This window comes from Dryas octopetala, chromosome 4, assembly GCF_963921425.1.
Source record: "Dryas octopetala chromosome 4, drDryOcto1.1, whole genome shotgun sequence".
Lineage (NCBI taxonomy): Eukaryota > Viridiplantae > Streptophyta > Magnoliopsida > Rosales > Rosaceae > Dryas > Dryas octopetala.
The window spans coordinates 1,749,419-1,820,601 of record NC_141369.1 but is presented as its reverse complement, the minus strand read 5'-3'; the positions used below and the strand labels follow the sequence as shown (position 1 = coordinate 1,820,601).

Below are 71,183 nucleotides of genomic sequence, written 5' to 3'. Positions count from 1 at the left end.
TTATTATAATTTCTGGAAGTGTAGGTTAAAGGGTAGTCTACAGACCAAAATATATAGAATCCTCCCTAGTAAAACAAAATCCTATATTAAAATTTATGCAATGCCATTTCTCTTGAAAAATTCACAATATGGACAACTGCAATGCCATTATATACACTCAAATTGGATGTTTTCGAAACAATATATAAATCTCGATCTACTCACCCTGATGACAAAAGAGATTTGTCCCCAGAAGAAATGTAGTGGATATGAAAAAATCCTAGTTCAACAGTCCTCCTGATGCACTTCTGTTCCAAGACAAGTAGGACGTGTCCCCAAGAGGCCTGCACAAAAAATTTCAAAAACAATTTCAAACACATTTCACTAATGTCTTGTACATAGAAAAGAAGATAGCCGATTGTTTTGAAATTATGGAACCAGTAATCAACAACTGAACCAGTTAAAACATATTTCACTTTCCAATTCTCACTTTAACTACTGAACTAGTTAAAACATATTTCACTTTCCAATTCTCATCTTTAAGAGGACAACCCACTTTAAAAGATGTCGTGTGTCAAGTTTGATGATAATTTTTCATTAATAATTGAAAATTTAAGTTACTCTGGATATGACATTTTAAAGTGAATTCGTACACTTTTGACATATAAAAACTCAAAGAACTGACAATTTTGTTTCCCAATTATTATTATTATTGTATCTGGCCTTCTTCAAGAGAAACGAGTTTTAGTTGATCATAGTAAACAGTAAGAACTCTAAACAAATTCCGTACCTTGGCTTGAACACATACAGAACTATGAAGCTTACAGCCAAGAACAAACACAGTCCGCCAACAGCAAGGTATGCTATGCCTATTAGTTCATTCTTTCCACCAATCCAACTTGCGGTTGAAAGTACCAGCTTCTTGTTGCCACCAAAGCTGTAAGTGTTATAATTATTCTGTATTTCTACTGTTACTACATCATTAGCTTCAAGGTCCACTTCTATCTTTCCATATAGTTTTCTGAAAGTTGGAAGTGCTGCAGTTCGCATCCAAACGATAAGATCCTCTTGTTGACTCAGCTGTTGCATGCAACCAGTGAAGAATATTTATTTTAAAAACTAAATAAAGCAATAAAGGAAAGATAACAAGAGGGGATTAGAATAACAGATATAAAATGTAGAAACACAATAAATTAGAGAGAAGGTGTGAAGATTTATGTACAGGTATGCTAGAATTGAGTTTTGCTCCTCCAATCAAACCCCCACTCTGGAAATTCTTAGGATAGACATCTGAGCCAAACTTGTTATTTTTGTCACTTTTCCATGTGATGTCCTTTTTGCTGACCCCTAATTCTTTATCTTTTACTGAAAACTTATATGTGTCATTAAATAAACTCCATGCAATGAGGCCACAAGGAACAATTGCAGCATTTCCTGATTTTGCTTCAGGCACACAGTCATCTGTATCATTTTCATCTTTCTTGCTCCGCAACTGACCGTCACTTCTACTTTTAACATATCTGGAAACAATATTTCACATTTCAGATAAGAAACAGGATCAAAGTACTTCGGAAATTCAGCATTGCAGAGGGGAAGGGGGGATGCCATTCAGTGAAGCATGTATAGCAAAAGCATGTATAGGCATTCAGTGAGCTTCCTCTAAAGTTAAAACAATATGTTAAATTTAAAATTCTCATGAAGGAAGAAAACCCATATAAAGTGAAAACCTGATTACAATTTCTAGCTCAATAAACTCTGATCCAAATATGTTAGGCATAATGAAAATGGAAATCAATGTCAGGGGCAATATTACCATATTGTATTTTTTAGAAAAATGTAAATCATCGCATGTTACTTATACTTTTCAATTCTCATTGTCATTTTTTATTTCACATAAAAAATGAGCATCATCTGTACATATACTCTGATTTATTAGATGGAACAGTATTTCAGCTTAGGTGGCCGGCAGGTGAGGGTTTCAACTTTGTCCAGCATACTCCCCAACAGGAACCAACAATATTTCCTATGATTTATTTTGTTTCCTTATGTTTCAGATTAAGATTTTTACAGTTCATCAGCCCCATTTGAGATGCAAAAGAAACAAACACATGCATTACAGGAAATTTAAACACCTAATACATATTGAGGTACAGTGTCCTAACTTAAATCCTTCTATTCAAGGTCCGGATACTACATATATAACTCCATAGATACTATTACATGTACCAGAACCCTTCTTGCTTTCTTTCTTATCTCTTCAAAGACACAATCTTTATCCTTTTCTTACCCAAATGAAAGCCAAATATCATGAGCATTGTGCACATGCTCTAGCCCTCCAATAGCCCTTTATAAAAAGCTGTTTTTAACATTAAATTATTTGCAATCGCATTTTTCAGTTTTCCACACTTTGACCCTTCAATATTTAATCTTTTCATTTTGGGGAGAACATATAATCATTTCATCCCATTACTAATTTATGAACTCAATGTTTCTTCTTTCATTATCCCAACATCTAAACCCTAGCTGTTTCCAACCATGAAGCCCACACCTATGCAAATGTCAGCAGGTTTCTCTAAGATTTTCTTTCTTATTTTTATTTTTACAGGAAACAGAAGCAGGTTTCTCTAAGATGGCCTATGTCAATGAAACATCACTCTTCTTGAGCATAAGGCTCTGTTCCTAAGTCAATAAAGGAATCCGTGCTTTTAAGATTGTTTCAAAAATTGAAACCATGAAGCACTTAAAGATTATACCAAATATTCTTTTATAAGAAAAGGTTCTATCAAATATTGAAACCACTGAAGGACTTAATGGAATTCTGCTCGTTGTTAGAAAGTGTATTGTTTGCTTTACTGTTTATTTTTGTTGATTGTACTGCTGTGGTGGACAACTTGTCCACAGTGGTTGTACTTTTATTTTGTTTATTAAAAAAAAAAAAATTAAAACTGTACAGTCTTGAAAAAACTCACAGGAGGATAATAGCTTTGGGAAAACACTTCCAAATTCATTTGTAGATAGTCTATTGCAATTGCTTGCAGGACTTTCGACATTCACATTTTTGAAAATCATATAGGTCCCAGGCTCCCAGCTTAAGAAGAGAATAATGTAAATCCAATTGCTTGCAGGATCACTGTGATTTCTGAAGTAAATAAGGCAAGTTGTTTTCCTTTTCCCTTTTTTCTCTCTTTGACCAAGTTCACAAACAGAAACAGGACCTGTTCGATAATTTTTAAAACAAATAGCCGTGTCCTTTCCATGTACTCCATAAAACAAATGATACATTACAATAAAAATTTACATACCGGCGATGATTCTGATAGTAGTGATCAAGCTGGTAGTAGATGTAAACAGGAGATTTCATTTGTTTTGGAACCTGAAAAGCCTCCAGTGAATGTACATTTTCAGAAGTCTATATTATCAACCTAGAGAGCAGAAAGAGGCAATATGAAAATAATACTAAAGCCTAAACTCCATCATATATAATAGTGGAAAAGGATTGGACTCACAATCAATGTCCTAATGCACGTCTTGTTAGTTTCACTGCTCTGAATAAATTTAAGCATATCATCGGTATATTTAGGAGGAACACAGTCTTTGTCATAGTGGTCTATAATTTCCACCACCTGCATGTAAAAGAAGGAAAAGCATAGTTTCGTGCTCAATATCAATAAGCTGCCATCGACCAAACTCACAAAAAGCACTACATAAAGGAGATTGAGATACATTACATGCTCTGATGCAAACAAGGTTGCAAAACCAATAGGGATGAAAATAATGCCGATGATGATAAATATTGAAATGACCTGAAATCCAAAAGAAGCAACATGAAAATAAAAGAAGATATAATGGAATTGAAAAGAAAAATTCGACAAGATATAATGTATTATATACCCATCTTGGTGTTAATATTGGTTTGCAAGCTGGAAGCTCTTGCTGTGTGAACTTGGAATCTGAAATTTATATAAAAGAATGCACCAAGGATATGGGTTTTATTAGAATAATGCTTTCACACAGTCACAAAAGGATGAATTTGAACCATTCGTAATGCACATTGCCAAAACAATTCCAATATTGAAAAAGAAAAGAAGAAAAAGAGAAAGGAAGAGAAAATTAAACTGTCAACAAATGTGGACGTAGTTACAATGGGGCCCTCCTTAAAATCAAAGTCGAATTCAAAGACCAACAACCATGTTTTTAAAAATATAATACAAAATATGTTGGCTGGGTTTCTACAAGACAATGTAGGAGTTTCTCCATAAATCAAGTGGATTACCCAATACAGCACATGGAGTTTCATTAAAAGAAAATTACAAACACAATTAAGCATCCAAATAAATAAAAACTTTAAAAATGGGAATTTCAAGAATGACCATAAAGAGCAGAAACCAAAGCAATTAAAGAGGCATGCATTTATGGTACAAGGAAAAATGAAACGAAACAAAGAAAAAAAAAAAACATATATAGAGAGAAAGAAGAAAGGGAAGTTAAAAGGGTGCGAACATTTGGGTCTCCTGGACTTCGTCTTGGAACTAGACCCTCCATCTTTGCTCTTCTCTACCATTTCCACGATCCCCTCCTTCCACAATGTTTCAACTCCCACTATCTCACACACACACAGACAGATACGGAGAAAGAGAAATTGTCAATGGGACAATGCGATAAAAGAAGCAAATGAAAAAGAAAAAGCAACCCCTTTCGGAAATTTGGTGGAGTGTTGTGCTTTGTTTTATTGGAGCCCTTGTCATCTGTAATTACAGATGTTTTGCTTTTTTGGGTAGTTGGTATTTCGGTGTGAAGGTTTGTTGAGAAAAAATGGAAATGAAGGTTATCATCTGTTTGCGTTTTGGTTGGTTTTTCTTTTGTCACGCGCGCAACCACCGGTCCCTTTTCTAGCTCCTAAATCTCGACCTAGTCTTACGAGTCACCCACCCTCATCTCTAAGAAACGGCTTTTGGTTCATTGCTCATTCTGAATGGTGGCTTCTCATTACACCTAAAAATTCTGAATGGTGTTATAATGAAAATAAGCCAGCGCAAGCCCAAGGGGACCAAACCCCGAAAGGCCTCATTTTAAGTCCTTTATACTTTTTATTTTGTCAAATTAGTCTTTAACTAGAAATCAAGCAGTGCTCGTGCGATGCCGCGGATCCTAAAAGATTATAAAATGTTTAAAATATTTATAAAATGTTGATTCAAGGCCTAATAAAATTTAATGGAAGGATATACTTTTACATATATATATAAATCTAAATATGCTTGGAAATATTGACATGAATGTTTGTTCACCAAGTTTAATTTACAAAATGTGCATTCATATATGGCATGTTTTATATGCTGATTGTTTTGTTAAGATATTGTTCATACTTAATAAACCAAACAGCATTCAAAAAAACATTATAATAGTTTGTGAGACAATTGTGTATCATAGTAATCAAAAGATTTGCAGTATTCAACTGCTCATTGTTCAAAAAAGTTGTGGATGGATGGTCAGAGGTGGCTTAGGCCCCGTTTGGGATTGCGGTGGAGGACCCAAAAGCTGCTGTGGATGACAATTCACAATCACCTACAGCAGTTTTGGTGTTTGGTAAAAAAATAAAAAACTGTTTTTCCCCACAATTCTCAACTCCTCACAACAAAAACAGAAAGCAGGTTTCTAGGTGCTTTTGACAGCTGCAGTGACTTACAGCAACAATGAATATTTTATTTTACCCATAATACCCTCATTGATTTCTATGATTTTTATTTGTTTATTTTAAATTAAAAAATATGTCCATTGTTAGTTATATTTTATATTGTGATAATTAATTATGATATTTTATTTATATGATTAAAATTATAATATACCTAAAAAAAATAGGCATACTTATTTAATAATGTTGTTCTTAGAAAAATTAATGCTAATAAAAATTTGTAGTCAAAAATTTCAAAAACAAGTAAAAAAACATATTATTTTTACCAAATAAATAAGTAAAATGCACTTTCAGCATTATGTCCATTTTAGTAATTATACACAGTCACAGCATTTTTATATTAACATTTACCAAACACTTTGATACTGTTTTTTGCACTCACAACACTTTTGAAAACATAGTTTACCAAACACTCAACTACTTTACTTTAACTTTACTTCACAGCTGTTTTACTTCACAGCTGTTTTTTCTCACAGCAATACCAAACTGGCCCTTAATCAGTTTTGGGGGTTTCTTCTTCAGCGTTGCTGGGCTTCTCATCTGTTGTCGTATTTTGGGCAAGGAGATTCTTCTCTTCTTCGCTTTGTGGGACTTGGGGCTTCTGTTCTTGCTTGTTGCCTTATGTAGGGGGCTTTCCTTGTGCTTGGTTACAAATTTGAGAAATGTGACTTGTTAGTGTAAATAAATGATTTCATTTGAGATCATGTAATGTAAAAGTAATGTGTAGTAAAAAAACACTTGAATGTACAAACTTTATTTGATTGAGATTGAAAAAATTGATGCAACAGAAAAAGCTTGAAAAAAAATTGATGCAAGAAAAAGCTTGAAAAAATTGATATGATTAAAAATGAATTTAGGCTATTTGTGACTTAGAGATTTGATGGGTTACAACAGATATATTTGTGATGCTTTCTTGATAGCATTCAAATAATTTAATGGAAACATAGGATTTGATAGGACCGTTCTCAGATTTCATTCTAGAATCTGGAGTGATCGTGTTCGATTCAATAGCAAGGAAAAATCTACCGAAATTTTGGCAGAACCTTCCCTGAAAATTGGACTAACCCATACTTGTAACACTTGTAGAAAACACTTCAAATGACCAACAACCACCTCTACCACAACCAAAGGGTCTCCGACCCAATAACAAAGCCATGATCACCCAATCACAAGATCCTCAATCTAATAGATAGAGAAATAAGTTCTGATCGTAAACCATGTTCATAAATCATCCTTTTTAAAAAAAAAAATTATTATCTTTATCTCTCTTATGATTGCATGCATAACTTTTATGTGATGAGAGAAAAAAAATAAATATAAAAAGATACACATAAAGATGCATAACGCATGGTTGATTTGTTCATGGACTTAGGAACCACAAATTGAGAAAACTACATTGCATCGCTGTAGAGAGTCATAGACACATATGTGTGGTAAAGCAAATTTAATAATTCATTGTGGATGATTTGTTCATGATACTATTACTAATTGATCTCTATCAACCTTTTGTAGAGTTTAAAAATGCATATATAGTTAGCATACCAAAGCTGGATGTAAATGAGATTGCAAGCAGCCAAACCAATCTTAATCGTACTTTTTTTTATTTTTTTTATTTGCATTTGCAAGTTAAAATGCCATGATGATTGCTAACTTATACTAATTATTAGATTAAGCATAAATAACATCTCTTCATTAGTCAAAAACAATTGTGCACAGTAGTACAAATTAATTGATTTATCAAAATGTATTTAAATGCAAATTTTGAGAACAAAGGAAGTATAGATGCGAATTTTAAGACACAAACTATATGGAAATCTAAATATGAAATTATTATTGTGGATTCTATATAAAAAGCTGTATACAGGTGGCTCAAAATTGTTATTCTGCAATCTATATAAAAAGTAGAAACCAAATAAGTTCAATTTCTTAAATGTGTAAGAAAAAATCAATAAAAAAAATCAGAATCATCAAAAACCTTGGTCATGTTCTAAGGTTTAATCAAATTCAAAAATCAAAAAATAAAAAATAAAAAACACAAATTACAGTAAACAAACTTGAGATCAAACAATGTGTACTATAGACACCGTGTTTCATAAGGTCACTTGAATCGATACACAAAGGCTAACTTAACTATACACAATTCTAACCCAAATCCAACCTAAACCCACCTCTGCTATACTAACCCAGACAAACAAAAATTCAACTTAAACTCAATAACCGAAGCTCAAACACAGTAACTAATGAAAAATAATACAGGTAAAACATGAAAATAGTAACAAAATGAATAGCACACTTTTACAAAGCTGCAGAGAAAAAGACAATTCATGCCACGTGTCAAAGATCAGATAAATCTTACCCAAAAAAGAAAAAAATTGAGCTCACTCAAATCCTCTCAATCTTTGCCTTGGTTTTTATCATTAGATATGTAACTTTTAGTCATTCATTAGGAAAACACAAAACAAGCAAAGAGAGAGGCATCAAATGATGGTTTTTACTCTCTTTTTTACCATAAATTTGAAACCAAATAAACTAACATAAATCTCCCAAAAACAGTAATCAAATTCCAACTTCCAAAAAATCTTTTAGAGCACAGTTCCAAGCTAATTAAACTAACATGAACAGTGATTAAATAAATAACAAAATTCTGATCTTTCTAACATAACAACTTTTTCACATGAAATTTTTTAAGCAAAACTATGAAGAATAGACCTATGAAGTAGATAACTGAAGTTTTAAATTACTCACCAATTACTTCAAAGCAACAAAATATTCACGCAAGACCAGACCTATGCAACCAACAACAAAGACAGAAAAGTAAAAAATCTATCATCACAAAGGAAAAACGAAAGGAAAAATTGAAAACTGAACAAAAACCTAGCAAAAACACAAACCCAACAAAAACGAAAGCCTCTCAAAGAATCATAATTACCCAGTAGAAACACAAACCTAGTAAATATAAACAAAGCAATATGAGAGAGGTAAATCAAACTTGAAGGAAACTTATTTGATATAGAACAAGACCAAAGCAAAGGCCAGATTTGCATCGCACTATCCAAGAAAGAAATCAACGATGACAGCAAACTCCTTATCAAGTAAAGAGCCCACCAAAAGTCTCCACCTCACGATTGCCTTCTCCTTCTCTCTCAACAAACTCGGCTCCAAGTTCCAACAAAACGAAATGGATCCCCAATAAAAAGTAAAAACAAAACACCCAAGGCAAAATAGTGACTACACAAAAAAATAGGGACAAAAGAGAGAGAGCACTGTTCTTAAGCTATAGTAACGCCTCTTCTGGGCGTTTAATATATATCCAAAGTATTAAATTTCGTTTTTTTAGGATTCCGAAATCGAAATACATGTTTAACAATTTTTCGTGAAGATTTCACCGAAATTTTTGAATTTCAGTGAAATTTACCGAAATTTTTCAAAATTTTCCTATTTTCTATTTTCTCCAACTTTAGAAATTCACCAAAAATAGCTCGAGACTCCAAAAAATTCTATGGACTCGTATTGATGAGTACTAATTTCCTATGACCTCAAAATAGTCAAATTTCTTTCAAAAAAATTATGAAAAATCTTACCCTCATAATTTAATTCTGAAAAAAATAATAATCGCCAAATTCTTAAATTTTCATTTTCTAAAATTCATTTCCACACAACTAATCTCGAGAACCACAACCAAAGGTCTAAGTTAATTAAAATAAACTTAAAGAAATTTTTAATTCCTTTAAACAAACCTTAAAACAAATTTGAAAAATTTAAGTAACAAAATTACCATAAGCCAAAATTTGGATTGTTACACTTAGTAACGACAAAGCTTGGCTGGGTGAGAGGCACGGGACAAAAGGAAGGAAAGATAAAAAAAAAAATGACTGAAGAGAGAGGCACAAGGAAAAAAAGTAAGGAAAGAAAAAAAGAAAGAGGGGGGGTTTGGGGCTTTTGGGCAATTGGAAAAAAAAAAAAAAGGTTTGAGATTTCTTTTAGTTATTTTAAACTTAAACTCTAATACATTTCTATATAAAAAAATAATTAAAAGTATCCTAAAGGGCCTAAAACCTAATATCCTAAAGAATATAGAGTATATAGGGTTTAATTTATAGATTATAGAGTATAAAGAGTATTAGGGTATATATAGTATATAGAATATTAAGGTTTAGATTTTAGTGTATAATTAAATTATACAGTATAAAGAATATACTAATTTTATTTATTCATTATATTAATTTTATTTAACAGTATTTGCTCCAGCTTGCATTATATTCACCTTATATCACATGAAACCTATTATGTAATTTGGTTTATTCAATATTTTTTTATCAATTTAGTAGATAATATGTTAAATAAACATATGGTAAAGGTTTATTAAAAATTTCCATATTTTGATAGCAATTTCCGTCTAATTTCCGAAATTTAATTCTTTGTATATATCCAACAAAAAAAAAACAGCCAGGGACAAAATAGTAACTACACAAAAAAAAAAAAACAAGGAAAAAGAGACGGCATGACTCACTTTAAACGAGCTAGGCCCGTGTCGTATTCAGGCCGGCCCAGCCTATTGTACACCTTTATTCCTAAGCTAGAGTGAAGGCTCTTCTGGGCGTTTAGGGGAAAAACAAGGACAAAAGAGAGAAAGCACTATTCCTAAGCTATAGTAAAGGCTTTTCTAGGCGTTTAGTATATATAGAATTTCCAGAAAAGCTTAAATAGAAAAAAGTAAACTATAACCCTAAAGAAGGTCTCAGATTTAGACAAGGAGAATTCGAAAAAAACTACCAAAACCTAAAGTATTTTAGGAATTACTACGAAATGGTCAATTAAGGACAAACTTTTTCCTTCTTTCCCATGGCATCCTTGTCAAAAGACTATTTCGGACAAATCTTTTATTTAATGACTGTGGGCTTTTGTGAGATGGTCCAGCGCTTGTCTTTTCAAATGGTAGATATTTTGGATGTATGCCCATTTTGCTTTGCCGGAGAGGATAGAATTCTTGCTTGCCAAAAGTAGCCGCTCTACATATGGTCTTGATGTTCTATTATTGTTGAAAAAGTGCTTAGATTATCTTCTTTATTAGTGAAAATGCTCTATTATTACTAAAGTTTGAGAGGATGTGAGGTTCCTTCTGAAAATGGCTATGGTTCTATCATGTTCTCAATATTATGAAGCTCTTCATAAGTGAGATTATTCCAAAAAGTCTCGTTGCCTTCTTCTGCTTGTATTTGTTGCTCGAATTGTGCGGTTAGTTTTTCAAAACCTTCATGCATTCTATGCTCTTATGGAGTGTAGGGCCATAGGGGCTGTTGAGAATTTTTTTCTCTACTGTAGATGCTTATGTTAGCATCTTCTTCAATCTATGATACCTGATGAAAATTCAGTGTGAATTTTTTGCAGTATCATCACTTGACCATAGTTGACTTATTAGTGTAGGAAATATGCCCTAAAGCCAACTAGGAGATTAGTGAATTAACGACTCATGGTTATTTCAATTAATGGGCAAAAACATTATTCTTTTGGTTAATACATTTGTTGTTATGATTACATTAAAAATAATGTGTCCTTGGATCTCTGCAAGATGAAACATGATGAGCCAAGGGAGAGCCTTTGAGACTCATGTTATCTAAATCTCAGATTTCCTTAATGTTCCTAGTCGAAAGAATGTTAATTGGGGCATTAACATTTCAACCTAGAAGAAGACTAGCACATGTTGATGCTTTTCTCGTTAGAGGAGTTGACGAGTCTTGAGCCACAGTGAAGAGTCACTGGAGTAGACATGTGGGGGTGCATGCTAGTAGACACATACACCGAACATACCAACAAAGAGAACTTGCACGGAGTGTTTATGACGTGTCAAATAAGTTCCTCTAGGGGTAATGACATGTATGAAATAGTCCTTAGACATGAGGCACCATCGATGCCTTATATATGTGTGGCGTCAATGTACTTTGGCTGCGTAAAATGGACCAATGCAATTATGCACGGGTTACGTATGTATTTTGGGTACAGTGGCACACACATGAAGACATGTGAGTGCACAACATGGAATCTCTCACCTTCCATAAATGAAGGGGATCTCTAAGGGACAAGTTGAGTAGGAGGAAGCTCCTCCAGCTCGAAGTAATTCAGAAATTCCCTAATTGTATGGTGAAGAGGATGTCTAAGCCCAAATTTGAAAGGTTGCAGATGAAAACAAGTAACATCTTCATAATAGTGCAGACACTTAGCTTTTGACCCGGGGGTTTGAAAAGTAATTGCGTAAGGTCGGTGAAGACGTTCAAGTTTTAAGAAATCCTCCTTAGTGGCTAGGCTTTGGATTTGATCCACGAGGAGCCTCGATTACTTTTGGGGATGAATATATCCAATCGGATACGACCGCGACCTCAACATCGGCTTGTGTTGGAGGATTCAGAGGTATGGCTTCAGGAACTTCAGGGGCACTCATGGTGAATTTTGGACAAGGTAAGTTCGGAATTTAGGGATTTGTTTATTTTTTTGCTAAGAGGGTTGAAAGTAAAAGATTGAAGAGTAAGGTTATGCTTCGCTATCTAAGTTTAAAACCTCAGGGAAAGAAGGGGGTAATGATGGGCCTGTATAATTAAATTGGATTAGTCTTTGGGCCAAATTAAGGATCGATTAACCTTGAATTAATGAGATTGAAGGGCCTTGAGCCCACATTGGAAATTGATCTAGTTATTAAATGATCAGATAATATTCAAACGTCTCTTAACTACTTTGACGGTTAAAAGAATAAGAAGTTAAATCCTTGATTTCAGGAAATAAAAACTAAAAAGAGTTTGAAGCTCGGCAATGCTTTGGACAGAGGTAAGCAAGATTGACTGAACAAAGTTATTAATTTATGAACGTTGCAATGGAAATATCTAACATAAGCATCGGAGGCCATTTAATTTATTTAGAAAAGAAAATAGAATAACATGGATTGATGATGTTGCATCATCCTATCCATCCATCACCAATGATCTAACAGTGGAGATTGATCATGGAGAAGCTTGGGCAAGTGGCGAAATGGACACATGGCAAGAGGAGGAGAAGCCATCCATTTTTCCAATTGCTAAGTACACCCTAAACCTTCCTATTTCACCCACCTAGATTGCTAAGTGTACCTACCAAAAATTCCTATAAATAGCAGCCCATTTCTCCTTCATTTGCCGCACCACTCTTAAGGATTTTGAGAGTTTCTCTCTCTTGAAATCATCCTTCTTTCTTTCTCTCTCTAAGTGTGAAGTTCACACTTAAGGAACAAACCAATTTTGTTAGGAGTTCCAAATTAAGTTCAAAACTTTGTTTCCTCTTGGAACAAGCTTCACTTTATGAAGTAGTTCCTAGTTTAATTTTTGATTGGGTTATCACAATTATTGCCCATAAGGATTTTGCACTATGGATATAACAATCAAACATTAAGCTGAAATGTAGGGAAACTCTGCCGAATTTTCCACTCACCTAGGTAAGGTCTTTGGGTAAGACCGTAAGACTCTTGAGAACCTTGAACTTGGTTAAATTGTTTAAGTTTAAGGTTAATTACTCATTAGGCTTTTAAATCTTGTGTTTTAACAATTCTATTTGTGGAGATTAAGTTAAGGAGGTCTACAACCAAGTATTTAATCTAATCTACTTTCTCTTTAAGGTTATTATGCATAATTAATTGATTAAGTTGGATTAAATAAATTAATTGATCATGTCTAAGTTGGATTTAATTACATAATTGGTTAATTAAGTTGGATTAATTAAAGTTAACTAATTATGTAAATCAAACTGAATTATAGAATTGCTACAAATTGAAAGGAAGTAGACTTATTAGGAAGCATGCAAATAAAGTTTAAGTTCGATTTATTTACTTTGCTTGCATGACTAGTTGTAGGTCTCACCAAAAAGCCCAAGGCCCGAAGCCCACCCGAAGCCCGCCCGGCCCATTAGGCCCGAAGCCCGATTTGGCCCGAAATTTGGGCCGGCCCGGCCCGAATGTCTCTTGGGTTGGGCTTGGGCCATCCCCTTGAAGCCCATGGGCCGCCCGAAGCCCGGCCCGTTTAGGCCCGCCCAAAGCCCGACCCAAAGCCCAATTTGAAAATCATAACATAATTAATAGGTTTTTCGTTTGTTTATCTTAATAAATTATTAATATGCTTATTAAGTTATTATATAATACTATAATATTAGTAAATAGTAATAGTATGTGATACCATAAATAATAAAGTAATAAACTTTTAAAATTATATACAACATTACAAGTATAATAAAACATAAATGTATATGTGTATATACAATTTTTATAATACAACTATAATTAAAGTTATTAAACCACGATCGTCAATTCATTAATTCAACGATCTGAACCGTTCATTTTCCATTTTCATAGTCAAAGATCATCCTTACAAAAAATCGGCTAAATCGAAATTCATCTACCCATTCGATTAACATTAGAAAAATCACGATCGTTCATTAATTCGACTACCATTATGTCACTTTTACATCTCCGATTAAGCTAATTTTTTGTAAAAATTCTCTTTGAGTGGAGAACTAAAACTTGAACGGTTCGGATCGTTGAAAACATGATCGATATGTAAGCTTTTACATATAAATACATTTAAAGAGTATAATTCTAATAACTTTCCCGTTGAAACCTTGTTGTTTCCATAATTATGAAGACCACAACGTGATTTCAACAATCTGACCCGTTCATTTTCTATGTTCATAATCAAAGATCATCCATACAAAAAATCGGCTAAATCGAAATTCATCTACCCATTCGATCATCATTAGAAAAATCACGATCGTTCATTAATTCGACCACCATTATGTCACTTTTACATCTCCGATTAAGCTAATTTTTTGCACGAATTATCTTTGAGTGAGAAACTAAAATTTGAACGGTTTGGATTGTTGACAACACAATTGCATCGTTTGTTTATAAAAATATGTAATAAAATATATAATAAAACATATGTACATTTATGTTTTATTATAGTTGTAATGTTGTATATAATTTTAAAAGTTCATTATTTATGGTATTACACTATTACTAACATAATAGTATTATATAATAACTTAATAAGCATATTAATAATTTATTGAAGTAAACAAACAAAAGAGCTATTAAATATGTTATGATTCACAAACTTAACAAATAAACTAGTCAGCTCAGTTGGTTGAAAGTTGAAGCTTATTATGTGAGGTCTCATGTTCAAATCACAACATAGCCAAAATCCTATATTTTTTTTTTGAAGATATATATGTGTCTAAATAGGCTTTGGGCCCATTTTGGGCCGCTTGGCCGCCCGTTCGGGCCTAGCCCAGCCCGACCCTCCAAGCCCGCAAGCCAAAGCCCGATGGGCGGGCCTTGGGCTTGTGTATTAAAGCCCAAACCCGGCCCGGCCCGGCCCGAAAACCCTATTGGGCTTCTATAATTCAAGCCCGAACCTGAAAAATTTGGGCCGGGCTTGCCGACCCCTAACTAGTTGGACTTACTTACTTGTTAATTAATACCTAATAATGGATTAAGACGACCCTGTTAATTAAAGTAACCGAACAATGTGATGTCGAGGTCAGTGCATGAGCATACAAGTGCTGGACACTGGGCCAAAGCTCCCCCAGTCTCCCATGCCCTAACCTGGTCATGTTGTTGGACTTTAATTGGTTAACCTCCAGGCTATAATTAAAATTGGACTTTAAGTAGAAACCCTAAGTCCAGAAAATACAGAGACTTACACTTAGTAGATTGGTTTTGGAATTTTCTAAGAAGACATAACCAAGAGGGAAGGTCAAGTCGAAACTCTGTCAAACTTATCTTTTGACTAAAGTCGGTATTCTGTCGGATTAGGATTTATAGTTTCCTAAAAGAGAAATTGAGTACAGTGGTGCTGTGGAAGTACTTAAAAGTTAAGCTTGAACACTAGGTACGGGGAATCTCACACCCTGACTATTGGGAGTATTGTGGGCATGTATGTATGATAATAACTATTATTGCCTATGAACTCTGCATCATTTTTGTATGCCATATTGCGTGGTTTTGCTGTTACTTGTTATTGATGATCTGAGAGTAAGGGGTCTGTTATATGACCTTGGGAATTTTGATCCCATAAACTTCTGAAAGTGGTAGTACAAACGAGCTAGTTGATTTGTCCTTTGGGGAGGCTAGCTTAAGGGGTACTACTATGGTAATGGTTACTCTCGCTACAAAATCGAGCTTTTTCTAAGGTAAGTGTAGTTGGCCATTTGTGATCGATCATCAAGTAATGAATATTTTGGGTACCCATAACATTTTAAGGAGTTGCATGCTTATCATCAATGATTTTGTGGTTTTCAACGATTAACATTGATTTTGGTTTGTTGGTGAATCTTTTCGAACTATTTTATCATTGACTATATCTATTAAGTATTTTTACTTCTTTTGCAAACTCAACCAGGGTCCCTCGAGGGAAAGCAATGATCGTATGTGATGCTTACCCCCTACACTGCTCTTGCAGATTATCCTCTGGTTGAGGATCTTGACTAATCTGTTGGGCGAAGCACTGGTACATCTTGCTGGGCATCCTCAGGTCTTCTTCACTATGTTTGCCATGTTGTTTTTCTAGGTCTTCTATTTGTTTTATTATCTTTCCTTTTCGATATTCCGGTTTGTAAATATTCAGAACATCTTTCTAGTAGTTGACTGCTATTTTTTTTTTTGTTTCTCAAACATGACCTCTAAGGACGTCATGTTGTATTTGGGTTACTTTTGTAAAATTTCATCCCCTAATGGGTTTGCTTATTTTAAATATATTTTGAAGTATGTTTATATTAGATTTTGGTGTGCACTTTATTCTCTTATCCAACCCATGTTCTATCAAATATGACTTAACTTGTTCTAAGTGTGAACACAATTTTCCTGCAAATTAAATTAAACAAGAAAAGTGTATAAAATATTTTTATTTATAAATTTGAGAGTTACAATCTCTGTGTGTCTATTTTTTACAAGAATACTTGTAATAACCTATTTTTTAAGATCAAATTATTTTGGTGTTTAACAAAAATGTTTATGTTTATAATTATATATTTATTAATATATGTCTTTTTACTTTTTTAATTATATTATATGTGTTTATTTAATTACATTTTATTTATATTTACATTATGTAAATATATATATCAGAAATGATCTCTCGCTCACCATAGAGCGAGGATTTTCCCGCTCACCTACCGTTGGATTTAATCCAACGGTAGATTTTAATCAAAAAATCTAGCTGCTAAATTATTACTTTTAAGATTTATAATTCAAATTCAAAATAAAACAATAAATTACAGCACTAATCAAGGGATCTGTACTCCACCAAAACATGTTCTTGGAAAAAAAACTCCTCCTCTCTCGTACGCCCATCTCCACCATTGTCTCCGGCGCCGCCGCTGCTGACTCTGGCGTCACCTGGTTTCTTCTGCCGACGTCATCCATCTCTTTCGGCGTCCCGATCGACGTCACCTGGTATTCTCTTCTCTTTTTTGGTTTCTTCTTCAGTTTAGTTTAGTTTTATTAATTTCTTATCTTTCAATTTTTCTGGGTTTCTCTTAATCAATTTCTCGTTCATTTAAATTTAGACTTACTTTCTTGGCCAAAAAAAAAAAAATTTAGACTTACTTAATTGATTGTCAATGGTTAATTTTCTTTGTTGTTGTTTATTTTCAAAAAGGAAAAAAAAAATTGAGATTATGATGTACTTGCGTTGTTGTTTTGACATGTTTAAGTAAAAAAAGATATAAAAGAAAAGAAACCAAGTTCTTTTATGTCTTTTATGTGGTGATTGTTTATATATTTTGAGGCATGAATATGATTTTTCCATTAGCAAAGTAGGAGGTGGACTTAGTAAAAATCAACACTTTGGAGAACATTATTCCCACTGTATGATAGCAAACTTTTTGGTTTTTGTTTTCTTTCATTCTCCAGTGATCACTTATTTTCTTTATTACAGAAAAAGTGGAGAAGTCATGGAAAATTCATCAGATGAATTAATGTATCCTAGGGAAGAAGTTTATATACCTCAAGTTTCAGATGATAAGAAGCCAAAAGTGGGGAAGGAATTCAAGTCATTAGATGAGACATTTGAGTTTTATAACAATTATGCATTGAATGCTGGGTTTAGTGTCAGGATTAGTAAGCATAAGAAGAATATGTTTGTTTTAAGGAAGGAGAACTGATGAGAGATGGAGGATAAAAAAAGTTAGGAAGTCTACACACATCGAAAGACAACGAGGGAATGTCCGAGAAGGATGCAAAGCAAAATTAATTGTGGTTTATAAGGGATCGAATTATGTGGTTAAGACTTTCATAGAGGAACACAATCATCAACTTTCATCACCAACAAGAGTACACTTATTAAGATCTCATCGTGGTGTATCCAATGCAAAAAGGAAGTTGGTAAAACAATTGACGAGTGTGAACATTCCATTGTGTCAACAGTATGAAATCTTAGAGACACAAGCTGATGGTTATGAAAATGTTGGGTGCACTGAAAGAGACTTAAGAAATTTTCAGCGAGATGAGAAAGAGAAACTCAAGGGTCATGATGCAGAAATGTTATATGAATACTTCAAATCAGAGCAAGATAAGGATTCATATTTCTTTTTTGACTTTCAAACATATGAGAGTAATAGGTTGGCTCGATGCTTTTGGGTTGACTCAATTGGAAGAAGAGCATACAAACACTTTGGTGATGTGGTTGTATTTGATACCACATACAACACTAACCGTTATTCGATGATATTTGCTCCATTTGCAGGTGTTAACCATCATGGGCAAACCACAATTTTTTGATGTGCATTTTTGAGTGGTGAGACTTTTGAATCATTTGTTTGGTTATTAGAAACATGGCTTGTAGCAATGCCAAAGGGTGCCCCAACAGTTATAATCACTGATCAAGATCCAGCAATAAGTAAGGCTATAGCTCACGTTTTGCCAGAGACTTTTCATAAATATTGTATATGGCATATTTCAAAGAAATTTCAAGAGAAGATGGATTCTATCGTTCATCAAGATCACTATCACCTTTTCAAGAAAGCCATATGGAATTCTGAGACTAGAGAAGAATTTGAAGAAGGTTGGTTAGAACCTCTAGAAATAAGTCAACAAAGAAGTAATGGATGGTTGCAAACAATGTATGAATTGCGTGACAAATGGGTTCCTACATATGTTAATGAATACTTTGCAGCAAGGATGTCTAGTAGTCAAAGAGCAGAATCAATGCATGCATTCTTCAAGCGTTATTGTTCAAAAAATAACTCTTTGATTGATTTTATCGCTCGTTTTAATAGGGCAGTTGCTCATTTGAGACATGAGGAATTGAATGCAGACCATCAAGATATGAATGAGAAACCTAATATGAAATTAAGGATGCCGATGGAGAAGCACATGGTAGATGTGTATACCAAAAGCTACTTTTACAGGTTTCAAAAGGAGCTTTATGATAGTAATGGCTACATGGTGAACCTCACAAGCGAAGATAAAAATTATTGTATTTACGAAACACAAAGGGTGTTTGATAGAAGCTCTAGGGTGCGAACCCTTGTGCATGATAAGGTATCAAATATGGTGAAGTGTAGTTGCAAGTTGTTTGATTTCGAAGGTATTCCGTGCAAGCATATATTAGCATATTTTCGAGTGAAACAGATCATGCAATTGCCAGAGAAGTATATTATGCGAAGATGGACAAGATTTTCAAGAATTGGTAGTGAAAAATGTAGAAGGCAAGATGGTGCAGATAAGTCACTAATAATGAGACACATGAGTTTGTTTCAACTCGCAACTGTTCTAATTGATGAGGCTGCAATCTCTGAACAATGTACTGAAATTGTACAAGAGTCGTTTGAAGGGCTTGCTAAAAAAGTTAGGACGATGAATTTGAGTTTGGTTGGAGAAACATCTTCTATCAACAATTACTACATTGACAGTTCTGAAAAATAAAGTTTTATAGATCCTCTCCCAGTTAAGGCTAAAGGTTCTGGAAAACGTATGAAATCTTGGAGAGATAAGACGAAAGAAAGAGCAAGGAGGTGTCATGGGTGTGGTAAAGTTGGGCAATCGCATGATAAAAGAAATTGTTCATTGCTTAATAGGTATGTGATTGCATTCTCTACATCTAATTTCCATTTTTTTTTTTATTTGAGTTTGCTCATTTTGTTAAATATTTTGGGTTTGCTTCTAGGTTGTCTACAATGGACGACAATGTTGATGAGGATTTTGGAGAAGAATATACTACAAATGAGGAGTTGCAGAGAGGGATGCTATTGATGTAGAAGTCTTCATGAGAAAATTTGATGTCACGAAGGGTGGATGGGAAAAGAAATTCATAATTAGATTTTCAATTGCTTATTTGTTGAATATGACTTGTTTTATTTTTTTTATGACACAGTTATTTCTTTGTTCAAAATGAAAGTAACTTTGTAGATGAAAAATTTCTATGAATTAAATACGAATTCTAATTATTTACCTTAATTTCTAAGATTTATCTCTTCTCCTCAACTTCAACAATTTCAACAAAATTTAAATCCAATATTATTGTGCAGGCTATTTGTATGTGATGAAAACAAGAGATTTGTACATCCAATATAAGTGAATTTTCACCATCACTCAATTGACAAATTAGAACTCTTAACAAGCCTTTTCATTTAAGTATGTGATTTGAAGTTTGAACAGCTCTCGGTAGCCTTAAAACAATTACATGTAAAAACTTGGAAAGAACATTGAGTTAATACAATTCTAAGATTACAAGAGCAAAAGCTTATGCTTAATTTGGTAATGTAAGGAATGGTATAAGAGGCTTGCTACTAGAAAGGAGAAACAAGATCTGTGCGTTTTGCCAACTCCAAGTCTTTGAACTGAAACGGTCTGGAGATTGCTTGGAGTAGCTTTGAGCAATACCCCATCTAGTGAACTCCTATAGACCTTTGATTTAAGTGCACCAAACCATACAACTGGAGCAATGTGTACTGGGTTGCTAATTATCTCTAATCATATTGGGTCCTAGGCAGGTTGGTTTGACTTGCCCATATTGGTCATTCAACTCCAATACCTGATAACAAAAGAAGAGAGTGTAGACAAGAAAACACAGATCATTCCAGGAGATCAAAAATTGAATAAAATGTTGATTCGACTGACAACATCAATTTAGTCAAGTACTGATTCATCTAATCAATTGACAACATCAATTTAGTTTAATATTGACTCCTACAATCAATTGGCAACATCAATTTAGTCTAACTTAAAAAAACATTCGTTCAGTACTCGCCTCAGATTCTCATCAATTCATTCAGGCCATAACTAAACCCAACCAATCTCAACAAGTATAACCCATTTAAGGGAACCAAAAAGATGAAAAACAAATTTGATAAGCAGCTAGGAGATTAAGGGAAACCCATAAAAATTGATACTTTTTAAATGAACGACTAATCAATTTAGAGGAATCCAATCAAATTGAAAGAATACCCAGAAAAATTGATACTTTTTAAATGAACGAGAAATTGATTAAGAGAAACCTAGAAAAATTGAAAGACAAGAAATTAATAAAACTAAACTAAACTAAAGAAGAAACCAAAAAAGAGAAGAGAATACCAAGTGACGTCAATCGGGATGCCGAAGAGATGGATGACGTCGACAGAAGAAACCAGGTGACGCCGGAGTCAGCAGCTACGGCGCCGGAGACAATGGTGGAGATGGGCTTACGAGAGAGGAGGAGGCAAAGCAATGGGGGCTGTTTTTTTTTTTTTTTTTTCCAAGAACGTGTTTTGGTGGAGTACAGATCCCTTGATTAGTGCTGCAATTTATTGTTTTATTTTGAATTTGAATTATAAATCTTAAAAGTAATAATTTAGCAGCTAGATTTTTGATTAAAATCTACCGTTGGATCAAATCCAACGGTAGGTGAGTGGGGAAATCCTCGCTCTATGGTGAGCGAGAAATCATTTCTGTATATATAAATATGTATATATATATTAATAATATGTCTTTTTACTTCTAGTGAGTTGTGTGTGTGTGTGTTTTTGGTGTGAGTGTTTTTGTTATGTGTGTGTTAGCTTTCCTAGTGGCTAGGTTTAAGTGAGAGGGCGTGGTGTTAGGCGGTGGTGTGTGTGTATTGGTTTGAGTTATAAGGCTGGGTTTGGCTAGTAAACCCAGCAAAACCAAAAACCCAGATACAGAAAAGAATAGAGAAGAAAAAAGAAAGAGAAAGAAAAGGAGAGAAACTGAGAGGAGATAGAGAGAAAAGAATAGAGATAGAGAAAGAGATCAGAGAGAGCAGAACACATAGAAGGAGGAGGAGAGAGGTGGAAGAAGGTAAATTTCCAACTTCCTTCGATGCTCTGTTTTTGCTAGAATTTAAAGTTAGTTTTGATTTTTGTTGTTTTGAGGTTAAGTGAGTGATTAGAGAGATTTTTAGGAGCACAAACACATAGAATTTGGAGGGAAAAAGGAAGAGAATTCAAGTGGGTGTCCTTAGTGATTTTTGGGGTTTATGTTCAAAATCAAGATTTGAGTTTTAGGTTGTTTTGAGTGCGGGTAATTGATTGGGACACTTTAAACTCGTTTTATAAGGAACCGGTTTGGGGTGTTAGAATTGAAGGGGATTAAAGTTGGTTTGAAGTTGGAAAAATTAGGAAATTTTTTGGAAAATTGGCAGTTTTTCGAGTAGCCTGCTTTGAAGCCCATTATCTGGAGTTTTAATCGTCCATTTTGAGTGATTTTTGTTTTGTTGTAAAGAAGAGTTGCAGAGCTTTAAAATGAGTATAAGTTTGCTCAATTTGGTGGTGGTTTGATAGGTCAAACATTAGGGCAAAGTTGAGAAAAAAAAAAAAAAAAAAAGGTGATGAAGGAAGAATACGATGAACAGTATCGCCGGCACCCCCACTCGCACCACCGGCACGTGGCGGCTCTGCTTGCAAGGAAAAGGTCTCTTCTCACCGTATTTTCAATTTCGAGTTAGATGGTGACCTTCTTTTGGCAATCTAAGGCCCCTAACTTAGCGTTTTCACTATACACACTAGGATTAGAAAGTGAGCAACCTTTTGTTCATTATTTAATTGTGGTTTTTTGTTATTTTTTTGTACGGGATTAGGCTCGAAGGACGACTGGGAGGTACTAGACAACTTCTAGCGGCGAATTAAGCACAAGTTCAAGGTAGGGGGATCTGGAAACCTTTGATTGCAAACTTGATCATATTGAATCTTTGTTGAAAAATATTATGTGTGCTAATACGTGAATTATATGAATTATTTGAATGACTTGAGCATGGTATGAATTAGTTAATTATATATATTATGGTATGAATTAGTTAATTATATATATTAAATAGTAATGCATTACCTGAATGTGCATTTATTTGAATGTGAAGCATGATTCATTGAGAATGGAGGTTATGGTGGTGAGAAGGCTAGGGATTGAGAGTTAAATTTACATTTTGTAGTGTGCGTGGGGAAAGAAGCCCATTCAGCTGCGGTTGATAAAATGATCTAAACCCCAAGACGTATTGGGACCTTTGGTTGCGATCGAAGTTAGGATATCTTGCACTTCAGTTACGATTAAAGTGAAGATATATTGCAATTTACTTTTCAAGGGATTAGTAAGGAAGGGCAGCATAACATTCATGCATTAGTAGTATTACTATATATATATATATATTATATGTTATATGTTTTGTGTTTTCACTGAGTTTCAGTTTAATCAATTTTGCCTGGAAAAGGTCGAATGTCCCTACTGAGTCATTGGTTAAAGCTCACCCCCTCATAGACTTTACAGGTACTGTACCGAGAGATAGTGTACCGAGAGTAGTTATTGTGAGTAGGCGTGAACTAAGTTGGAGTTAGTTTTGATTTTAAAACTAAAAGGATGTAATGTACAAAAGTATGACCTATTTTGTAAATTAATATATCTTCAATCCAGTTGTGGCACAAGAATAGTACGAAGTTAATTTTTGTTTATTTTATTTTTCATTGTCACATTCTAGTTATAGAAGTTAATTATATAATTAGAGTGTGATTCACACCTTAATCCATGATTAATTCTTAATCCCGGATTGGGGCGTAACACTATTCCTCTGATTCGATCTCCAAAGTTGTACTTGATCCAAGGGTGATGAACACTTATTCTTGAATCGAACAGTTGAATCTTCAAGTCTTCTTGAAAGGTTGAAATTTGATCAAGGGCCGTTGACGCTTCATCTTGATCAATCTTTGACCATGAGGTGTGTCACGTGGTAATGGTTCTTCGACTTTGGTAGTAAAAGAATCGGCACGTGTGTATTGTGATTGTTGATTCTTGATGAGCTTGATGAAGAACTTTAAAAGTGTTTAGGTGTTTTACCTTTGGCTAGAGTTTGTTTGCATTTTCCAAAGTTTTCATAGGTCCCCAAGGTTTGATCTTGATTCAAGGGTGATGAACACTTGATCCTAAACAAGACAGGTGGTGAAGGAGACGACCCTTGAGAATGGCTTGATGGCTTTCTCACAAATTTGATGAAGTGTGCAGAGAGAGTTTCTGAGTCTTTTAAGTGTTTTCTTTGGCCAAAAGATTGTTCCCCCCCTTCTGTTGTGAAACCATGTATTTATAGGCATTGCAAACTCTTAATTGGCTTTGGTTTGGGCCTTTGGTCTGAGCCCCATGTAATTTAATCTTTAAATTGGCTCAATAAGATTTAATTCTTATTATTCAAAAATTTGCAAATCAATCGAACTAATGTAGATCAAGGCCCATCAACTTAATTTAATTGACAAGACCTTCCAAATGTTGTCATGGGTTACCTCCGAGCCCATTTTGTTGGAGTAGTCATACGTCATGTGTCGTAATTTCATAGGCCACGTAATCCATTTAGACTTAATTTTGACCGATCAAAATTTGATTTATTGACCACCCAACAATTGTTAGTGGTTTTTTAATCACGAAAATTCATGTGTCTACAAATGCCCCCACTTCAAGGTGCGTTGTTGACTCGTGCTTGTCACGTGTAGGAGACGTAGCTTGAAGTCGCCAACTGTCCAATACACATTTTAATTTTGATATATATATGCGTAGAATTTTTTTTCTCCTTTTTTGTTTGTTTGTTTGTATCAACCAATGGCGAATGGAATTGATGCATGAATTCCTTTGCTCCAACATTGATCCTTGACAAGGTGTTAACTCCATAATCTCTAGGAACTTTTTTTTAATTGGATATGAATTGTCCATATTGAGTACAACACAAGCGAAAAGATTCGAGCAAACTTTGTAGGGATTGAGTCAATGGGTAATTACTCACTTGATTTCTTGTCAAGATACTTTGGGTCTACATTAGGCAAAAATCTTTGTTTCCCCGAATAATTAGGAACCCAATTAACCAAGTGGAATTAGGAACCAAATTAACCAAGTACTTCCATTGCAAGTTTGATATTGAACATAAAAGCATCACCACCATATGTTTAAATCATAAACACGAACTTGGTATTCGTCCCTTTGATTTCTTAATCAATTTTTTTTCCCTTGGTAACTGCGGATTGTTCAAGGTCTGAGCACACCCTCTTCACGCCACTTTGGTAAGCCCATCCTTCATTATACAAGCTCACTCATCCTTTTGTGTTCAAATGAAACTTATCTATTGATTGATATACCTCAGGTTTCTTGTCTGCTCCACATATGATGCACCTTACGTGAAGAAAGTAACTTTCTCCTCTCTTTTTGGTACAAATGAATGGTCTTCTTGTTTTCTATTTTTACCATTATATATATCAACAAAAAGTTTCCTTTACTTGCATATTGTAGCCTTGATACCTAAGAGGAATAAAGTTAGAGGTCTTGCATACTCATCTTGTCACGCCTTTCTCTCTTTTTTTTGTCTCTCATCTTATGGGCAAGGCATTTGCTTCTTGCTTGGTTTAGTTCAAGTATCCAACATTCACCTTTCATCACCTTCGTCGGATGAATCCGTCTCAAGGTCATCACTGCTTAAGTTGTCTTTACTTTGGATTAAAATTTGAATATCTTCATGTGACCTTACTCGAAGGATCTTTGAACTTTTTCCCCAGTGGCTGAAATGATGCTTTCATTGGGGATGGTACTGGCTTGGAAGGTCCAAAAGTGATGGTGACGTGGTTTGACTCCAGCACATCATCTAGCTGTATCCTAAGAAATTAACAATCTAACATGTCATTTAACCAGATATTAATAATTTGATACTAAATAGCATGCATGACAATGCATGATCTTCAATTGACCCCTAAGTCTCTTGTCACGATGTTATGGTTTAACTTTGATTAAGGTTTCATCATCCCTCTAACATGTCAAAGTAAACTATTTAAGCATAAAGAACATGAAAAAATTCATAACCAAAAGGAAAACTAGATTAAATGAGATCATGTCTACAAAATGTATGAAGAAAATAACAAGAACAACTAAAAAGATGGAAGAACAAAAGAAACTGTAACACCCCGAACCTCGGACCCATAAACACACTTAAAACCTTGCTATTTAAACCCTTTTTCAAAGAATGAGTTATGCACATAAACATAAATAAATACAATTTTACCAAAAACATTTAAACAAAACCATTGTGTAAAAACAATTAAATAAATCTCTCTGAGTCCCACTGCCTCGTCTTCTCCTCACTGCCTCCTTAGCCAGCTTAACCTGCAAAACACCAATAACCACACTGTACCATATTCATGGTACACCGGGTCATTCAAACAAACAACTCAGTAAGCTCAATAGAGCTCGTATGAGTGAAATGACGTAACAATTATCCTCAATAAATAATCATATGGCCTCAAAATACTTTTCCACAATTATCATAGTTTACAATCCACAAAATATTCACAATAATACCAAGGCGTAAATAAATAATCCTCATAAGTCCATAATTCCTTAATAACATAAAATTTCACCAATAATAATAAATCATTTTGGCAATTCAAATGCCTAAACGTCAACTATTAACCTCAACATCAACCATTCACATCTTAACCAATAATATCATTGCATAATCATTATCATTTCCAATCTCAAAGATTCAAGCCTAGATTTTACCAAGTTCTAGCCAAATCAAATCCTAGCAAACAAATGCATACAGACAAGCAAAGCAAACAATCAAACAATCTAATTTCACTCACAGTGCAACCACGTAAAAAGACCGAAATGTCCTTCTTGACACCTTTGCTCGGATATCAAATCCGGCAGCAAGACGACATTGGGAATAAGATTTCCCGAGCTCGTGTACCTGTTGAGACTAGACAACCTAATCAAATACAATTGAAAACTCAAATGGCCGCTAAACGACCGAAACGGGCGGCAATCGCCACGCGTGGTGACTGCCCGACTTAGAACATCACACAAAACACACACAGAAACTCACCCACAAGTTTCGGGTGATTGCTCGAGCCCAAAAACCAACAATTCAAGTCGTCGGCATGGCTAAATGCGGCGGGACCCGCAGTGGTTGGTGGTGGTCAACCTGCACAATTTCCAAACTCAAAATCAACCTAAACGAATTACACAGGTATGAAAAAGACGTCAAGAGGACCAACTTTTATACGTGGGTCGACGGCCAATTATCGCCAGAAAAGCCTGAAACTGGCACGGCCTCTTTGTCTTCGCACCGCCGTGTACGGTGGTCATCGGCGTGAAAGGATGGCATAGGGAGGCTTAGAACGTTAAGGGGAGTCCATCTGTGGTGGTCCGGAGTTGCGTCGAGGTTAGGAAAGCGAGATTGCCGGCGAGAGCTTCTCTCGGTCTTCGCATCGATTCGTCGCGGTGGTGGCTCAGGTGGGTGATCAGTGGCCAGGGGGAGGAAGAAGGGAGGGCGGTAATGGCGGAGAGCCAAAGCCCGACCCCAGCTGTCGCCGGACACGCCCTCACACGCCGGTGGCAGGGGCGGCGAAAGTGTGAGAGAGAGAAAGAGAGAGAGATAAAAAGTCTGATTTTTGGGTTTTAAAACCTCTTTGGTACAAATTACAAGATTGCCCTTTACTTCAAATGCCCGTAACTCTCAAACCGTAACTCGGATCGAAGCGTGCTACGTGTCTACGAACTCATGGACTCGAGACCTTCCCAACAAGCCCAAAGTCAAAAATGAAAGCCCAATAATTTTAAAAGTCAACTTTGGGGTCAAGCCCAATTTAAAACGAAAATTAAAAATAAATCCAAAACATTTTATTTCTTAAATCAATTCCCAAAATAATCAAAATAAATGCTCAAAATATTTAAAATAAATCTTGAAAAATACGGGGTCTCACAAAAACTGATTGAAGGCCGGCGGTGGCTAGGGCAGTGACGCTAGAACTCCAAGGGTGGTCGACGGCTAAGCTCCTCTCCTTCCTTCTCCCGTTCTCTCTTCTCATCTCTCTACTCTTTAAAAGACTAAATTGTGAATTGGTAAATGAATGAGAGGGTGAGAGGTTTTAGTTATATGGAGAGATTTCCTAGTGGAGCAAGGAGAGCAAGGCGACAAGGAGTGTGCAGCAAGGCTTTGCTTGCCTTGCACTCCACCCTAGGCAGTGGTGACTTGGGCGGCAATGTGGAGGCGGCAAGGAAGCTTCCTTGTCGTGCACTCCACTTGAGGAAGCAGCAAGGGTGGTGGACCGGGCCTTTTGGTGGCGCACGTGCATGGTTGGACCGCTGTGTAAGGAAAGCCTTGTGGTGGCGCCTCCTTGCTACTTTATGGTCCGTCCTTGAGTGATGATGGGTGCAGATGCTCCTCCTTGTGGGCTGCACCTTTTGTGTGGCCTTAGTAGGGTCTAGGCAGCGGCATGGGCTTGGATCCTTAGGCTCATGTTGTTGTCTAGGCCCATTCTCATTTATTCTCCTATCCTTAGTTCGTTTTTCTTCCAATCTGGGCCCATTAAGCTCAATTCCTCCTTTTTGCTTCTTAAACTTATAAAATATTAAAACTAACAAAAACCTACAAAAGTTTCGAGTTCTTGCAAGCTAAGTTAGGGTATTAGTATCTAAAAATATGATATAAAATATGTCCAACAACCAGCATTGAATAATAATAACCATTTTATTTTCATCTCGTTTTTCCTCATGTTGCCCATCTCGTTTTTCTTCTCTTCCCCTTCGCCCATCTCCTCCTCCTCTCCTCTCTCTCTCTCTCTCTCTGATGCCGCCTCACCAGCATAAAATGCTTTGCCACTCATCTCACCCCTTCTACACCGATGGTCCTCCTCCACTCATCACATCCCCTCCAAACCTCCACCAGTAGTTCTTCAAATAAAACAAAGATTCCAAAGCAAAATTGCAGAACAACCCAAATTAAAAAAACAAAGCATCCAAACAGACTCATTTTGCAAAGATTTCAAGCAAAGCCCAACCTTTCGCACTGCTGCTAGTCTCCGACCCCAGCGATTGGTTAACCCGGATTTAACTCCACCTTTTAACCCATCTAGAATCATTTGTTTACATATAACTATAACCTCTTAAGATTATATGTTAGTCTTTTATATTTTCCCATTGTAAGGTGTAACGTCTCGAATTCTGAGTACAAAAACACATTTGAATAAGCCATTATGTATAAAAATGCATTTCAAAATTCATTCATTTAATGAAAATACATTTATTTCAAAAATACATGCAAATTAGAGTGCCCAACAGCCTTGTCATATCCCCTCTGCATCCTTCACATGCTTATCCTGCAAAACCAGAACCACACTACAGCATATCTATGGTGCACGGGGTTAAACACAAACCCGGTAAACTCACTATAGCTCATATGAGTGAATAAAACCAACAACAATCTCAAATCCTCAAATATATTTAATCAGACATAAACCAATATTCGATACCAATAATTTAATTCAACAATCCAATGCCTAATAAATCTTTAGATGCCTCAATATAAACAATTCACATAATAATCCAATTAATCTTTTATTAGGCATAATCATCATTATGATCCTCAAAATCAATTTCATTTTTATGATCCAACCCTAGGACCTACCCAGTCCTAATCAAATAAACAGGTAATTCATACATAACAATCAAACAAGTCTAACCATTCCTAATTCACTCACTGCATCATTACCATTCTCATGATACAATAATAGAATAATCCAACTTAATTTCACTCTATTGCTTGCTCGATTGACCATTTCACATTAAAAATGTAAAATGACCAATTTGCCCTTGAACAGCAACTTTGCTCGTACAACACCACCACTCTTCCGCTACGCCACTACAAACTTTTTCAGACCTCACATAGGCAGAGTCCTAGTACTACTAGACTTGTTAAGTAACAAGATTAAAAGAGTATAATTAGCAAGAGATTAATTTAACAAAATTTCGGCAGAACTTTGACAGAGATAAAGAATTTACTTATGGAGTGTGAAAATGACTTTCATAAAAAATTCACTAAAACCTATTCTTCACACTACTAGAATCGAAGGGCTCGTCGCTACGATCGCGAATGAAAAAATGGATTGTCGATCGAAACTCTAGAACTCAAGATATTTCAAAAACAAGATTGAAGAAGAAAGATAAATGAAGAGAGAGAAGTGATTGTCTCTCTTGGGAAGCGCACGGCTGAAGTGTGAGGATCAGCTGGGGATATGGCCGGTATGTATAATAAAGAATGGGTGCACAGACCTTCCATGGACCCGCACTACACCAGATCACAACTAAATGTGGGCAACACTCACCGTCTAATCAAAATAATATAAGGCTGAGATCGCGAGCTCACGAAGAAACAATAAGTGCAGATGCACTGGTCACTGGATTCCTACACATGCTTGTGCCCCACTCACCGTCAGATCAACTCAACCGACGCTCCAGATCGGGTGTACACCAAAGTCTCCGTGTTTGCAGCTACAAGCAAGTGCGGCCTTTGCTTGCACACCACCCACCGTCAAATCAGATGGAACAGACACTCCAGATGCGTCCACGTCAGCAATTCGTGTAAATAATTTTCCTATTTTATAAAATCCTTTTCAACTTCAAAAATTCACTAAATATTCATCCAAACTCCGAAAAATATTTCAAAAAATGCCACAGACTCGTGAAGACGTGTACTATTTTTCTATGGCCTTAAAAAAAAAAATTTTGGTCTCAAGAAATTTTATGAAAAATCCAATACCTCAAATAAAAGTTATACAATTTCAAACTAATTAATAAAACCAATAATAAATCACCAAAAATAAAATAAGCTTTAGAAAAATTGAAATAAATTTTTCAAAGTTCCCAAATACATTTTTAAATATATTTGAAAATTTTCGGGATCTCACATAAGGGCTAACCTCAAAATTGCCATGTAGAAAAAATGAGCTATATGACAATTTATAAACAACCAATAGAGAGCCCTCCTTCTCAGCCAAAGAATACACTTCGACTGTAACTGGCCATTCAACAATGTGGGCCGGAGTTAATAAGCCGACAATTGGAATCTCATGGCATCACCTAAGGGAACAAGCTCTTAAAAGTAACACAATCATGTTACTATTCCAGTTGGGAAAGGACAAGAGGTGGTGTGCATAAAAGTTGGCAATAGTACAAGGTTAGGTGAGGTTCAAAAGGAGATCAAGAAGGGCCCCTACACGTGGAGCCCATCCATATGGGGTCATGGCAAACTCTCCTCAGAAGGTGGTATAAATACGTACCAAGCTACATAAGGAATATAGGATGATCAATCTCCTAAAACAAAACAAAAACCAAATCCCAAAGCCCAAAGCGGCTGACCCTTTTCCTTTGAATATTCAAATCGACTTTGTACTTAGTCTTTTCCTTCTAATTTCTGTAACTCCCTTGTCTTTTAGGTAATCATTGTCCTTGAAGACAGACCTTCGTTAGTTCTTTATAGATATTTGAAACTCATTGCTTTTATTTGTTGTTGTTATCGATCTTTATTGCTTTCTTTTTACTCTTTTATTGTAAGTTCTTTATGAACATACTGAAAGTAGTTTATGTATTTCCCTATTTGGTTCTAAGTTTAATGAACTTTGTTTTCTAGATCTACTATTTCTAGCTTTTGTCATAATGCTCTGAAATATCTAAAGGTCATCACCCACTCCTTTGACCAACGATTGTTGGGTAAATACCTATTTGCATTTCAGCTTTATTCTCGAATCAGTATTTCTTTCTTTTACTTGGCTATTTTGAATTGACACAAGACAACCTTTGCTTGTTCTATTGTCGCCATGGTTTGATCAAGGGTTGAAAGCTTGGTTAGATTCTTGGTACGAACTATCATCAGCTACCAATCACATCCTAACCATATTGAGTTTATTTTCCTCTTTAAAGTTTAATGTTTTTATTTAGGTCAAAATACTCTAAGCCATGTATCAACCTCATTTGAGTTCAGGCATAGAGTCATCGTAAACACTTCCGGGTGAAGTCTTAGCACAAGACTAAGCAAAAAAACCTCGGCCGAGAATTACTACCCATACCTCAGTCCACAATCGCTTGATCCACTTCTCCGACAACGTCTTTAGGATTTCATCCTGAATACTGTTTGTCCGCCCACGTGGCGGTGGCATGCCGGCAAATCCTTTGATCCACGTGGCAGCTTCGTAGCTCCCCACGTGGTATAGGTAATTTTTAGGCCAAAACACCCATCAACCCCCTAACTCCATGGAATTTTGTGGATGATTGCTTATCTTGAAAATGCTTTTTAGCCATAATTAAGGTTTTTTACTTTTCTGAGAAGGATTTGTTTATCAAAATGTTTCGACATTAATGTTAGATCGAAGAAGATTGAAGGTGGGATATGGAGCGGTGATCATCACTTGGTGGTTGTGAAGGGGATAAGATGAGTGGAGGGAAGCTCATCGGTGCGGACTATGAAATGAGTGGAACTTTTTTGCCGGTGATTAACGTCAACGAGACAAAGAAAGGAAGAGGAGATCGACAAAAGTAAGGAAATAAGGGCAAGTGCAGGAGAAAAATAAAAAATATAATATAATAAGAGGGACCAAATTGAAAAGGTATTAAATAACAAATAAAAATACAATGGGCCACATTAATTGACGTGACATATACACATAAGCAGCCACATAATGTGGTCAACTAAATTTGGTCAACTAATATGGTATGAATAGCATTACTATTTCGCAAATTCCCGTGCTCACACACTTTGCAAGTTTTTGGCAAATTTGTTGGTGCGCCTACACATTATACATGGTAAAGATACAACTCGATTGCCTGCATTCTCTAAGTTTTGGTCAAAATCGAATCAACTAGATATGTTCTCCGATTAATTTAGTCACTTGGATTGTCAAACGGATATGAGTTTTTACCAAAAGACTCAACATTGATCTGCGTAGTTTAATTCTGCATAGTACCTGGCCAAAAAAATTAATTCTGCGTAGTTTAATTCTCTATGTATCAATTAATAACTCATCACAAAATTAATATGGAATTGCATACAATTTAAGCAACTTAAGAGAATAGGAAGTAAACATTTTTTTTTTTTTATATGGAATAGGAAGTAAACATGACAAACACAGTGAGAGCATGAGATTGACATTCGACAGAGAGAATTATAAGTAAACACGATCAACATAGTGAAAGTATGAGGCAAAAAGGCGAATTAGAATAGGGGATCCAAACTATGAAAATTTATTGTATGTAACCGTAACATGATGACGTTATGTTAAACTATATCCATGATTTTTTGATACAAAAACTGTACCCATTTTAATTCTTCAGGCGACTGCGAAAAATTATTGGGTATAACCGATATATCGCCACGTAGTATAACTAATCCACGAGTAAGGGTATTGTTGGACTATATGTTTATATTTGTAAGGTATAATATTAATAAAGAAGACTTAGAGTCCAATCCATTTTATGAGCTTTTCTTAGACTAAGACTGATAGTGGTTTAAAGTTTTTAATTAAGTTTTTTTTTTTTTTTTTTTTTTTACGGCTTTATGTTAGGTTTTAACTCCAAGATTTTGGGTTTCGCCCAAAATTTTGTAGTTAAAACCTAACATGCAACTTCTACAAAGCCCACTCTACACCCTAGGAGGGGAAATACTCTTCAAATTGGGGGAGGACTTTATTATGAATTAAAATAATTTTTTTATAAATTAAAAAGACTTTATTATGAATAAAAATAATTTTTTTATAAATTATTATGAATTAAAAAAATTTTCTTATAAATTTTAAAACACTCCCAATCTCTATTTAAAAATTATTTTTTTAAAGAATCTAAGTTTAATTATCTCTATTAATAATATTTATCTATATTATAACAGATATCTTAGTTACAGGCAATGTATATGTTATACTGAATAATTTCTGGGTGACCGCCCCCTTTGATTTCTCGGTGACTGCCCCTTTGATTTATCTATTTAAAGTAGATGTCACCTATGACTTTAGCTTCCTCTCATCATGCAAAATAGACAAGAATAAGATCCGTCCCCTGCTCTTATTTTCTTATGTTCTTATGTTCTTATGTTCTCGAAAGTCTAAACCACTATTGCCATTGAACCTAAGAAATTGTTATTTTTCATAAGATCGAACATTCAGTAGTTGGAGAAGAATTATTGACATGGAATTGAAAGAGATTGAGGTAAACTCTCATCTAAGCTTTATTATTCAGCGTTTTATTTAATTGTTTTTCTTTTTTGAATTAATTAGAGAGAGTTTAGATTCATCAAATAGAAGTCATAGATTGTGATTGTTGCTGCAGTGGTTTTTTTACTTTTTATTTTTTGCCACAACAATATTCATTTAACATTCTTGGTTGATCGAGGTGAGCGTAGATTTAGGGAGAGTTGCCAAAGGCTTTGTTTGTTTAATTAGTGGAGTCACCAAAACCAATCCAGTTGGGTTTGACCGTTTGAGATGGACCAACCACCTAAAATTGTTGTGTTCTTGGTCTGCAATCTGCATGAATGTTCAATACCTGTGAATTTATTTGTGTAATTTAATTTCTTTGCTTTAACCACTTGATTAAGTTAGATTAAAATCAATTTATAACATATCAGTCACCTGCAAGAATTTAGCTAATATGATTGAAAATATTGAGTTGAAAACTTCACACATTGTAAATTTCTCTGATTATTATTACATAAATCCAAATTTTCATCTTTCAATGACTACACAACAATCATTCTTCTTTATTATATAGTATGGAATTTTGAGGAAACAGAAGAGGCAATATCGCAGTTGGATGGCTCAAGTTGCAATCTCAACCAAGCTCCCTTGTTTGACTTAATTTAGGCTCCAAACAACCTGAAAGTATGGTAATAAAGATTGTTTGAGTTGTTATGTGGCTTAGAGGAAAAATCCAAACAAGGCAATTGTGGGGATCATACTCTTTACCTTTGCAATCGGGACTGTGAGCGTCTTGTGCTGCACATAAACAATGGTATTAGTTTGAATGGTCAAATATAAATGTTATTAGTGCCAGAAGAGGTTATATTAACATATGCAAGAATATTTTGTGTGATCATGTTTAAAATGTTCCATCTTAAGGTTCTGGTTGTTTTTATCAAAAAAGACTTCTGATTGTTCTTTAGAACTGTGATGCATTTTATATTTACTTATTCATGAATATTTCACGATTGACTTCTGCCTTTTGTCCAAATCAAGTATGTTAAGTTTAATTTTTTTCCTAGCCATTCTTCTCCAAGAAAAAACTGAAATTTAAGAAAAAAAAAAAAAAGGATAACAAACATTGACATTTATGTGAAACATTAATCATGAAGACAATTTTCTTACTATGGAAGTTATAATGAAGGGAAAACATGGGTATGATTAGATTGATTTATATTTCCACTTATTGTAATTTATACCACACATATATCTATATAGCTTCCACTACATGTCTTTTGGAGTTACATGCCTTAGGGTGGACTGGGGTTTGGTAATTGGCCTTGGCGCTGGTTGTTCAGCCTCATCACTTGGGATAGGCACATTCTTCACCTGTAATAATGCCAGTGAAAAGCAGGCTCAAAATCTTGAATATAATAAATTGAAAGTAAATATGGGAACATTCTATTATATAAGCATAATAATGTACCACAGGGCCAAAAAAAAAAGAAGAAGCATAATAATGTACCAAGTTCCTATATTGGAGATTAAAGAACATCTGGATGTATCTTTGCTTTGCCTGTTTTTGCTCTTTGTTCAACTGCCTCCAGAAAGTATAAGTGCACCCCATGTTCAACACCTTATTTGCATATATCTTCCATGTGTAGCTACAAAATTTAGATAACTTATTTTAAATTCCATATATTGAAGAAGATGTTGGTTGCTCACTTAACTACACAGGTCAATATGAATATATTTAACCAAACAAGTCTGGATTCACAGTTTGTGTACTTACCATTCATATATGCGTTGCAAACCTGCTCTTGAAAACTTGTCCCAGTATGTAGCATCAGTCTTGGATTTCTCGAAGAAATCGGCGATTTTGCTGCTTGCTTCATCTCCATTGTTGGGGTCAATGTGGAAACCAGAGATCCCATCAACAATGATTTCAGCTGGGCCTCCTTGGTTGGTTGCAAAGGTGGGTAATCCACAGTTCATTGCCTCTATGACAGTAAGACCAAAAGCTTCATACAGAGCAGGTTGCACAAAAGCTCCCCTTGTGTCAGCAATACAACGATAGAGTTCTCCATTACGGTTCCTATCAGTCTGTGCTGCTATCCATCTGATCTGACCCTTAAGCTGGTACTTCTCTATCAGTGAATGCATCTTTTTTATCTCTGCAATTTCTTCTCTGTCTTTTGATTTTGAAGGGTCAAAAAAGCCCCCAACTACAACAAGGTTAACCAAATTTTTCAGCCTCTTGTTTTTCCCATACCACTCAACTAACCCGGTAATGTTTTTAACAATGTCAAGCCTTGCCATTGAGAAGATGATAGGTTTCTTCTTGTCTGCTAGATATCCACTGTTTCAGAAACGGTTCAGATTGATGTTAGATATGCTCACCAACATTTGCAGTCTTAAAGAATTATTAATTTTCTATTCCAGCACTTACATATGCTCATTGTTATCCTCTTTACTATACAGTAGTTCTTCAATGGCAGGATGAAATGATGTGAGCCGTTTTTGTTTCTCTGTGTAGGGGAAATAGACAGACTGGTCGGCCCCCGGTGCAGCAATGTTAAATTTGGGATCAAATACATTGATGCCTGAAACAACTCTACAAAGCCCTGGGAGCGTAAATGCAGTATGGCTTTCATATTGTCCTGGTCTGTCTTTGCTGCAAACAACATTCGAGTACATTATGGTATAACTATAACGCATTCATTTGGTTTAAGCCTCTCAAATATAGGTTATATTGGTTATTTTTGCTAACCTTCCTGCAATTTCCTGGTATGTGCTTGCAATGACAAAATCTGTGGCATTCATTGAAATTGTGTCAGCAAGAAATTGGCATGAAAAGTGATACTTAGGGTCTAAATCCTTCCACTTGATGTCTGAGTCTTCATACTTGGTCTTCTCCAAAGCATGTGCAATAGTTGCCTGGTTTTAATGTGCTATGGATTAGTAAATATGAAGTGGGAGAAAATTTATGTTTATTTATAAGCTGATAATCAACAGTGTTACCTGAGTTATCCCAAGTTTATTAGCCATGAGAGATGCCACCAAATTCCCATCAGTGTAGTTTCCAATAATAAGATCCGGCTTCCCTTCCATGAGGTCGAGGATTTTGGCTGTAGCATCCTAGTAAGTTGAAAGAGATGGAATAATTATTAAGAACAGAAACACATCAGGAAAGAAAAATAAAAATAAACTATAACGCTCTAAAAGCATGGATTAAAATATTGAAGGGAAATTAACATGCCTGTGTAAACAACTCAAGATAGGGATAGATGTCAAAGCGAGAAACCCAACGGCGTAGGACCCCATTTTCTGTCCTAAATGGGACCCTAAGAATGTTAGAGTACTTGGTGCCATTGATTGGTTCCAACTCCTGGTTGCACTTAGTTCCCCTTGCTTCAGGTATGAGTCTAGTTACCTATTCCACTCAAGAATGTTGAATTAGATACTACTAAATAAACTGAACTACCTACATGAGGAAATTGTCCCTTGTTGCATATGAAACTCACCACAAGAATTTGAGGCTTCACACTAAGCCCTTGTTGCTTAATCCTAAGGACCAATTCTTCTTCCAGAGCTTTCACTTGATCCAGAATATAAACTACCTGTTTTCAATAGTAGAAAAAAGAAAGATATTTCGGCTTACTAACGAATGCCAATTGCAAGTAGGCTTAGCTTATCTGATGCAGTATTTAATTAAATTTATACCTGTCCACCAGTGTCTGGCAAGCCAAGAACATCTGCTTGGCCAAAGTAGCCATGAGGAGAGAATATTACAACATTGAATATTGTAGGAAGCCTGCTGAAAAACCTCTCCATGTTCAATGGGTCAGGAGCTTGTAGTACTTCTGAAAGTATTTTCATTGTCTCCTTAGTTCTTTCTGCAGTATCTCCCCACCCCTTCTCAAAGCCCCACTCTTTAAACCTGTAAATCATGACTTTGCTTTCAGATGTCGAGTTACAGAATCCAGCAACATATAGAAGATGACAGAAGTAGATTAAGTCACCTTAGTTCAAAATTTTGGTATGGCGTGTCCTTGGGTAGTGCTGAGAGGTACACTTCTGTTACAATCAGTGCCATCTGAAGCTTTGAAGCAGTGTTGAGGTTCTCGTTTAGAATAAGTTGCTGTAAATTTCAAAATCACATAAATGCATATTAGACCTTGTTATTAGAATGAAATTTTACTTTTACTTCTTTTTTTTTGGATCAATTTTCCTATTTACAAAATTAAATTCTTGCTATTCCCATACTTCTCCTTGATAATTTAGTGAAAGTAAGTAATCCACGATGGGCTGTGCATTCTCCAATCGCCCAGTTAGTTTTGAAGTCATGAACTTGGAAACAAAATTGAGTCCATTTCCAATAGATGAAGATAGAGTTAAGTGAGGAGTAGAGTAGTCGATTGCATTAAAATCCACCTCCAGTGCATTTTCATCATTTGCCCTGCAAAGTCAAAGAGTTGATATCACCCAATATTCCTAAGTAACAGGAAGAGATGTACGTAAGCTTCAAACGCTCAATAAAACTTTTTGGACCACATTTATAGATCACATTGTAGACCATACAAGTAGTTTTTATTATAAATGTGGTTGACAATGTGATCCATAAATGTGATTCATGTAAGATTACTCAAAATAATTAGAGATAGATATACCATTTCTCATCATATAGCATTTCCTTGCATTTCAAGTAGTCTTTGACAGTGATGGCCTCAACTGAGAGATCCTCAGAGCTGACTTTAACAAATTCCCAATATCCTGGATTTGGTCTTATGGAAAAGACAACATGTGGAGGGATAACAACTGCTTCCTGTGGATGCAAGGTAAAATATATCATCATAATATCAACAAACCTATCATTTATAATTTCACATTTCATATAAACCAAAAGAAAAAAAGAAAGAAAGAATGTGTTTAGAAACCTGAGTTGAACACAATATATAGCCGAGTACTCCCTCCAAGACTTGGTTTCTTTCAACCTTGTCATCTATGACTTGCTCCATTTCACTCATCAAATGGTGAAGTTTCATTATCCTTCTTCCTTTCTCAATATATTTAGCAAAGCACCTCTTCATATGGTACCGGCTCTGCCTCAGGGCGTCTGGCATGCTCTCAGCAATGGAGTCGGATCGTTTTATGGTTGCTGCAGAAGCCATTTGAGTAAATACCTTTCAAAGACACAGATATCAAATGTTTGAAAGATGAAGCTGTTTGTGGTTGTTCAGGTGGAGATGTGTCTGCATTTATAGGCTAAGGAATTCATTACCTATGATGTCTGTGAGGCTGACTAACTTGTTAACTGTTGCAGCTTGCTTTTGGTTTCGTCAAGCACTTAGAAATGTCAACTTTTTTGGCCAGAAATGGATCCAAAAGAAAAGTACTAGAAGAAGAGAAAGAAAAGCATTGTTCATCCAAATACAATATAAAGGAAAAAACCAAAAGCAAAGAATCTATCTGCAAGAGAAGATTCTGGTTTCAAAAGCAGGTGGTTCTCTCCCACGTAACTACTAGTATCATTCTTTTCTTCTTTCTGTCTTATTGCATTAGTTGGCATGAGAAAAAAGAATATGAAAAGATGGCATCTTCACGACCTCGTACTCATTCTGCCTTCTCTGGTCGAAACTTGCAACAGCATTATATAGCCTTTTGTTTTTTTTCTATAATAGTGGAATATTTTGATTGGTTTTTTGACAACTAACTCATTACGGCAGTATCTCACTTTGAATCATTGCTAGTGCCACCTTTTCTAAATGAATGTAATGTTGCTCACACTTTTGGTATAGCCAGCCCACTCTGGGTCTAACCTATTTTGAACGCTCATGAAACAGAGGAAATATACAAAAGCAAAAAACTGAGTCACCTTGAGGGAACCAAACAACATAGACACAATTGTGGCCAGGTTTGCCTTCTCCATTTCCATCCATGCCCCATTCCCCGTTTAGCGTTGGCGGGGATTCCCCATCCCTATCTCTGTGCTCGCCCTGCCACCCCACATCATCAATAAAACTTTAATCTGTTTTTTACTTGGCCACTTAAAAAAAAAATTTACTCAATGTAGCATCTTAATTTAAAAAATTTTGCAATGTCAGACAAGTCACATGTTTTGTTAAAAAGTAAGGTATTTTGGTCCTTTTATGTTAGTTTTCTATTTTTAGACAAAAAAATAAGAATTTTTTTTTAGTTGATTAAAAAAAAAATATTAAAGTACCTATATTTAGAAGAAAAAAATAAGACATTGATGAAGTCAAAAACGGGTCAATTCAAATAGGTAAAGTGTAATAAGGCCTTTGTATAATATCAATAATATATAATGGGAGGTGATATGCACACTCCGAAGAAGTCATCCCGCTCTCCTTTTATTTTCTTTTGTTTATCAAATCAATTATCAAAATTGCCCTTTAATTGGTTATTAAATTTCTAATTTTTTTTTAACTTCATCTATTTTTTTTTATATATTTTTTGTCATTTGCCTATGTTTCTAAAGTTTCTCTTTCTGACACTCAACGGCAAATTGGTTGCACATGTAGCATAGGAGAGGTTAGCATCCTCCAAGTTCGTTCTGGGGCAATTTAATTAAATGACCTTTTTTCATACAACTTAAGCTATTTTGACCCCTTCCTTAAAAATTTACTTTTCTAACTCTTTTTTGTGTGAATTGTCTATAATACCCTTCATATACATACCAAAATTCAAAATTTTTTTTTTTTTCTCACTTTTTTCTCCTTCTCTCATTTTCTCCTTCCTCCTTCCTCAGCCACCAAATCTACGCCCACCTTCCACGACCAAACCCACCTCCCGCGCCGCTCGTCATGACCAAACCCACCGCCGCTCGCCACTCGCCCACCGCCCACCAGATCTTCGACTCAACAACTTTTTAATATGTTTGCTAACATATTAAAAAGGTCTTTGGCAACAGAAGTTGAATTCTTTGGCAACATATCTTGGGTTCCCATCCATTACCACACTTGACCAGATTTGTTGTTTTTTTTTTTTTAGGCCATGAGCCCAGATTTGTTCTTTAATTGTTTATCCCTTTATTACCGGAAGTTTATTCTTTTTTGAAAGTTGAAAAAAAATGTTCAATTTGTATTTTTAAGCTACAATTAATATGAAATTATATTACAATGGTTTAGAAATTTGCTTTCCAGATATGTTGTCAATGGTTTAGAGATCTAATGTATTTTATTTCAATGCACCCAGTATGATGCAGTTTAGATCTGAGTTGCATATGTGATAGAATTTTATTTTTCTGGGTTTTCATCTAAAAGAGATGGATATTGTGTCACACCCCAAAATGGAGTCTAGCACTTTGGGCATGTGGCAGCGCCACATTGGTCTTCAAACTCAACATACTTTCACTAAACCTTAAATAAGGACATGTCAAGATCGAAGATCAATGTAAGGCTTTAAATTGAAAACAAACTAACTCCAAAAAGTGGGGAATTTTTTTCATTTTTCATAACAAATAATCAGATATCACCGAAATGGAACCTTTGTATAAATGGTGAGCTTTTGGTTATTCACTTTAAAAGATAAATCAATTTCCAAGTGTAGAGACAAACCTTTTGTTTTGAAATCATTGAGCAAAACATCTTAAAGTAATCGACAATCCTTTTTTAAAGTAAAAACTTTATTTTCAATTTCAATTTTGGTGTAAACATATAAACATTTCAAAGTATCAAATAATAGGTAAGTAATTGAGCCACTCTAATCCTTAAGCAATCAAATCCACAGATTCCACAACTAAAATATAGAAAGTTATAGTAAAGGGATAGTAACAAACTCGTCCATAATTGGATCCTCTTCTTCATCACTTGAGTATTCATATGTGGATGGTGTTGGTAAGCTATCTTTGATGAATTCTCTCTACTTTCAAATCTTCATCCTTCACTATCCGAAATGTCTATGAAGCTGATCATTTTTTTGTCCTAAAGGTTTTCTGCAACTTAACAAACTATGTAGAGGTGAGTATCACCAAAACAGCTGATCACACACTCAACTAGTCCAACAAAACTCAATCATTTCAATACAAATAATTCATTAACAAGTAGGTTATAACGTTGGCTTAAGTCCTTGCCAAAATGGCCTAAGCACAATCAAGTAATATAATGAATGAGTGGCAGCCTATTTAAAACTTTAAAAGGAAACCAAATTTACTTTGAGATATAAGCATATCCAATTTCAAAGATCAAAACCACAATTACACAAACATAAGTTACATTTATTTTTTAAAAAATAACCATATGTCTTCTCGGGTAGATCATGGAGAAACAATCATACAACTATACTTGTCATATCCAATCATGATTAATTTCATGAAATGCAAATGCATTTTATTTAAATAATTATGCACGCGTACCTTTTTCTCCATGACATTGCAAACCTATCAAAGTTTATAAACAGTGGACTTATCTCCTAATTTATAAATTTAATTACCTCTATCCTTCATATCTTACTAAAAAGTAAGATCTAGATAATAAGATGTCCTTTCATTGAAGTAAATAAAAATCATCTACTTTCCCTCTAGCACATTCTTGATTTTCCATAATCAATTCTAGATGACACTTGTACGCATACCATTTAGGGAATTGAACCCAAGGATAGAGTAAGAACTATACCTCTTCATCTCTAATTAAGAAGTTCAAACACTTAAATCACATTAGTGTAAACATTCTTGATTCAATATTTATGAATGCTAATGTATGTTTTGGCAGCCCTCATGAAAGGTGTGGTTGCCCTTAATGCTCCACGTGTATATATGATGCTATAATTATGAAATGACAATTCATTCATATACATAATTTGATTCCTTGCACTAATCACATGTACATGCTTTATAACTTAAACAAGTATAACACAATAAGAGCAATTAAATAAACATCCAAAACCATATCTAATCTTGGATCCAAAACCATTTAGTTAGACCAAATAAACATACATTCTTGTTGGTTCAATCCTCTTTTACCCTTTTAAACTAGTTCTTAAATTCTTAAAACTTTCAAGCTTTAAAGCATGGTAGAAACTCACTCCTTATTCCTTAACAACTCTCGAGTATCACAAGTTATGTAGTCTCTATTAGTTTTATATCTAGGTTATCTAGTACCCTTTTATACAACAATAAACTAATATGCATGTGTTACTTTAACAAAATAGGTAAATCTAAGCTTATTAGAAACTTAATTCCTAGGTTAGTTTCTTTAAAACTAAACAAGCAGCCATAGTGATTAATTCCTAATTGATTTCACATAAGTCCTCTTATTTTATCCCTAGAACAAAGATTAACTTTTCTCATCCTAATAAGGCAAATTGAAGTCATCAACATACTTTTCATGTTTAAATGATTCTTAGTTTCAAAAGCAAGTCGATTACCACTTCCTATAACTTAACATATCATCAACCAATAAATCACACTTTCCTTTTAAAAGTTAATTTCCTAATTCTATACAAACATGGCAACCAAGAAACACATCAAACATCTAAGACATACAGTCAACCCGAGCCAAGCATTTAAGAAAGTAAACACCTTTAATCATATAACTACGAATTAAAACATATTGAAACATAGAGTTTGAAAATGACTAGCTCCCCCTCCCTCAATTGAAGCTTCTTGCCCTTTCTATAATCCACCAAACTGAAAATCAATCCCAAAACATAAAGGGAATCAGATTTCACATTCTCAAACTCAATTGGGGCTTTCTAGGGTTTTGATGTAGTATTGACTAAGTTAAGTGGCATCCGAGACTTAAAATCTATAAAGATCTATCCTATGACCTCAAACAAGTTTTAAATCATGCATGCAAACATATTTGGAAGCTTAAAAATCAACACAAAGGTTGCACCAGAAAAAGGGTATGTTGCAGCCTTGGTTTTGTTCAAAATCATGGGGTTTTAACAACCCAAATTTCATTCCAGGGGTAAATGAACTCTCTCATGCTCATAAAACAATCCCAGGGGTGATTTGTGACTTGTGTGAATGAACAATTTAGCCAAAAAACATTAACAATGACAGTTTTAGGCAAACTTGGTTTCTTAAAAAGTCCAAATGAGCAGTACCTGCTCAGTGAATTTTATAAAATCATACAAAAATAATTTGAACAAGATTTTTCACAAGAAGTTAGAAGACATACTAACACTCATGCAAAAAACGTTTTCAAAGCATTTGGAGTTGTGTAAGTAGGGTTTTCGAAAGTCCAAATTTCACACTAGAAAAGGGTTTTGTTGCAAAATCACTGTTCATGTGGTAAAAATGCTATTCTCGGGTATAGTGAACCAAATCAAGTAAAACCAATTGGTACAAGTCTGAAATCATCCTTACAATCTATTGTATCAATTTCAAATGAAGACTCTGAGTAAACAAAATTCGAGCATACAAACCTCATGGATTTTTTTTAAAAAAGCTGCAGAAAAATGGCAGTTTTTAGGGAAACTTTAAAAATGCATAACTTACGCAATATAGATGGGATTTGCATGATTCTTGTCTTGAATGAAAGGTGTATATGTTTAGTTTCATGCATAAAAACTGTTTTGCAAGTTTCTATCTTGATTGGTACAGAATTCAATTTCTATCATGTAAGGTCAAAAAATGTTCAAACAGCCAAACAAGACCAAGTTATGAGACTCTTAGATTTTTCTTTGGATGCACTTAACGCTAGCCAATCAACAAGGTTCTAAGGTATTTAAAATCAGACTTAGAGGGTAGAGTGAGGGTTCTTACCAATTGTTGCTGAGTTTTCCTAAGGGGAATGCAGGCTGCAAACTCCCTTTCTTCTTCTCGGGTTGGCCTCCTTTTCTGGCTTTCCTCCCCTTTTCTTCTCGTTCTCTCTCTTTTTCTAGAACTCAGAATTAATGTAGGAGATTTATCTGAGTAGGGGTTGGTATTATAAAAAGATGTTTGTGTCTATTGGAGGAAAAACTGAAGAGTCACTTCCTTTCTTAAGTGGGAAAGGATTCGGACAAAGCTCTTGGGCTGTTTGTCAGGGCTTTTGGTTTCTCAAGAGGCTTCTAATAGGCTGGCCAATCCCTTAAGGCCTTTTTAATTGAGTGTTTAGTCTAAGGCGCCTCTAGGCTAAACAGTCCAATAACCAAAACAAAGGCTTTTCTTTATGCTAAATCAATTAATTAAAGCCATCATTACATTTTATTTTGTTTCCTTTCCCTCTAATCTGAAAATAGACTCTAACTCCAACCCTAGTCATGATCACCATGCCATGCAATAGCCATCATCTTTATCTCTTGCTCAAGTAACCTAGGGTTCTAGTCCTAGTGGTCTAGATTGGTCAACAATAGGGTTTCAAGGTCAATTTTTCAACCCTTGGTATTCCTACTTGTCTAACTCAAAACATATATATGTCACAAATACATGTTTGTACAAGTAAAAGCAAGTATGTGATCTGAAAGGATCACTTGAGTGTCCAAATAACTTATTAAAAATATGTAATTTCAAATAAGTGTATTAAAACCATTTTTGAATGAAGCAAAATCATACAAACTTTTTGGCATTTCTTTGAAGTCCGAGACCACCAATTGAGTAGACAAAGCCATGCTAATAATCCAATTATTCAAGCTTAAACAATTAGGTCAAAATGTTGTGCATACGTGGTCATGTTCTTAGTTTTATGAAATGCTATGCAAGTGACATAATTTTAACATAAGTGCACCACTTTAAATAAAGCATTTAGATAAATTGAATTCCATAAACTTAACTATGTGGGATAAATCCACATTTGTGTTCAAAAGGCAGCAATTAGTTCTAACTAATTTTTAATTAGCCTAGTAACACACTTAACCCAAAATCAATCAAATTTGGGGTGTTACATATTGTGATGGTGAAGTTTATAGATCTGGGTTAACAAGATGAACTATCCAAAGAAGACAATACTGAAAATCTGGATCTGGATTCAATGGAGAAGAATAAAAAGATGCAAAAATTGCAGATGTGGACTTTTCGGTGGACTTTGTGGTCGACAAGTGCTATAGCACTATTTCAAGTGGACTTTTCGGTGGACTTTTTGGTTGACAAGTGCTATAGCACTATTTCAAGTGGACTTTTTTGGTTAACATGATGTTATAGCACTGTCAACCACTTTGTCCACCAAAATTTTTGCATCTTCTTCTTCTCCATTAAATCTAAATCTGGTTTTGAGATCCACTCCCTCAACCTCAACATTTTCTTCAATAAATCAAATCAACGATTTGAAAGGATTATTTGTTTAGGTATTATTCAGAAAAGATTATTTATGGTTTAAAACCCAATTATTTGTTTATGAATTATTGAGCAATGGCAGATTGGCAAACTTCCTTTTTGCTGATACGAAACCTAGTTGGAGGCCACGAATTGAAATTGCTTATGGAGTCGTGCGCCAATGGACTTTTGTATTGGAATATGCCATTGCTTTTGTGTTGTAGTGCACTGGGAGATTCCACCTGCATGCACTACTTCTTGGGTCTTCGTAAAAATCGAAAATCTACATATATGGCAGTCAACAACAAATCTAGATATATGGAAGTAGTGCACATCCCACAACAAATTTTGCAGAAGAATCAGATCTTCAAATCGATCAATTCGATGCAAAAAAAAAAAAAAGATATAGAAGACATGAAAACCCATTCATTAATTCGCTGGGTTGGTTGATCTAGGTTCGCTGGCTGGGGAGGGAGGGAGAGAGATCAAATCTGGTCAATTGTTTTTTTTTGGGTCAAAATAAATATAAGGGGTATTTTGGTCCAAAAATTGTCAAAGGGTTAGAAAAATGAGTTTTTGAGAGGGAGGGTAAAAAAATCTTAAGTGGGATCAAAATGGGTTATTTAATTCAATTACCCTTCCTTCTTATCCTACGTTTGATGCAACAAAATTAATATTTTTCATAAATTTATTGGAGAGAATTTTTTGATTATCATCATTAGTTCCAAATATGAAATACCCACGTCCACCATGATCAGACTTATATTTACTCCAAGCATCACCATCATTTATTTCAAGCATCACCATTGTTGATGCCAAAAATTGGGAGTTAATAAATCAACTTCGAATAGTGAATCTGGTCTTCGCTATCACCTTCGTTATGGATCTTTCTTGGGCTTGGAGTGGCTAAGCTTGCTTGTGGTGTCGATGGAGATTCATGCACAAATCAGAGCAAACAGTTATCGGAAGAGGCATCAATGTGGTACCGGCTAACACTCTCCAATGACAAAATCAGCTAAGTCTATAAAGAATTTGGCAAAGGTTTGGTGCAAAATCATATTGTGAACCCTTGTAGTGAGTCTAGAGTTGGGTATTTATAGGTAAAGTGTTGGTTTAAGAAATTTACCTGCATAAAGATTAATGGTAGAGATGATGTCACGTCTTCAACTCGAACGAAAACATGCACAACCACCAAGAGTGTGCATAACGCAAGCATGCTTAGGGAGATGCTTTTGTTGAAAATGGTGCCATAACGCTAGTTGAAGTATTGACTTTAAGAGCATCATTTCATATATAAGCCATCGACTTATATCATATTTGGAAAATCATTCATGGACTAACCCGGGTTGATTAGGGCAGTTAATTTGCAATGGGTCGCAGATCTGAACCATCCGAAATGGGTCACAAAATGTGACCGTTGTCATTCAAACGAGACCATCCAATCGCAATAGTCATATTGATCCTGACCTTGTGTCGACAACGCGCGCGCGGGAGGTGCGCTTCTTCATGACACGTTAGTGCATGGGCCCGTGTCACAATCTCTTGTCGGTCACCCAATTCACTCTCCCTCATCCCCTGCATCAACATGTGGTGGGCCCACCGGTGTATTTGGGTTTGGGTATAAGTGTAGCCCAAATTTGGGCTACACTTTGGGTTTCAACCAAATTTGACCTTCAAACTTTGGCCCATAGGTGTTGATAGAGACACAAATGTAACTCATTTATGGGTTTAGTCTGGTAGGGATCTTCTGTCCCCAAATCTCATGTCCCTCTCTGTCCTCTCTCACATATTTTGAAAAAAATATATTTTTTTATTTAAGTAAAACAAGAATTATGAAAAGGCCCTCAAAATTTGTGAGAAGGGACAGAGAATTTGGGAACAGGAGATCTCTACCTGGTTTAGTCTACATTTTCGGCACGATAGTAGAAGGCCTAAGTAGAGAAGTTTTTTTTTTTTTTTTTGGCCAAAGTGCCTAAGTAGAGAAGTTAAAGGTTAAAGAACAAGCTGGTCAAAAAAAAAAAGTTAAAGAACAAGGGTAGATATGAGAATTCAATTAATAAAAAAATAAAAAATAAAAATAAGGAAGGAGTGCAAATATCGTTTCTCACAAAATATTGCTATTGAATTGTGCTACACTGCTACTGATCTGCACCCACCCACCGCCGATTAGGAACAAAACAGAAAAAGAAATAATTCTGAAATAAAGCATCAGCCGTACACGTGGAGTGCGCTGTTGACAAGCCTAATGAAATTAGGGTTTCGAAGTGCAACATGATGGCCTATAAATTGAATCACCTCCTTCCACACTCTTCATCACTCTGCCTCCACGGTAAGTATTAGCCAATTAGGGTTTCAATTTGGGCGTCGAAAATACTGATTACCAGCGCTCTCTGTTTAAGATTGGGCGCTGCGTATGAGCCGACGCCATAGCTACTCTGTTTCTGCGAGTCTCTGAGAGCCTCCTTATGGTTGATTCTCTCGCAGATTTGGAGAAAATTTCGTCGTTTATATTTTCGATTAAACCTATTTCTTCTTTTTTCTTTTAATTAGGGTTTGGGATTGAGGTGATGTTACTTTCCCCATATGATCGAAGTTGATTCCAACTTGCGCTATTTTTATTTCCAAGCCAGAACTCTGATCTTTCCCAACCCACTAATTACTCGTTTCAGTTTATTTTTGTTCAATTTGAGGTTGTTTTTGTGTTTGAATATTAGTGTTTTTGAAAACTATGAATTAATAAATAAAGATGGAAGTGATGAATATTTCCCCAAATGATCGACGCTGAACAAACTGTGCGACCTACACTCTGTATTAACAGAGTCACCAAGCCAGGTGTTTCTGATCCATCTTTGTAAATTTGTATATTGCTTTTATGAAAATTTCATGTCCATTCTTTTTTTTTTTACTGTTCAATTCCTAAATTGCAAAAACTTTTTCTGTTCAGAATTATTTTCGAGAAAAAAATAATGTATGATTGGAATTTCAAGCGTATAGGAATGGTATCTTGTTTATGTTAAGATAGTATAGGAACTTCAGAAAAAAAAAAAAATGCTCCATTTTATTGAGTCTGATTTGAAACTCAATTTGAGTTTAAGAATTGAAATTGTTATAAATGAATCTTGGCAACACCATTATATAGTTTGTTTGGGACTTTGGGGACATCAGTTTTGCACTCTCTATACATTATGGTAGGTGATGTTTTTAGAGCATTTTCACACGCCATAAAATTAGAATAGAGTTTCTACCCAATAAGATTGAACAATTATTTTCTTTTATATATTAGTATTTTATTTAACAGTATTTTTAAACTTGTTTAAGACACAAATTTTGGGACTGCTAATTTTGAGATTCTAGCAGAACTGTTGGTTTGTTTAATTTTACATGCAACAGAAAGTATACAAACAATCATTTTAATACAATTTTTCATAAAAAAAAAAAGATGCCGAGTGAAACGGACCAGCTTGAGCTTGTATTATAATTTTTCCTTTGTGTGGGCTGTTTTGGCCTCCATTTTGGCTTATAAAAAAAGTCCTTTGATTAATTTAAATTTTCCATTTTCTTAAATATAATGTATAAGACTATAATATTTTTAATTTATTAGCTAATTATGGAATATTAATATCTTTAACATATAAAGTCAATATCTCCACTGTTAGTCTATTAAGCATTCAAAATTAAAATTGCTCATAGTTGATTGAAATGTGAAAGCGAAAAAATTTAGACAGGTAAAATTACATCGTTGAGAGAGCAGCTCGTCTAAATTGCCGAGTAAATTGGACTTTGCAAATGAATATATGTCATTAAAATATTCATTCAAAAAGTAACGGTAAGTCACCAAAAAATATTAAAGTAACAGTAATTGCAAATTTTGACTGACCCAAGGGCTAAATAATCAAATTTTTTACGGTATATATCACTACATTTGAATTTTCATTCTCATTTCTCAACGAAATTGTTTTAACTCTCTAAAAATTCATTCTCATTTCTAATAAAAAGGAATATCCATTTTGAGAATTTCAACAATGTACAATACACAATTGACCAACGAATCACCTCCATCATCTAATCAATGTGATCAAAACACAAAAAGAAAGCGTGGTGGTGTTTTAAGTTAGAGGAGGATATGTTTCAATCCTCTTCTTGTGAAATCTTGGCTTCATATCTCTCTGGATGTTGTGTAAGGGAACGACCAAAAACAAAAATGTCAAAAAACATTGGTATAATGGTATTGTGTGTGGGGAGAATTTTTCAATGTAACGACACCGTCATATGATATAATAAATTTAACGTGTAAGAGTATTATTAGAGGGTATATTTATATTAGTAGAGTATAGTATTAATAATATTTATCCATATTATGACATATATACTGGTTACATCACTGTATCGATTACACACAAAAATCTCTTATGTGTGGGAGTATTTTCGTAAGTACAAAAATTTAGCATATGATGGAGATAACAAGTCTCTAATACAACGTTGGTAGAAGATTAAACAAGAGACAAATAAGTGTTGTGGATATCTTACTCAAATGGAATCTAGGCATCAGAGTGACATGAATGAGCAAGATAAGGTATTTACATTATTTTGGCAAGTTTTTATTATTTTTGAACAAAATTTCTTGTGCAATATATGCTAGACTACTTTTATTTTATTTTTTTAGATTTTAAAAGCAAAGAAATTATCTGAAGAGATGCAAAAAAAAACAAAAAAGGGTTGGATCATTGTTGGAATTTATTGTGGTTTCCACCAAAATCGTTGGCATCTTCACCTACTACAGGGATTCCTATTGATCTAACAGATAGTGAGAAGCGTGAGAAACGAGTTCAAAGAACAAGCAAGTGAACACGTGAAAACTCCACTATAGTCGATGACAGAAAAAATGAAGGAGGACAAACAAGAAGAGAGGATGCAAAAAAAAAACTTGTTCATGAGCAGAAGATGGAATTATGGAAGAAAATTCTTGAACAAAATGTCATAAAGATGGGAGCTAACCAGATAAGGGAAAAGGAAAGAATCATGCAATTGGATATGAATCAAATGCCTCCTCATTTAACTGAGTATTATCGTCATTGGCAAATGGAAATTCTTGGGAGGGAATTTAATAAGGGATGATAATTAATTAAAGCTTGTTCTTTGTTATTTTTGTTTAGTTTCCTTTCTTTATTTCACATCTTCACAAGTGTGAGGTCGTGCATTCGTGTTAGAAGTTAAACCAATCTCTTTACTGTTATTTTGTGCTCTGTTTAAAATACCTCGAGCCTATTTGTCTCTGTTAAAATCAGCTCGAGCTTACTGCTTGCTGTAAAAGTTGGCTCGAGCTTTTTTGTGTCTTTTAAGTTCCTATGTTTCTAGGTTTTTAAATGCGGTGTCGTTTTGTTTTCTAAAGCTCATTTAAGACAGCTGATGTTTGTATTAGGGTTTTATGATTAAGAGAAGCTAATAGAAAGCTAGCCACCAAGCTGCTCCATTTTCTCTCTCTTCCATATCTCTTTTGGGTTTGTTTGATCCATGTGTGTGGGTGTGTTTGCTTGGATTAATCTATTGATTTCTTCAATTCGGAACCTTAAACCTGAAAATGTTCTCATGGAAACTGATGAGTATGTAATGGCCATGCTCATTCACTTCTGTTGTAGGAACATGCATGAAAATCATATTATCTTTTCTTGCTGGGACATCTGTCTTTCCTGAAATTGATACCTATGAAACAGGTCATGCTAATTGATTTTGGACTGCGAAGAAAATTGATGAAGCTAGCAGATCAAATTCAATGTGTGGAACCACCGAGTACATGGCTACTAAAATTTTGCTGTCTAAGGGCCAAACAACGATGCAGATTGAAATCAAAATAAAAAATGACATAAACATGCTCCATACACCATTAAAAAAGTGAAGATTGAGTTTCGCTATCCCAAATGGAGTGATGAATTGAATAAATTTCTTACGATCTAGATGCCAAAATCGAGCAGGTCCATATATTTATATGGTGTGGTTTGGTAGGCATAAACCTAAGTAAAATGATGACCACAAACTCCCATTGTGTTTTCACATGATGGATTAATAAATAACATATATGATACATCCATGGTTGTCAAAGGTGCAAAAGTTTCAAAGTTCATTGTGATGGTGGGAAGTGTTTTTTTTTTTTTTCTTTATATAAGAACAAACTTTTATTAATGAAAAAGTAGTACAACACAGTGGACAAGATGTCCACTGCTCAGAAAAAACTATAGGATACAACCAAAACACTAACAACCACAAAGACAGGGACTACCAAGACTACAATACAGCTGCTCTCCGATCATAAAATATAGCTTGGAAAGAGGTATCTCTAAATTTAGAGGATATAAAAGCCCAAAGGCAAGACCAAAACGGAACCCTATCCTAGAACAGATCTACCTCAAGTGTTTCAAGTTTCAATTTCCAAAAGATGCAAATTAACTTCATCATGATTTCTTTATCAACGACAACAAAGTGGGATCTACTTTATCTTTAGGCAATAGGTCAATTATCAATTCCAGCGTTGATGCATCTGCAGAGAAACCCCTCTCCACCATTTCATGAATAAGTCCCACCGCCCTTAATGTCTCATCATTGTTGAAACACCCACGAATAATTGTGTTATAGGTGCAATCATTTGGAGAACAGCCTTTCTCTTCCATTCCTCTAAGCAACTTTTCGGCTTCACCTATTAGGCCTCCAGTACAAAGTCCATTAATCATTATAGTATACGTCCTCACATTAGGTTGAATCCCTTTTGATGATAAACTGCAAAAAAAGTCCCTTGCAGATTCAATTTTTCCGGCTATGCACAAACCTTCAATTAGAATAGTGTAAATCATAATATTCATATCCAACTTCTTGCCTTCTATCTCTCTAAACAATTCTATTGCCATAGAAAGTTGTTGGTTTTTACAAAGGCCATCCAGTAAAACAGCATAAGTTTGGACATTTGGAAGTTGGCCACAAGCTTGCATCTTAGAGAGCAAGTTTTGAGCATCTTGTGTTCTCCCCACTTTGCAAAAACCATACATAAGAGTGGTATAAGTAATGGTATTAGGAACCAGTCCTGTACGAGACATTTCTTCAAAAAGCATCATGGCCTCTTCGATCTTTTTATGCTTGCAATATCCGTTTATCAATATGCTATAACTATGAGCATTAACAATGGCACCTTTGCTACGCATTAGATAAAAAACTCTTTTTGCTTCCTTCAATTCTCCTCGCAAACAGTGACCATCCATAAGAGAACTGTACGTAACCGTATTAGGTTCAATATCTTTTTGAATCATCATTTCAACCACACTTTTTGCTTCCACAACTTTCCCCTCCTTACAAAGTGTATCCACTAAGACATTGAAGGTGTATACATCTGGAAAGATTTTTTTACTCACCATTTCCTTCAATAATCTCGTAGCTTCTTCCCACTTGCCTAATTTGCAAACTCCATCAATCAAAGAGGTATACGTAATGACGTCTGGAACAATACCCCTACTAATCATTTCTGTAAAGAGGTTCAATGCATCAGCAACTAGCGTGTCTTTACAAAGACTGTCAATGATCGTGCTATAGGAAACTACGTTAGATTTACAGCCTTCTTCTTCCATCTTCCTAAGCAATTGAATAGCTGCACCATTGTTACCCATTTTACAAAAAGCGTGTATTAATGTATTATATGTAACCACATCGGGCTTACAACCTCCCTCCACCATATTTCTGTACAGCCCTGCTGCCTCAGCAACTCTATCCTCAAGAAGAAAGCCCTTGATTAGAGTGTTGAAGGTTGCAGCATCTGGTTCAATACCAAATTTGAAGAATTTTCCCAACACCGATAAACTACAACCCATTTGGTTCAAATGGCAACATGTTACGTGCCACAGTCACAGCCCGAGTAACTGGGCGATCTTGCAATGGAGGTGGGTCTTTCACTGGTGTTTTCTTCTTACGTCTTCCTATTGTTGTAGTTGAAAATATAACGACAAGGATAAATAGAATGGATTGGATTGCTTCGAGGGAACCCAAGACCTCCAAGTTAGACAAAGCTAACAAATTGAGATAAAAAGGTCGTGCTTCATTCTATTCAACAATGAAATTTATACAAGCAAGACTTGATAATGGAAAGCATAAAAGTAGGAACACAATCCCACGACTCTTAGCGTAACACCCCACTCTGCAACAGCAAGTGGACCAACATAACTCCTACTAACTCTCAACTAACCATATGCTGACTCCTACAATTACTCAACAACTAAAACATGAATTAAACTAGCTATTTGACTCATTCAACTACTCATCACGACCCAGCACGTAACATTCCTTCCCCCTACAGAAGACCCTTGTCCTCAAGGGTGTCAATTGAAAACCGCAGTTTCAAGTCGCTTAAGGTTTCCCAAGTTGCATCTGCTGGAGATAAGCCTTGCCAATGGACTAAAACTTCTTCCTGATGCTTCCGTTTGCGATGATCTAGGATGGCTTGTGGAATGGGAATAATGGTTCCCTCCTCATTTGAAATTCCTGGTAAAAAGTCTTGGACTGCCACGTTCGTGCCTATCGTCTTCTTAAGCCGAGAGACATGAAATACTGGATGAATTTTGGAGCTCTCAGGAAGTCTTAACTTGTATGCCACCTGTCCAACCTTTTGAATGATTTCATAAGGACCATAGAAACGTGGTGATAGTTTCAGATTTTTCCTTAATGATACAGATACCTGCCGATAAGGTTGCAACTTCAGATAAACAAAATCTCCAACCTCAAAACTCTTGTCTGTTCGCTTGGCATCATAAAATTTTTTCATACGTTCCTGCGCTGCCATTAATTGCTCTCTCAACTCTTTAAGGACTTGGTCACGGCTCCGTAACTCCAAATCAACAGCTTCCACTTGAGTTGTTCCTGGAACATAGGACAGTAATGTAGGAGGTGGCTTCCCGTATACTACCTCATATGGAGTTGTCTTGGTGGAAGAGTGTACACTGGTGTTGTAGCAATATTCAGCCCAAGGAATCCACCGCACCCATTCTTTTTGTCTATGGCTTGTAAAACATCTGAGATACATTTCAACAGTCTTGTTTACCACCTCTGTTTGGCCATCAGTTTGGGGGTGATAAGAGGAACTAAAATTGAAGCTTGTTCCCTGCAATCTGAATAACTCCTTCCAAAAAATACTTGTAAAAGTAGGATCTCTATCACAAACAACACTTTTTGGCATGCCATATAATTTGAAAATGTTCTCAAAAAATATTTGAGCGATAGTTGCAGCAGTATATGGATGGGAGATGGGAATAAAATGGGCATATTTGGAGAGTCTGTCAACTACCACAAAAATACTTGTCTTCCCATTGGATCTAGGAAGCCCATCAATGAAGTCCATTGAGATATCAGTCCATACCTGCAAAGGAACAGGGAGAGGTTGAAGGAGTCCTGCTGGCTTAGTATTTTCTCCTTTATTCCTTTGACATGTATCACACTGCTTGATGAACTCCCTAATGGTTTTTTTCATGCCCTTCCAATAAAAAACTGACCCAACTCTCTGCATGGTCTTGTGGTAGCCTTCATGTGTGCTGGAATGCATCTCCTTTACAATAGTAGGTACTAAAGATGAATCTGGCAACAAATAAATTTTATTTTTAAAGTAGAGTATACCATCTTTTAATGCCCAGGGGCCCACTTCTTCACCTTGTTGGATATTCTCTACAATCTGTTGCAAGATTGGTTGGCTGCGTACCTCATCTTTAATTGGTTCCAACCAATTTGGTACAGGGATTGAGATGGCTACAACTTCACCATTTTCACTTCTTCTTGAAAGAGCATCAGCTACCAAATTTTCTGCACCCCTTTTATACTCGATGACAAAGTCATATCCCATCAATTTGACAAGCCATTTTTCTTGAGCTGTTGTTATTATTTTCTGGTCCCACAAATGCTTCAAGCTTCTTTGATCAGTTCGCACAACAAACTTTCGCCCAAGTAAGTATGGTCTCCATTTTTTCACTGCAAGCACCAAAGCCAGCATCTCTTTTTCATAAGTAGATAAAAACAAGTTTTTACCTTGCAATCCATGATTGAAAAATGCTATTGGGCGCTTTTCTTGCATGAGAACTCCACCAACTCCGGATCCAGATGCATCACATTCAACAATAAATGGCTTGTTAAAGTCTGGCAAGGCAAGAACAGGGGCTTGCGTCATCACTTTCTTGAGCCTCTCAAATGATTCTTCAGCCTGGGGACTCCATTTGAAGCTTCCCTTTTTAAGCAATTCTGTCAAGGGTCTAGCAATCTTGCCATAGTCTTGAATGAATTTTCTGTAGTACCCTGTTAATCCCAAGAATCCACGCAGTGCTTTGACAGTGGTTGGTTTAGGCCATTCCAACATAGCAGCAATTTTTTCTGGGTCTACAGCAACTCCTTTGTTGGAAATCACATGCCCCAAATATTTCACTTCTTTCTGCCCAAATGCACATTTTTCTTTTTTTACAAACAACTGGTTAGCTCTCAAAATTGACAGTACAATTTTTAGATGCTCCAAATGTTGGTCCCATGTTGTACTGTAAATTAAAATATCATCAAAAAATACCAATATAAACTTACGGAGGTATTCTTTGAAGACTTCATTCATGAGTGACTGGAAAGTGGAGGGTGCATTGGTGAGGCCGAATGGCATTACCAAAAACTCATAATGCCCTTGGTGTGTTCGAAAGGCTGTCTTGGATATATCACCAGGATGCATCCGGATTTGATGATAGCCGGAACGAAGATCCAATTTGGTAAAATATTTTGCACCATGAAGCTCATCTAGCAATTCGTCAATGACAGGGATTGGAAACTTATCTTTGATAGTATTCCTATTCAAGGCCCTGTAGTCTATGCAAAGCCTCCAAGATCCATCGTGCTTCTTTACTAGTAAGACTGGAGAGGAATATGGACTTTGGCTAGGTCGAATTGTGCCCGACTTCAACATCTCTGCCACTAACTTCTCAATTTCATTCTTTTGGAAGTGTGGGTACCTATAAGGCCTCACACTAACAGGACCACTTCCTTCCTTCAATGGTATCTTATGGTCATGTGACCTGGGAGGTGGTAATCTTTGTGGATCTTCAAAGACACCTTCAAAAAGCTGCAATACATGCTCAAGCTGTGAATTAATGGTAACCAAATGAAGTGTGGAACAAGTTGTACCTTGAGGGTCATGCATAGTAAGAGAGCATATTTGTAAGAGAGCTCCATCTTTCTTTTTCTTTAACTCTTTGCAAAATTCTTGCTCACCCACAATTTTATCCTCTGGTGGTGTCCCTCCTTTTAAAACCACTTCTTTCCCCTCAACTTGAAATTTCATTTGCAATTTGGAGAAGTCCCAAATAATAGGTCCCAACGTGCTCAACCATTGGGTTCCTAAAACAGCATCACATCCGTCCAATGGCAGTAGGTACATATCAACTGTAATTGGAACACCTTGGATCAGCATGCACATACCTTTACAAAGCCCTGCACTTGTAAGCTTTTCGCCATTTGCAACTGACACTTCAAACTTTCCAAAACCAGTGGGGTTAATGCCAATCTTTTTAGCAGCTCTATTACTTAAAAAATTATGTGTACTTCCAGAGTCCACCAAAATTATCATATGGTGCTTACCCACTTTACCGTTCACCCGCATTGTTTGAGGAGTCCGAGCCCCATAGATGGCATGGAGAGAGACTTCAGGCAATCCTTCTTCATCTATGTTATCTTCTGATGTAGCTTCTCCAACTTCTTCATTTTCTTCATCTGACCAGCAACCTTCAATAAGAAATAATTTCTTGCATCTGTGCCCCGGACTAAATTTCTCATCACAATTAAAGCAAAGTCCTTTCTCTCTTCTTTCCTTCAGTTCAGCTGGGGACATCTGCTTGACTGGCATGAAATTACGGCGCCGTTCAAACTTCATAAGCCCATTGGGTAGGGGCCTCTTCACCTCCGAAATAACTGCTCGACGATTGGATTGATTGCGGGACTCATATAGTCGAGCCAAACCGATGGCGGCAGAAAGTGTTTGTGGCTTGCAAGCTTGCACATCTGTTTTAATATTCTCCTTCAGACCGCTCACAAAGCAACCAACTTGTTGATCTGGAGTCAGTCTTCCTGCTCTAATTAATATTTTCTCAAACTGGGTTTGGTAATCTCTCACCGTACCAGTTTGTTGTAGCTTTGTCAGGTCGCCAAAAAAGTCTTGAAATTGAGTTGGGCCATATCTGTCATGAAGCCCTTGCTTGAATGCCTCCCACGTGATAATGGGAGTTTCCTCCTTCATCAATTGAAACCATAGTTGAGCATCGCCCTCCAGATTAAATGAAGCTAGCGGCACTCTCTCTCCATCTTGAGTTTGGTGAATTTCAAAAAATTGTTCAGCTCGGCAGATCCAGCTTGTGGGATCTTCTGTCCCATTAAAGTGAGGAAAGTCCAGCTTCACCAACTTAGGGAGGTAAGAGCCAGTGGTGTTTGAAGTCCCTCCATTTCCGTTTGGTCGACCATTTCCGTTTTGATTTGTACTATGAGAGCTGTCACCAGTACGAGAAATTTGATCGAAGCGGGCATTCATAGCTGAGAACATTTCTTGCATCTCCTTAAGAATTTTCTCTTGGCCAGTAGCCAGGGAACTCACGTCATTCTCTAAACGTCCCAACCTCTGCTCCTCCATGCCTGGCTCTGATACCAACTTGTTACGTGCCACAGTCACAGCCCGAGTAACTGGGCGATCTTGCAATGGAGGTGGGTCTTTCACTGGTGTTTTCTTCTTACGTCTTCCTATTGTTGTAGTTGAAAATATAACGACAAGGATAAATAGAATGGATTGGATTGCTTCGAGGGAACCCAAGACCTCCAAGTTAGACAAAGCTAACAAATTGAGATAAAAAGGTCGTGCTTCATTCTATTCAACAATGAAATTTATACAAGCAAGACTTGATAATGGAAAGCATAAAAGTAGGAACACAATCCCACGACTCTTAGCGTAACACCCCACTCTGCAACAGCAAGTGGACCAACATAACTCCTACTAACTCTCAACTAACCATATGCTGACTCCTACAATTACTCAACAACTAAAACATGAATTAAACTAGCTATTTGACTCATTCAACTACTCATCACGACCCAGCACGTAACACAACAACAATTAATGATAATGTTTAGAGTATAAACATCAGGTGCAATTCCCAACAGGCACATTTGGTTATTCAAAGATATGACCACCGAATAATGTTTCAATTTGGCAAGTTGACCCATAATTTGATTGAAACGGACAACCGAAGGCAGAGGACGCATTTGAAGCATGGTATTGAACAAATTGAAAGCATCGTGGAGATTAGTGGGTTTGGGTTGGGGGTTTGTAGATTTTGTTGGGATTGAGGATTGAGAATGATACAAGGCAAAGTAATTGTTGAAGAAAAGAAGATGAGTAGAGTAGTGAAGACAAGGCAAAGGAATACCTCTGTGTCTGTTGCAAGAAGAAGAAGCACTCCTCCACATCGTCGTCTTCAGCTGGTGAAGAAAGCTCAGATGGTTTTTCTTCAGCCTCTGATTTTAGCGAGTGAGGGGTCAGAGAAGCCTCTGAATTTAGGGAGAGTTAGAGAGGTGTTCTGTTAACTCAAGTCTAATACCCACCCGACCCTCAAAAACTTACACACGCGAAGCCTCATTTTATTTTTCTTTTCTTTTCGTTTTATAAATATATATTTTACCATTCATTTGATAGTTTTTCTTATTAATATTATTTTCAATTCTTCTCCTTTTTGTGAATTTTGTAAGCCATATACCTGAAGAAACTCATCAGCCTTAGCCCTCACATAATTCACATTTATATTCTGTGCTGATGCATATGTTTTTTCTTACCCAATCCACAGACACACTACTTGAATCCAAATGATAAACAAATAAAGCAAAGACCAAGTTAAGAGTATTTAAAGAAAAGCAGAAGGAAGTTAAAAAAATTTATAGGGAAGAAACTACTAGAAAGGACAAACCAACTTCAAGCTCCTAGGTAGTGTTTGGCACTCTCTTTTTTGTTCTCTTTTTTTAATTCCCAAATTTTAAAATTAGGGATTTGATTATTTTATGTGATTAAATTAGGGATTTTATGATTTAATTAGGACTTGATTTTGATTAATGTATTAGTAAATTATGATTTGATTATTTTGATTATTGTATAGGATTTGCTTTGTTGGTCATCTTGTGGAGTGCCTCACTTGTGGGGTAAGCTCGTTATGTATTTATGTCCTCCCTAACTAGGTGTATTTTTTTTATTAATAAAATTTACACATATCGTCGAGTTTTTTATAAGCTAAACTTAGCCCATCCCACTTTGGAATCCTGGATTTGTCCTTGACTCTACCATATTCCCCTACTTAACTTTTGTACATACTAAGTCTGTCCTTATTCTATGTATTCACCAGTTTGTGGTATTTTATCTTTCATATTATCAGCCCCTAGTTCATTCCTACTTACTTTGACTGCCACCTACTGTCTTCCTGATTTTTTTTTTTTTCCATTTATATTTTTGGTCATCCTATCATGTAAGATACATCTCCATTACTGTAATATGAAAACTGAACAAGAGAATATTAATTTTCACATGGTCAATTAAACTATACATAAGATGCAAACAATTCCTAATTACATGCTCAACAATTCCCAATTATTACCTTTCATCCGTCCAAGGATTTGATATATATTATTTTCATAATAGAATCATGCACCCAGCAGCATCTAATGGGCTTTAGGGACCCTGATTAAGGGGATGGGCAAGCCATATATGCGTGGCTCCTATGTCACTATAGCCCAAACTTACAAACAAGAGTCCCTCTAACGGTAAACAAAAGGGACAGAATGGATCAGATATTAAAAATAATAATTCTTGTAGTGTGTACAAGAGTGCAATTTCCTTATAACAAGTGTCACTCTAGGTAAGAATAGTAAAAAATTACATATAGAAGGTGAATCAAACACTTAATGTCAATTTGTATAACCTCTTATGTTGACAAGTATTCTCTTTTAATTAATGTATTACCATTTTCGTTATTTCCCAATGGCATATATATTGTCATATATATCTTATTTAGCATTAATATATTATATATAGTATGGTATCTATGGCTTTCGCCGAGGAAATCCCACAACATGTTTTCAAGAAGGGAAAAATTTTCAAACATGACACCTATTTTGGGGTCAATCTTAGTTTAGGATACCAGTTTGAGTTTGTGTTAGTTTAGGACACATATTTAGAATTTGTATTAATATGGGACAATCTGTCAACTCTGTAAAAAAAAAAAAACTAAAAAAAAAAGCAAAAAAGTTAATACTAAAAATATTAATACTAAAAATAAATCAAAATATTTAAAACTAATTTTATGATTTGTAAAAACTCTCATCTCTCACCTTTCTCGATCTCTCATCTTTCTCGATCCCATCTCCACCCAACCCCGGTGCTCCTCCCAGCCCCGAACTCACCTTCTCAGCCCCATCTCCTCTCTCCTAGCCCCATCCCGTGCACACCCCCTCCTCTCTTCATTTTCTTCTTCTTCTTCCCCCCACGTCGAGCCCCCCTCTCACTTTCCTTCTCTTCTCCCTCCCTTTCTCTCCAGCAAGCGCATGTGCCCCTCCCCTCTCCTCCCTGTCGCCCGCCCTCCCCCCTGCTTCCCACCGAAACCCACCCCCTCACTTCTTTCTCTGCCTCACTTTCTCTCCCCGCCCCTTTCCACTCACCCTCTGCCACCAGCACCATCGAAACCCAGAACCCAGAACTCCCAAAACCCCCGAAACCCAGAACCCACAAACCCACCTGAAACCCAGAACCCAAAACCCACTCTCCTCTCTTCCCCCCTTCCTCCCCACCCCGATCCCTTCATAGCAGCAAGCCCGGCCCGATTTGGCTTTGGGTAATTTGTTTTTTTGTTTTTATGTAATTTTCTATTTTTGTGGGTTTTTAGTTTTAATCTTTTTGAAATGTTAACTTTTTTCAGTTTTAAACTTGTTAATGATTTTTTTAGATTTTTTTTTTTTTACAGTTTCTTTTTATTATTTTTTGTTTTTAAATATAAAATAACCAAATTAGCCTTCATTTTAACGGAAATCTTAACAGAGTTGACGAATTGTCCCACATTAATACAAATCCTAAATATGTGTCCTAAACTAGCACAAACCCAAACTGGTGTCCTAAATTAAGATTGACCCGAAAGTAAGTGTACTGTTTGAAAAATTTTCCCTTTCAAGAATCCAGTTTTGTGGAAAATCACATTATTTGGTTTTTTATCTTTGGGCATTCATTCATTGCAATTCATCACAACATTTCAGCACAATCGGAATTATGTAAGATTAATCACATAAAAAAAATAAAGAATTATACCTGTTTTAGTTTAGAAAAAGTGACGTTTTGTTGACATAGAGAACATATTATTTCATCACAATAAGAAATGCAATCAACCAGGATTTTCTTATAACTAAGCCTCCACTCCACAGCTAATCTCCACCTCTCCCTTGACTGTTTAGTTTTCCTTGACAAAAGTGATTCAGTACCCCTTTCTCCATTCTGCAGAACATTAGCTATAAAAGCACAGATCTCATCTCTAGAGGTGGATGATACATTCGTTAGCTCCGAACTAGGATGGAGATTTTGGATATTGTCGAAGGCACTTAATAACAAAGTATCCTCTTCAAAAGATGTTGGCAGATCCTTCAAAATAGTATTGCAGTTATTTGAAATCCATCTCATGACAAATATCTCGTTTTCAATTGAGAGCTGGAGTCCTGAATAAGCAAGGTGTCCAACAGATCTTCGCTGGTTTAGTGGTGTTGCCCATAATCTCAAAGCGGATAGTAGAGCAAAAGATGGCTTCCCACTCTGATGGATATATAAAGACTCCTTCGGCCATGAACAGGAGGAATATATTTCTGGTTCCAAGGGAATGAAAACTTTGTCATTTGGATTTTCATGTAAGAGAAAGCCATAGTGCTCAAGAAGCTCCAGATTCGTGTATGTTCCATAGCTTAAAAGGACCTGTAGACAATAAAGTAGTATTTCAATCCCGGCCTCAAAATATACAATACTTGACCTAAGACAACCCAATGACACGAAATGACTACCTTGGTCTTATACCAAGAAAGACATGGTGATTAATTAAATAACAATATTATTAATTAGTGGTAAGATTATAAAATAAAACTCACATTATACAGTTTTGGACAAGCCTTTTTATCTTTCTCAGAAATGTGGCCTAATTTCTCATTGTTCCAGCAGTAATAATCCATGGATTATAATTTATATCCATTTCTATGCTGTGTTTCATATAGTGTCCAGAGTACAATGCATCACAGACCATGCAATGTTTCATATAGTGGCCAGAGTACATTGCACCTCTAAAATCTAATTTTGTTCCCGAAATCTAAACTTACTTTTCCTCACTTCTCACGGAGTGGACTTTAAGATTTCACTAGACAAAATGGTTATTCACCAAATGGCATTTGACCATTCACGGTAGATATGATCACATAATTAATCTGTTTAGAAGCATTTTAAGCTTTTTTTTTGGTAAATGGATAATGGAATCATTGCTGAGATTCTTCTGGTATCCTCATATTTACAGCTCAGTTTCAATCAAACTAAAGAGTGTCTCAACACTGAATTTTATTATCATGGAATACATCATTCCTAGCCATTTTCTAAATTCTACAGAACTAACAGGACTGTGGACTCAAAACAGATCAGATAGCTAAGAAACCACAAGACAAAAAATCCTTTCCGGAGTCCATATAATTGCTTACTTGTTACATCACCAAACTATAAGCTACTGCTAGCAACAGATTATACTCAGTGTCCCTACATGATATCAGAAAGACAGTTCTAATACCTAGCTAATGCCAGAGAGCACTGGTATATTTTCCGCCTAAAGTTTGGTTAAGAGGTAGACCTTAATAAAACCATCATATCCCAAACCTTATAACCCAAATATCCTAAAGCCCATGCAGCCAGAAAATTACTGCAACATATAATTAGAAATTCTTGAAAGCATTCATCAAAATCAAAGCATCAACTCCTGATTCTCTATGTTTAAAAGCACAATTACATCTTCCAAGCTTGTGAATACTCTTCATCTATATTATACACTGATTTTCCATGCTTATTACAGCCACTATCAGGACCTACTAGATCTCCTTCAGATTCTTAAATATCACAATTCCAAAGCCAAAATGCATACGGGTTCCACCCCCTTTTTGTGCTTATTATCAAACATTCTAACTTTAAAAAATAATAATAAAAAGAAGTAATCCTGAAACTCAAGTCCATCTCCCCACATATAAGTGCCTAAATGACAAATAGCATAACTTGTTTGTTGTTTCACATCACTATTTGCAGGATAACTGACAACAACCAACTTTGAAATTTCAAATCACCCTTTAAGAACTCCAAAATCCTTAGCAGTTATCAACAGATTAGCCATCAAATGCAGTCATAATGCAGCAAAAATAGCTCGGTTAGAAAAAGGAAATATTCTTTCTGAAAGTCAAGTCTAAACCCATTGGTCCAAGTCTGACAACAAGGCCTTTTTGATCAAAAGAGAAAATGCCTGTGGTAATCAAAAGAGCCAGTCTATTTATGTCATGTTCAAATGTAATTTGAGAATCAGTTCATTTTTTAAATGTTATTTACGAGTTAGCCAAAGGGTCATTCTCAGAGTTAATGTCAAGAATTATTAAGAGCCAATGTATCTGAGTCTTAAAAATACTCAAAGTCTTTTAAGTTTTATAACTTACTATATAATAAGCGTTTTAAAATTTATAGCAGTCTTTTGGGTTATTTGAAGCTTAAAAATAACGTTCTCTCTTGTAAAGCAAGTCAGATTATGACGAATACAATTAAGTGTTGTTGAAAGGCTTGGTGGCTTGATATATTGTCTATAATTTCTCCTCATTTTTATCTTTTTAATTTTTCTGTAAACATAGCAACTCTAAATCTTATTCTTCTACTTTTCTCTAAAGTTCAAATAATTACCAAAATTTTTGCCATCTACAACCCACCATAAGCATAAGCAATACCCACCTTTTTCAAATCAAATTAACCTCCTGGAACATAGCCACTACCATAATTTCCTTGCCAGTTATCAGCCTTGAAACCCCCTCACATCCCCCTTTTTGAGATATTCTTATATCCTAGAAAAAAAAAATTTATATATATATATATATATGTGGATGTATCATCACTATAAAATTTCGAATTAGGTTTGGAATAACTCTCCACTAAGGTAGTTCGCCATCTCCTCTAAATAAACCTAAACTTTTAATAAGCAACAATATCATTAGTTTTTATTATCAAAAAGTTTGGAAGTTCTGAAAAGGTCCATTATGGTAATATTCAATGCACAGTACAGAAACAAAGATAGACTACCCTAATAAATGACCTAAAAATTCTCATTCACAGTCAAACTGTGCCAACTTCACATACCAAAACTGAAGGAAAATATTGCACATTGAAGAACCAGAATGTAAGAGATGTAAATCACTTCAGTGTTCTTAGATGTGGCCCATGAAACTAGAAGAATGAACTTGGTTGAATGAGTACCAGAAAGCTGCCAAGCAACAATAAATTATAGATTGAATAAAAAACAAACAAGTCAATATTACCTGCTCTCCTTTTTTGTAACTTTTCTTAGCATAGAAGCAATATGCACCAACATCCTTCTCAAACCTGCCATCAGTTAATCTTAGCGAATGAGAAACAAGCTGCTCCACATCAAGCATACGTGAAGTTTCCTCGTTCATTAAAGAAGTATCATGGATGGAAAATTCACGTGCTATATGCTCCATACTTTCAAAACCTGATGGCTCTTCTTCAGGTGCAGAATAATTAAACAAGTCCCCCACAGGACATAAACACCCAGCTTCGTCCCATGGTATATGCAACGTCCGTGAGGATATCTTTAGATGGGATAAAGAATTTCACGGTTTGAAATATTCAAATATTTAATAATAAAAGAATAAATAAAAGGTCCAGCCATAACATAAAAGGAAAACTCAACAATTGATGAACCTATAAGACTGCACTCCACGAAACATGCAATAAAAGTGATGCACCAAAGAAACAGTGAAATATAAGTAAAGATTAATCAATCTAACAAATAATTCTGGCCATCTTGACATTAAATATTGTCAAGGCCATCAAATATATACTTTTCCCTGATGTCCATTTAAACTTCAAGCACAAATTTTCTTTTTGCATCCATCATCATGTCCATTCACCAAAAATCCAGGACCAAACTTACAAGCATGATATGCATTAGTCCTAAAAGAAGGGAAAAAACTATACTCACAGTTGCAGAAGCCCAAAGCCATGCCCTAAAGGTTAGAAGCTGAGGCTTGAGCTTAAGTTGTTCCATGAGCGCATTAGCTTCTTTCCACTCAAATTCAGCCTTCAATTTCGCTTTTTCAGCAGCCCATATAGCATCATCCACCTAGCAAGCAAATCAGATATTGCAAACGCAAATTTAAACACTATTCTTAAATCCTAATCTAAGAAACAAATCAAGTGAGAATGCATAATAATTTGAGAAACTGAACTTGCAGAGCTTGCTTCTCAAATTCACCAAAAGTTGCTAGAATGTCATAACTGCGCGGCAAGTTCATAAGGTAAGGGTACCACCATGAAGTCTTCCCTTTACCCATTTCATAGAGTAAGCAAACAGTCAATGTCTGCATAGCATGATAAGGATAAAAGAATTCAATTTCACCTCAAACAAAGAATTGGGTCATAAGATAGAGCAAAAGAAAGAGCTAAAAAACCTGGGTAGGGGAGAGAGAGTGATGGGCATTGACAGCACGAGAAAGTTTGTCATCTTTCAATACCAGACTTTCCTTTGTCATCAGAGCTGATTTTGGAACTTTGAGGACTAACTCTCCTTTTCTAAGATCACGTGCAGCCGCCAAACCTCTCCTGCAGCATTCGTGAATTGTGAGCAGAAGTTGTTCAATTTTCAGAGAGCTTGTGAATATAATCAGTAACTGCATACCCGCCTGCGCTGGGAAAGTAGGAGACAGCGACAGAATGGCCCAAACACGAATCCCCGCAACTTGTTGAGTCTGATACTCCAATCTCTGCTGCCCATTGCAGAAGCCTTTCGAGGTTTGCTTCCTGCTCCATCTGTCCGACTCTACTTTTTTTTTTTTTTTTTTGTTCTTTCGTAGTCCTCTTACTCACACGTAGAGGTGCACAAACCTATCCGAAAAACCGACAAACCGAACCCAATCGATCCAAACCAAACCAAACCAAACCAAACCAGTACAGTTTGGTATTGGTTTGTGATTTCCATTTCGCTGGTTAGAACCGAACCGGACCAAACCGCAATAAGCCTAATCAAATTTGCCTTCCTCAGGAATTGAACTTGAGACAAGTAAGGAATAAAATTTCGGATTTCGAGAAAATTTTGACGGAAATTTCAAAGATTTTTAAATTTCGACAGAAATTAGACGAAAACGATGGAAATTACTATCAAAATACGGAAATTTTGAATGAAACTTCACTATATGTTTATTTAACATATTATCTACTACATTGATAAAAAATATTGAAGAAACCAAATTATATAGTAAGTTTCATGTGATATAAGATGAATATAATGCGTGCTGAAGTTAAATACTGTGAAATAAAATTAGTATAATGAATAAATAAAATTAATATATTCTTTATATTCTATAATATATACACTAAATCCTATATACTTTATAATCTATACTTTATATTGTTTAAGATATCGTATAGGATATTAGGGTTTAGGCCCTTTAGGATATTTTTAATTATTTTTTATATAAAAATGTATTAGAGTTTATTAATTTAGGGTTTAAAAACAATTAAACGAAACCTCAAATCATTTTTTTTTTTTCAATTGCCCAAAAACCTCAAACTAGGATATGGTATATGATATTATGGTTTAGCCCTTTAGAGTATTTTAAATTATTTTTTATATAGAAACATATTAGAGTTTACTAATTTAAGGTTTAAAAACAACTAAACAAAATTCTAAAACGGCCAAACGAAAACCCAAACCATTTTTTTTCTTTACAATTGCCCAAAGACCCCAAACCCCAAACCCCAATCAACCCTAAACCTTTTAATTTTTTTCTCTTTTTTACTTTTTTTTTCTTTTCTTTTTTTCTTCTTTCTTTCCTTCCCTTTCCTTTCTTTTCCCCCGAGTCTCCAGCTCCACTGTGTTTCTAACTCTCTCTCTCTCTCTCTCTCTCTCTCTCTCTCTCTCTCTCTCTCTCCCTCTCCAATCCATCACCAACCCACCGTCACCACTTTCTCCCTCATCTCCCCCTGCCAGCCTCTTTCTCCCCCCTGTTGCCCCCCTGCCGCCGCCCCCTCCTCTTTCTCCCTCGATCTCCCCCCTGCCGCTGCCCCATTTTTCTCCCAAAACCATCTTTTTCTCCCAAAACCCAGCCTCCTCTCCAAAAACCCAGAAGTCCAAAACCAGATCACCGGCGAAAATTTTGAAAATTTCGTCGAAATTATCCCGAAAATTTAACAAATATAGGTTTCGATTTCGACACCCCACAAAATCGAAATTTAACACCTTGGGGACAAACCATTTAACTTCATGATCCTCTATTTTTATTGGACCATTGATGATTTGTGTAATAACCATACACAAAAATATATTTATTATAATTCTGACTTTTTTATTTAATATAATTAAATATCTACAAAATCCTATCATATATTTATTCTTTACTTTGTTTAGTATAATTAAAGTTTATATAGTTTATATTTTATACTTTATACGATATAGGGCATAAGGATTAGGGTTTAGGGTTTAGGGTTTATAGTTTAGGGTATAGAATATAGAATAGACTAGTAATGGGTATAGAGTATACTAATACTAGTATAGGTAATGGATATAGAATATACTAGTATAGGTAATGAGTATAGAGTATAATAGTATAAAGTTTAGGGTTTAGATTTTTAGGCCATGTTTGGTAGATTGTATAAGACACATGATAGTATAATATAATACTTAAGCATGTGTTTGGTGCCATCATATTTAGTCACCTGATTAATTTATCTAGTCAGCACCTCTAATACAGTAGACACATGTCTAACTAACAATTGAATTCGGTAGTGGATTGAGACACGTCCCCAAAATAATCTAATCGGGGTAAAATGGTAATTTTACCCTTAGGTTTCCACAAGTCAAGATGACGCCTAGCAGAGTGTCATGACTACCCGGATTAACCGAAAGAGAGAAAAACCTATTCCGTCTTCGATTACAATACAATACAATCTCTCTATCATCCTATGTTCCTGAATCATGGCCGGGTATGAAATTTCGTCAACTTTAGCATGATCCTTGAGATCTAACACTTATGTACAGATTCCATTTGATCATGGAAGCTTGTTTCCATGATCTAGTACTCTGGCTAGAGATTCCTGAATCTAGACATCTGTTACCTCTTGAAACATTTCTCCTATTACCAGGAGTGATAAATTCTTTGTTGAACACACATATGTCCTCATACGTTAGTGACTATGCCCAATCTGTACCTTTAACTAAACTTTAGGAGCCTAGCCTTATGATACAGTCAAAGCATAGCAACTGAACGCACATGAGAACCATGGTTTCTCAAGTCCAGGGACCATTTGTATTATCAATATTTAACAATTTCCTGTTCACGAGTGTGTAATACTCCATGACAGGTATTCGTTACTTTGGTCACGTTCAGTGAACCATATACTAGCATCCATGATCTTTTCCTAGTGTCTATACACAGATAATCTAAGACCAATTATCCTAGATGTTAAGCAGAGATAGATCATGCTAGTTTTACCAGATTTGATATTGTCCAGATATCAATCCTACAACCAGGAATAGTTTAGACTTTAAGTACTAAAGAATATAAGTCTTATGATCCTAACTTCTTTAGAACATTATTCCTTTAACTTGAAATCATGGACCTCTTTTATGCACACACACATATATTAGGATATAGTATGTATATGAAGGATGAAACGTAAAAGACAAGTTTGTCCGTGATGTTAAAAATATACACAAAACGTTTATTAAAACGATTTACATCAGGGCATATTCCAACAAAAACTCAGTGAGAAATTGCTATGGGTCATTTTTTCTAATTGCTAGCTAGAAACTATTCAAATTTTGCATATATGGGGAGGTGGGATGTGTGGAAAATGAGTGAAAAGAGAGATATGGGTTTGATCTGTTAGAGAGATGACTGAGGCAGTCAACAATCTAATTGGGTTTGTCAGAGATATTTGGAATTTGGACACTCCATTATTAGATTGTGGTTTAATGGGTTTTTTCATTTGTTTTTTTAATCTCATAATAGGGCAATGACAAAATAACAATTCAGTAAAGATAGATTGATTAAATTTCACTTCTTTTACTGCTCAATTCATTATGCAAAAATGATCAATAAGTTTTGATTCCCTGACCCTCTTGGCTTGCCTCCTACTTCTCATGGAGTTCTCTTGTTAATTTGTGATGGTTTACTTGCTGTACGTTTAGACTTAAAGGCTTTTCTTGTTGGGCTTGGTTGGCATGTTGGGTTTTAATGAAGGTATATTTAGACTGAAAAATGTTTATCAATAAAATTTTGGTATAGCTCTAGGAGGTGATGTGTTGCTGCTTCAACCTTAGACTGTTCCTGAGGGTCTCAACTCTATTGGCTTTGCTTCCTTCCTTTCCCAGAGCTATTCCTCTTAGTCTTTTGGGGTGTCACTCCATGCTACTGGCTTTATTTTCAAGTTCTCTTATTTTTGTTATTTTGTGATGTGTTCTCTTTTGCATGTTGCCCTTGTGTGCTTGTGTTACTTGTTGCTGGTTGTTTGTTCTA

The 71,183-nt window shown here is 35.5% G+C and overlaps 5 protein-coding genes and 2 non-coding genes across 13 annotated transcripts; 3 read left to right on the top strand and 4 right to left on the bottom strand.

Moving 5' to 3' along the window:
* Positions 1-23: 23 nt before the first annotated feature.
* LOC147286049 (putative ALA-interacting subunit 4) lies at positions 24-4,821 on the bottom strand. Of its 3 annotated transcripts, XR_015121771.1 has the most exons (9): positions 4,480-4,821; positions 3,871-3,929; positions 3,708-3,782; positions 3,486-3,602; positions 3,282-3,361; positions 1,202-1,499; positions 770-1,059; positions 150-323; positions 24-108 (listed from the first exon to the last, which is right to left on the bottom strand). XR_015121771.1 is itself a non-coding variant. In XM_086240456.1 (8 exons), exons 1-8 carry the CDS (start codon positions 4,538-4,540, stop codon positions 260-262), a joined length of 1,044 nt encoding a protein of 347 aa, XP_086096582.1. In that variant the 5' UTR covers positions 4,541-4,821; the 3' UTR covers positions 67-259. The 3 variants fall into 3 exon arrangements, 2 of the variants coding, with proteins under 2 accessions (XP_086096582.1, XP_086096584.1); XM_086240456.1 differs by having other exon boundaries at positions 67-323; XM_086240458.1 differs by having other exon boundaries at positions 67-323; positions 3,282-3,352; positions 4,480-4,815.
* Positions 4,822-17,632: 12,811 nt separating this feature from the next.
* LOC147286048 (protein FAR1-RELATED SEQUENCE 5-like) lies at positions 17,633-19,936 on the top strand. The gene is made up of 5 exons (XM_086239395.1): positions 17,633-17,788; positions 18,105-18,423; positions 18,508-19,482; positions 19,615-19,756; positions 19,846-19,936. Exons 1-5 carry the CDS (start codon positions 17,633-17,635, stop codon positions 19,934-19,936), a joined length of 1,683 nt encoding a protein of 560 aa, XP_086095521.1.
* Positions 19,937-34,632: 14,696 nt separating this feature from the next.
* Positions 34,633-39,534, bottom strand: LOC147286047 (sucrose synthase 5-like). Of its 4 annotated transcripts, none has more exons than XM_086240235.1 (16): positions 39,408-39,534; positions 39,064-39,309; positions 38,797-38,951; positions 38,393-38,585; positions 38,149-38,267; positions 37,850-38,066; positions 37,651-37,746; positions 37,386-37,559; positions 37,148-37,264; positions 36,897-37,063; positions 36,576-36,800; positions 35,919-36,485; positions 35,652-35,790; positions 35,436-35,515; positions 34,913-34,942; positions 34,633-34,822 (listed from the first exon to the last, which is right to left on the bottom strand). In XM_086240235.1, exons 2-16 carry the CDS (start codon positions 39,295-39,297, stop codon positions 34,807-34,809), a joined length of 2,529 nt encoding a protein of 842 aa, XP_086096361.1. In that variant the 5' UTR covers positions 39,298-39,309; positions 39,408-39,534; the 3' UTR covers positions 34,633-34,806. The 4 variants fall into 4 exon arrangements, with proteins under 4 accessions (XP_086096361.1, XP_086096363.1, XP_086096360.1 ...); XM_086240237.1 differs by having other exon boundaries at positions 39,064-39,284; positions 39,408-39,513; XM_086240234.1 differs by having other exon boundaries at positions 39,064-39,476.
* Positions 39,535-48,880: 9,346 nt separating this feature from the next.
* On the top strand, positions 48,881-48,965 carry LOC147286046 (small nucleolar RNA Z103). The gene has a single exon (XR_015122145.1). It is a non-coding gene; the product is annotated as a small nucleolar RNA Z103 (small nucleolar RNA).
* A 103-nt stretch (positions 48,966-49,068) lies between these two features.
* LOC147286045 (small nucleolar RNA Z103) lies at positions 49,069-49,169 on the top strand. The gene has a single exon (XR_015122143.1). It is a non-coding gene; the product is annotated as a small nucleolar RNA Z103 (small nucleolar RNA).
* A 3,423-nt stretch (positions 49,170-52,592) lies between these two features.
* LOC147286044 (uncharacterized) lies at positions 52,593-59,624 on the bottom strand. Its single transcript, XM_086241795.1, has 2 exons — positions 59,463-59,624; positions 52,593-54,187 (listed from the first exon to the last, which is right to left on the bottom strand). The coding sequence occupies exons 1-2, from the start codon at positions 59,622-59,624 to the stop codon at positions 52,769-52,771; spliced, it is 1,581 nt and encodes a 526-aa protein (XP_086097921.1). The 3' UTR covers positions 52,593-52,768.
* Positions 59,625-62,624: 3,000 nt separating this feature from the next.
* Positions 62,625-67,510, bottom strand: SDG40 (SET domain group 40). Of its 2 annotated transcripts, none has more exons than XM_086240674.1 (6): positions 67,346-67,510; positions 67,119-67,269; positions 66,897-67,028; positions 66,650-66,790; positions 65,964-66,257; positions 62,625-63,342 (listed from the first exon to the last, which is right to left on the bottom strand). In XM_086240674.1, the coding sequence occupies exons 1-6, from the start codon at positions 67,474-67,476 to the stop codon at positions 62,686-62,688; spliced, it is 1,506 nt and encodes a 501-aa protein (XP_086096800.1). In that variant the 5' UTR covers positions 67,477-67,510; the 3' UTR covers positions 62,625-62,685. The 2 variants fall into 2 exon arrangements, with proteins under 2 accessions (XP_086096800.1, XP_086096801.1); XM_086240675.1 differs by having other exon boundaries at positions 67,350-67,510.
* Between the last annotated feature and the right edge of the window lie 3,673 nt (positions 67,511-71,183).

Coding starts and splice junctions, on each gene's coding strand:
- LOC147286044 (XM_086241795.1), bottom strand. CDS start 59,624: ATGCTTCAAATGCGTCCTCTGCCTTCGGTTGTCCGTTTCAATCAAATT. Junction 54,188..59,462: donor TAAACATTATCATTAATTGT/TGTTGTGTTACG, acceptor TGGCACGTAACA/TGTTGCCATTTGAACCAAAT.
- LOC147286049 (XM_086240456.1), bottom strand. CDS start 4,540: ATGGTAGAGAAGAGCAAAGATGGAGGGTCTAGTTCCAAGACGAAGTCC. Junction 3,930..4,479: donor GAAGTCCAGGAGACCCAAAT/GTTCGCACCCTT, acceptor TATAAATTTCAG/ATTCCAAGTTCACACAGCAA. Junction 324..769: donor CTGTATGTGTTCAAGCCAAG/GTACGGAATTTG, acceptor TTTTTTGTGCAG/GCCTCTTGGGGACACGTCCT.
- SDG40 (XM_086240674.1), bottom strand. CDS start 67,476: ATGGAGCAGGAAGCAAACCTCGAAAGGCTTCTGCAATGGGCAGCAGAG. Junction 67,029..67,118: donor ACTCTCTCTCCCCTACCCAG/GTTTTTTAGCTC, acceptor CATGCTATGCAG/ACATTGACTGTTTGCTTACT. Junction 66,258..66,649: donor GGCTTTGGGCTTCTGCAACT/GTGAGTATAGTT, acceptor TCCCATCTAAAG/ATATCCTCACGGACGTTGCA.
- LOC147286048 (XM_086239395.1), top strand. CDS start 17,633: ATGGAAAATTCATCAGATGAATTAATGTATCCTAGGGAAGAAGTTTAT. Junction 19,483..19,614: donor GGCTGCAATCTCTGAACAAT/GTACTGAAATTG, acceptor AAAGTTTTATAG/ATCCTCTCCCAGTTAAGGCT. Junction 19,757..19,845: donor AATTGTTCATTGCTTAATAG/GTATGTGATTGC, acceptor GTTTGCTTCTAG/GTTGTCTACAATGGACGACA.
- LOC147286047 (XM_086240235.1), bottom strand. CDS start 39,297: ATGGCTTCTGCAGCAACCATAAAACGATCCGACTCCATTGCTGAGAGC. Junction 38,067..38,148: donor TACCAAAATTTTGAACTAAG/GTGACTTAATCT, acceptor CATGATTTACAG/GTTTAAAGAGTGGGGCTTTG. Junction 37,747..37,849: donor TGCCAGACACTGGTGGACAG/GTATAAATTTAA, acceptor TATTGAAAACAG/GTAGTTTATATTCTGGATCA.